Genomic DNA, 72,089 nt, shown 5'->3' on the forward strand with positions numbered 1-72,089 from the left:
CTGCTCAGTCTAATTACACTACCACTAAAAAAGAGCTTCTGGCTATTGTTTTTGCTCTGGATAAATTCGGAGCCTATTTACTTGGTACTAAAGTGGTAGTGTACTCAGACCATGCAGCTCTAAAATATTTATTAGCTAAAAAAGAGTCCAAGCCGAGGTTAATACGTTGGATATTGTTGCTGCAAGAATTTGATTCTAAAATTAAGGATAGGAGTGGTTTCCAGAATTTAGTGGCAGACTACTTAAGTCGCCTTGAGCACATTAAGGATGACTCCACTCCTATCAATGATGCTTTTCCATTAGATAGCTTGCACGCAATATCTGAAGTAGTTCCTTGGTATGCACCTGTAGCTAATTATCTAGTTAGTCATACCTTCCCTCCTAATTTTACTAAGCATCAGAGAGACAAGGTGAAAAGCGAGTCCAAATATTATATATGGGATGACCCATACTTTTTAAGGTATGGTGCTGACCAGATAATTAGAAGGTGTGTGCCTCAATCAGAATTCCAGTCCATTTTAGAGGCCTGCCACTCCTCTAAGAGTGGTGGACATTTTGGCCCTTAAAGAACAGCTAGAAAAATTTTAGACTGTGGATTCTGGTGGCCTACTCTTTTTAAAGATGCTACTACCTTCTGTAAATCTTGTTCCCCATGTCAAAGGTTTGGTAATATATCCAAGAGGGATGAGATGCCTCAATAGCTTATGCTATTCTGTGAAATTTTTTATGTTTGGGGCATTGACTTCATGGGTCCATTCCTAATATTGTTAGCTATAGATTATGTTTGTAAATGGGTGGAAGCAATTCCTACCCGTACTAATGATGCTAACACTGTTGTCTCCTTTGTTAGAAACCATATTATCTGTCGCTTTGGATCACCACGAGCAATCGTGAGTGATCAAGGCACTCACTTTTGTAAATAGGAGATTAGCAGGACTACTGAAGAAGCATGGGATTGTTCACAAGATAGCAACAGCTTACCATCCCCAGACCAATGGACAAGTTGAGGTGTCTAACAGAGAGATAAAGCGCATACTGGAGAAGATAGTCAAGCCTCATGGGAAGGACTGGAGCACCAGGCTTGTAGACGCGCTTTGGGAATATCAGACAGTGTACAAGACACCCATAGGGATGAGTCCCTTCTGCCTAGTCTATGGCAAAGCTTGTCACCTCCCAGTGGAGGTGGAACACAAGGCTTTCTGGGCTGTAAGGGAATGCAACATGGGATTTGAGAAGGCTGGTACTGAAAGGAAGCTGCAACTAGCAGAACTGGAGAACCTTCGACTCGAAGCATATAATAACTCCAGATTATATAAAGAGAAGATGAAGGCTTTGCATTAAAAGAACATCAAGAGAATGGGGAGCTATTTCTCCTTTACAACTCCAGGTTGAGGCTCATGCCAGAAAAGTTGAGATCCAGATGGGAAGGCCCCTACAGGGTAGAAAAGGCAGAGCCATACGGAGTCTTTCACCTGAGTCATCCATCAAGCTCCAAATTCATCAAGGTCAATGGACATCGCTTAAAGCTGTATCATGGTGAGAAGATGAAGGACAATAAAGAGCTAGAGGTCTTCCTCTTAGAAGATCCACCAACAGAAGCAGATTGAGCTTGTGGACCGTCCAACTTAAGGACGTAAAAGCAAAGTGCTAGGTGGGAGACAACCCACCATGGTATGATCGTTCCATTTTCATTCCTAATTTTATTTTCTCTTTCCATAGCGTTCATTCATAATTTCTGCATATTCATCTGCATTCTGCATTTTGCATTCTTCATAAAAAAAAAGAAAGAAAGAGAGCACACGACGCGCAAGTGTCACTGACGTGTACGCGTCATATGCACATGCGACGAAGGAAGAATTGACCAGAGAGTTATGTGGGAGCAGGGCTAGAAGCATGCCTTAGGCACAAGCAAGACCACGCATACGCGTCCCTCACACGTACGCGTCGCTTGCGATTTTGGGCCATCATGCGTACGCGTCCCTGACGCTACGTGCACGCGTGACCATGAAAAATCGGCATACATGGTGCGTGGCCAGAGAGTTATGATGGTGTGGGGCTGGAACTGTACTGGGAGCACAACCCCCATCACGTGTACGCGTCCCTGACGCATACGCGTCGTTTTCCTATCTTGGCCACCCGCGCACGCGTCATATGCAATTTTGGCTCTCGTGCGTATTTGAACCGCGAGTTGTGCGTTCGTGGGACTGCCTTTGCGCCATTCGCACAACCAATGTCACGCGTACGCATCCCTGACGTGTACGCGTCACTTAAAACTAGCACGATCCACGCGTACGCGTGATGCACACGTACGCGTCACATGCGACGCACAATTTATCCACTTCAGCACCTGATTTCAAATCCCCTCTCCCCCAATCCTAATTCTTTTCAATCCTAATTATTTCTTCCTTCTTTCTTTCTTCTTTCTAATTCTTTCTTACTTTCTACTACTTTCTTCTTTCCTTCTTCATCTTCTTCATCTAGGTTCTTTTCTTCCTCCCATCTACTCTTTCATTATTGCATTTGTTTATGTTTCTTTCTTCTCTATCTTTCTTTTAGCTTACTTATTTATGGTTTCTTTTTTCTTTTCTTTTTCATGCATTCTTTTGTTGGTATTGGAGTTTTATTTGGGTACTACCTTATTATCATGAAGCTTGTGGTTATTATATGGAGTGATTTAACAATTGATACTTTAATTTGGCTCTCATATACATTTGGATTATATTATTTTCATTCCTATTATATCTTGCTCACCAAGTGTTTGTGAAAAAGCCCTTTTGGCATCTTGAACTCTATTTTGTTTTACTCTTTTACTTGCATGCCTGTTTTTCACAACCCTTGCACTCCACGTGTATTTGGGATTATCATTCACAATTGTCATCATACAAATACTCTCTATATTGGCACACTTAATTTTTAATGCTTGAGTTATGCTTCTCATGCCTATTCCTTACATGCTTTCACCTCTTGCATCTATTTAATTATGAATTGCCTTATTGCTCTTAATTGATGTCATACCTACATATTTTAGCTACCATATATTTGAGCTAACATCTTTCCTTTGGTATTCATTATTACTTGGAATTTTCTCCCTTCTGGTTTTGGTTATCTATATTTCACACTCTTCCTTTTTCTTCTTCCTTAGGCATGGGTACCAAGAAAGGAAAAGAGAAGGCCACTGACAAGCCACCGGCTAAGAGAGGAACCAAGAGAACACTAGCTAAAGTACTTCCATCTACCAGTGTCAAGCCACCAACAAAGCGGGTGAAAAGGATTATTAAAGTTGATGAATCCGAGAAAGCCTTTCCCGCCCGAGAATCCACACGGTTTGCTAACCGTTATTGCGAACAAATGTTCCACATCCTAGCTGAGAGGAACTACAACAATGAGCATCTACTCATTGTCCCAACACACTTTGTTGATTTTGTGGAGCCCCAAATAGAGAGGAGACAGTGGAGATTTTTTAGGATACAGCCGCGAGAGGCCAACTTATCATGGGTAGTTGAATTCTACTCGAACTTCTACTCGCCTACTCTGCAGACTGTCTATGTTCATCAGCAGCAAGTCCCTGTCTCCAAGAGTGCCATACAGAGAGCACTAGACCTTCCACCTAGTCTTGAGGGATGGGATGCATATCAAGAAGCATCTCATAAGTGACAAATATATCAGTTCGACTGGGATAGCATACTTGGAGTTATAGCCCAACCTGGCAGCAAGTGGATCTACGGGCAGCATCGTTCAAAACCCAAGAGCATCTCAGCTCAGTCACTCACCCTGGAGGCTTACGTGTGGGCACAGATTATGTCCCACTATGTCTTTCCGAGCACTCACGAGTCGACCTTCACAGCGGACATGGCTATCCTCATCTGGTGCATCCTGATAGAGCAACCCCTCAACCTGCCCCGACACATCTGGGATGCCATGGGACACGTATAGATTGCGGGTAACCTGCCTTTTCCCACCTTGGTTTCAGATTTATTCTCTACAGCAGGTGTGTCATCTCAGGTAGGAGACACGAAGGACATGATCCCTAGAGCTGACCAGTATGTCTCGAATGGGAAGTACACAGGCCGCCAGTACCCTCTGTGAGCCGGCCTGCTGGTCCATCTTTGGATACTCCTCCCTCGTCCACTTCACCATCATCCACACCACAAGCACCATCCATCCATCAGATGTTCCTTCAGATCCTTGAGAGGTTCGACCGGCAAGACCGGCGAATGGAGCAAATGGAGCACCGTAACAAGTGCCGATACAACTACCTGAAGGACCTCATAGCTGGTACACACCCACCTCCATAACCAAAGGACACCCCAGACTCCCCTTCATCCAGTAGTACAGAGAGCCAAGGTGAACCAGACACTGGAGGCGACGCTTCTAGCCCCCCTTGCTCCTTATTGATGGCACGGAGGACCGTGCCAAGCTTTAAATGTGGGGAGGTCAGTCCTTGACTTCCGGAGGTAACTTTTCTCTCTCTTAACACCAACATTTGACTTTTTCTTTTGTTAGATAGGATAGATTGCATAATAATAATTGTTTGCATGTATGTTTTGCTTGGTTAAAGTAATGAGTTTCTTTTCAAGACCCTATTTTACAATATTTCACTAATTCAAACTGAAAGTTTGTGTTAAACTTGTTTGAAGATTGTAAATTGGAACATGAATTATAGCTAAGAACACACAACCTGTGAGATTTAAGCTTAATTACATGGTTACATTATTTAACCATAAAATTTTATTCTTGTGTGTTTTCTTCTCTATGATTGCAATCTTTGCTTTGTTTCAATCTATATGTCCATTGTTTAGTATATTTACATGTTTGCACATGATTGAGGCCATCATTTGTTATTACCTCACTTATCCCAAATAGCCTACCATTTCAATCACCTTTGTTAGCCACCTTGAGCCTTTTAATCCCCATTTGTTCTATATTTTACCACATCACTAGCCTTAAGCGGAAAAACAATTAATTACCTGATTTGAATCTTTGGTTAGCTTAAGATAGAGATTGTGTATCAATTAAGTGTGGGGAACCGTGGGAACTTGGGTAGATAGGAAAGTGTTTAATTTTATTGAAAAGATATTGGAAATTTGGGTGCATACTTATATGAGACCAGAAAAGAAATTAAAACCTATGTGCATTGATAAAGTTATGTTTGCTTTCATGTTTAAAAAAAATTCAAATAAATAAGTAAATAAATAAATAAGGGGACAAAATTACCCCAATGCTAAGTTGAATAAAAGATCAATGCATAGGTGATGAAATTGAAGAAAAGTTGGTACATGAGTATGTAATGCAAAGTGGGAATTTTGGGTAGCTAGGCATGAATTGGAATTACATAGAGTGTGCATGTGTGTTAGGTAAGAGCTTAGGTCAATCAAAGATTCATATTTCAGCTCACTTGGCCATACATATATCCTTACCCTTACCTTAGCCCCATTACAACCCTGAAAAGACCTCATAATGTTTGCATTGGTATACTAATTTTTTGTTGATTGGTTAGATGAAGAACAAAGTCTAGAGAGCATAACTAGAGAAGAGTAGAGTGATTAACCCTAGACACTTGAGAGATTAGAGTGCATATACACTACCAGTGAGGGTTCAACGCTTGATTTTATGTTCCCTGCTTTCATGAGCTATCTTCTCACAAGTTTACTTGTCTTTTATTATATGATTTGAATTAGTGGAATCTGACTTATGTTTGTCTGAAGGAACTCATCTACTTTTAACCAAGTAGACAGAATCATCATAGCATATAGTTGCATTCATAGGTTGCATCTCATGAGTCTTACTTTCTCCCATTCATTCTTTATATCTCCTTGAGCTTAGCATGAGGACATGCTAATGTTTAAGTGTGGGGAGGTTGATAAACCACTATTTTATGGTTTATCTTGTGCTCAATTGAGTGGTTTTATCAAGTCTTCATGCACTTAATCATACAGATTGAATGATTTTACAATTCCTTCCTAGTTTTGTTCCATAATTGAAATCTTGCTTCCTAAGCCTTTAAATTGTATATTTTTAATTCTCCTTTATACCATTCGATGTCGTGATCTGTGCGTTAAGTGTTTTCAGGCTTTATTGGGTAGGAATGACTTAGAGGATGATAGAGAGGAAGCTTGCAAAAATGGAAGGAGCACAAGAAATAAAGAAGACAACCAGCAAGGAGCGACGCGCACACATGGCTCACGCGTGCGCGTGAATTGGGGTTCGCACGGCAACGCGTGCGCATGCCTGACGCGTACGTGTGACAAGAAAAATTTCCAAACGATGCGCACGAGTGACTGACGCATACGCGTGACATGCGCTACCTGCAGAAATCGCAGAAAATGCTAGGGGCGATTTTGGGCCGAGTTTGAACCCAGTTTTTGGCCCAGAAACACAAACTAGAGCCAGGGGACGAGCAGAGACTCAACACACATTCTCATTCGCATAGTTTTTAGTTTTAGTTTTAGAAATCTTAGAGAAAACTCACTCTTCCTCTAGGTTTTCTATACATTCATAGTTTTTATGCTTTTGATGCTTGTTTTGGATATTGAGAAGAGATACTACCTCCATTGAAGTCGCTATTATTCTAGTTTGCTTTCTTATTCCTTTACTCTTTTGATTACCTATTAACCCTGTTCAGATACGTATGTTGCATTTTGGGATTTATTAATGCAAAGAATTATTTTTACTTTTAATTAATTTTCAATTCTGATTCTATTTAATTTATCATGCCTTCTTCTTATATTTCTGTGAACGTTATATCCATGTCAATGGAGTAGACTCCCAACTTGACTTGGAGGTTGATTAAAAAGAGACCCTTGAGTTAGAATGCTCAAGTGATTAGTTAAATTGGAAGTTGTTGGCTAACTCTCTAGGCACTAACGCTAATCCTTTCCAAGGGAGAGGATTAGGACTTGTGAATAAGAGTTAGCTCAATCACTTGACTTTCCTTTATTTAGTAAGGGTTAACTAAGTGAAAACAACAACCTCTTGATACTACTCTTGAGAGAATTCCAACAAGGATAGAACTTCTAATTAATCTTCCCCCGATCAAGGCTTTTTATTTTGAATATATAAATCTCTTTCAATTTTCATTGCTTTAATTTGCAATTATTTATTTTCTGTTTTTCAATTTTAAAATTTCTCGAAAAAACCCCTGACTAATAAAATAGCACCCTTTTTGTCAACTCGTTAGGAGACGACCTGGGATTCCTACTCCCAGTATTTTTATTCTAATTTTGTGACAACCCTTCTAAATTGATAAGCATATTTTGGTTGTTTAAGAACTGTACTTACAACTCTATTCTTACTATAATTTCTTAATTGGCTGATTTTCGCCACCATCAAGTTTGCATTGAATAAATGTTGATACCCTTTGTTTCTTTCTTGAGTTTAGCATGAGGACATGCTTGGTTTAAGTGTGGGGAGGTTTGATAAACCCCAATTTTGTGGTTTATCTTGTGCTTAATTTGGGGAATTTCATCACCTTTTCTCACATTTATTCAATGAAATAGCATGATTTTGTAATTCTCCCTTAATTTGTGCTTAAGTGTAAAAACATGCTTTCTAGGCCCCTAAATTAGTGATTTTTGTTTCCTTTAATTCCATTCGATGCCTTGATGTGTTTGTTGAGTGATTTCAGATTCATAAGGCAAGTATTGGATGGAAGAAGTGAAGAGAAAACCATGCAAGGAGGAGAATTCATGAAGAAATGAACAATTGGAGAATTGAGGGCCACGCGCACGCGTCATCCACGCGTACGCGTGCATTGAAGATTCGCAGGCCACGCGCACGCGTCACCCACGCGTACGCGTGAATAGGAGTTTTGGCCAGCGATGCACACGCGTCACCCATGCGTACGCGTGACGCTCGGCACGTAACTCACTTAAAGTGAAATTGCTGGGGCGATTTCTGAGCTGCCCAGGCCCAAACCCAACTTGTTTCTGAGGGTATTTCATGCAGAATTGAAGATTGAGCAAAGAGGACCACTTAGTTAGTCATGATGAGCCTTTAGTTAGTTTTCTAGAGAGAAAAGCTCCCTCTTCTCTCTAGAATTAGGTTAGGATTAGGTTAATTTCTCTTAGATCTAGATTTGATTACTTGATTTCATCTTGTTTCCTCTATAATTTCTTGTTCTAATACTTCAATTCTTCTTGGTTCTTTTGTTAATTTCCCTTTGATGTCACTTTTATGTTTGTGAATGCTCTTGTTGGATTTGGATTTGGATTTCCTTTAATGCAATTGATGTTTCTTTTATGCTCTTGTGGTTAATTGTTTTGTTTATTGTTGATTTCTTGCTCATGATGGTTATGGATCTTGTTAATTCTTGCATTTTGTGATGTTTACTTCTATTGCACTCTAGGTGTTTGATGAAATATTTTCTCTAGTTTTTAAGTAGTTCTCTTTACTCTTGGCCTAGGCTAAGGGGATTGAGTGACCTTGAGCTATTGGGTCTCATTGAATTGGTGATTTGAAACCCTTAGTGGTCAATTTGATAACCATTGACTCTAGCCTACTACTAAGTTAATTAGTAGCTAGGTTAGGACTTATGGATTGATGTTGATCAAGCCATTTGACGTACTTCAAGCCTAGGAGTAGATATTACGTACTTAAGGCTTTTGGAAGTAGACCTAATGAGCGTGGTTCCTCATAATTGTCAATATATAGTTCGTAGACAAGGATGGTGATCTCAATTACCTATGTCTAGCCAAGAGTACTTTTCCTTTCTTTTGTTAGTTAATTGTTCATTTACTTTTCTTGCCATTTATTTTCTTGCCAAAACATAAAACCAAACCCCTTACCCCCTTTATAGCCAATAATTAAGCACTTCATTGCAATTCCTTGTGAGACGACCCGAGGTTTAAATACTTCGGTTAATTCTTATTAGGGTTTGTAGTTGTGACAACCAATATTTTTGTATGTGAGGATTCTTTGTTAGTTTAGAACTATACTTGCAACGAGATTTTATTTGTGAAATTCTAAATTGTATAAGGAAGCCGAGCTATCAATGACCTGTTGCCAATCAGTTTCAGGGACTGAATTGAACAAATACGAAGGTAGGTGGAGACCAATTTATATTTTTATAGTTATTAAGAAGTACAATGTTAATTGGATAAATGGTTAGAAACCAAAATGAACTTTTACTCAAAATTAAATAATGTGATAATTAAGAATAAAATATATTTTTATTTCTTTTATTTTTTGAATAAAATACATTTCTAAAGTGATACATCTTATATGAACATCATATATTAGGAAAGAACACCATCCCAAGTTCTAAAAAATGAGAAAGAAGTTAAAGAACAAAGAGATGATGACAAAGTTGATAGATATTAGAACTACAAAAAAATCTTATATCTAAAAGTTACGAATTTGAATCTTTTAAATTTTAAATTTTTATTTTAGTGGGTAAAGTGTAATCTCTCACCTTTGAATGGGTTCTCTTTCATATTTTCTATTGGTTCCACTTATGAAATAAATGGTGAGATATCACATTTTTTCCTCTAAAATAAAATTCAAACTTTAAAAAATTCAAATAAAAAAATTACATCGAAAAACCTTGTTTTAAGTGAGGACTTAGAAGGAGCACAATCAGATCTCCTTTAAAAATAATGTGCTCTAATTTTATAAATAAAGTACAGTTATGTTTTAAAAACTTTGAAAGATTCGAATTAGGTCAAGTATGGAAGAAAAGCTCAGATAATTTGAGAAGACTTAAATTTGATACTTTCAAGATTAAAAGAAAAAATAATTATGACATATCTAAATATTCATGAAAAAGGGATTTGAATTGTGTTTAATTTTTTTTGGAAATAAATAAATTTTAAAAACCTATGTGTCTTTAAACTTGTGAGCAACGAGATGTGGTAGAATAAAACCTTAAACTCTAAATTAAAAAAAAAAAAAAAAAGCTTGAACCCTAAAGTTTTTATATATGATTGTGAAGTTGAAGAATAAGATAAAAAATAAATAAATAAATAAATAAAAGCTCGAAACAACCAAAGAGTTTATCCAAAAGGATGCAGGAGGGTTAAGATGAGTCTGATTAAACTTGGTGACCTACATATGTTAACAATTCCCCTATTTCCTAGTCTAATACCTTAAGAGTTTTCATAAAAACCGCATCTTGATATAAGCCTGTTTAACCATTTATATTAAACGATAATAAATGCAATTTCAAAAATAATCCTTTGAATCTATATTTATTTCATGTTTTTTAAAGAAATCTATTTGACTCCTAAGATAAGGAACATATTTTTTAAGGTCTTAAATAATCTCAAATCCTCTTGCATATTTCGAAAAATATTTTTTTTCGTACAAGTTATTTTTTTTTATAAATTTATACAAATTATTTATATTCACGCATACATGTTATTTTTTGTATTGTTATTGCACGTTCTTTTGTTATCGTCGTCACCAACACCACCTTGTCCTCCTCCTCCTTTTCTTTCTCCTTTTTTTATTTCATTGGAATTTCTTCTTTTCCTTCTTTTTCCTTCTTCTCTTCCATCATTAGTTATCTCGTTACTGAAGATAATAAATAATTCAAGTTCAGATTGTCAATTAAACCAAAATGAAATTTATTATTGTTTTGAATTATTATTTTTGTTTGTGAAAGTTATTGTTCATCGGTGATTGTTTGAATTGAATGTTATGTAAAAGTTCTGCATTAGAAGAAATATTTTTTTATATTTGCAACAAATTTGGGTATAACACGAAAATATTTAGGTGTAACACGAAGATATTTGAATGTATTATTTAAGAATTTTTGGTGTATGTGTGCTATTAAATTCTGCATAATTAAAAACTCTTCTTCTCCCTCCTGATCATCTTCTGGTGCTTCTTCTTCTTCTTTTTCATCATCATCATCATCATCTTTTTTTTTCTTATTCATCTTTTTTTTTCTTGTTTTATCTTTTTAAATTTTTTCTTGTTTTACTCTTTTAACAAGAATGAAAACAAAAAAAATCAAATAAAGAAGAAACATATAATGGTACAAAATTACTTGGAAAATAATGAACTTACATTCATTCAACTAAAAGAAAGAAAGAAATAAGGAAAAAAATAAGAAGAAAACATTGTAGCATTAGAGGAAATATTTTTCTGTATTTATAGCAAATTTGGGTGTAACACGAAGATATTTGAGTGTATTGTTTAAAAATTTTCGGTCTATGCATGCTAATAAGTTCTGCATAATTCAAAACTCCTTCTCCTCTTCTGTTGCTTCTTCTTCTTCTTTTCATCCTCACCATCTTTTTTTTTATTTATCTTTTTCTTTTTATTTTACCTTCTCAAGTTTCTTCTTGTTTTACTCTCTTAACAAGAATAAAAACAAAAAAAATCAAAGAAGAAGAAACACATAATGCTGTAAAATACTTGGAAGTTGATGAACTTACATTCATTCGACTAAAAGAAAGAAAGAAATAAGAAATTAAAAGAAGAAAAAAAATGCAGTATTAGAGGAAACATTTTTCTGTATTTGCAGTAAATTTGGGTGTAACACGAATATATTTGGGTGTATTGTTTAAGAATTTTCTATGTATGTGTGCTGATAAGTTCTGCGTAATTCAAAACTCTTTCTCTTCTTCCTCCTCATCTTCTGCTGCTTCTTCTTCTTCATCTTCTTATTTCATATTCTCATAATTCTTCTTGGGAGAAAAAAATCAATATATATATATATATATATATATATATATATATATATATATATATATATAAATATAATGTTACAAAATTAATAGAAAAATGAGGAAAAAAATGTAGCAACAACAACAGTAATAAAAAAACAACGATGAAGATAAAACATGCGAAGAAAAATAAAGAGAAACGCAAAGAAGAAGGAGAAGAAGAAGGAAGAGAAGGAGGAGGAGGAGGAGGAAGAACACGGGAGGAACGTGATTTTCACACGCGTGTTATGAAAGTAGATTTTGTTGGGTTTGGGTTAACTTGTATGACTTGTATGCTAAAAAGACTTATATGTGTAGGAGTATTCTTTCAAAATACCATCAGATCAGTCTCAAACTTAAAGCATGACCTAAATGCTCATAAAAGCTTTAAAATGCTCAAATCTATCTGCAATAAGAGATTTTATAAATATACAAGTTATTTGGAGCTCTTTTTTATTTTAGAAATTTGAGTTATATATTTCTTTTCTAAATATGATATCTGATAAATTTTTTTATCATTTTAAATTATACAAAAAAATTTATAGTTTATCAACTAACTTGCATATATTTTGCATAATTAAAAGTATTTGTACATATTTCTCTCATGTGAATTCAACAATAAAAACGTACTTTTTAAACTTCGTTAAAAAAAATAACGTCATGATTCATGTTAATTAATTTGAGAGACTACTTTGATTGAATAAAGATTTGAGAGAAATTTTGTTCTTTTATTTGTGAATAATCAGACAAAATTAGTTAACAAATAGCAGCAACAAAGCATAATAAGTGGATAAAATTAGTAATAACAAAAAGGACAAAAAACCTCTCTTCCTTGAATAAAAATAAAAAGAGGATAACAACCTCTCCATCTCAGTACATCTTGTCATTTGTATTTATACAAGAATTTTCCGACTCAACCACTGCCATTACCAGGGTGTAAAAGAAAGAAGGGAAAAAAGGCTCAGTAGCTTCTTTCTTTCGCAGTTGGAGTGCCCAACATATCTAAGTTGGTCGTTAGACTCTTTAAGCATATAATTTCAAAAGCTCTTCATGGAAAGCCTTTCTGATTGCTTCTCTTTTGAGCTTGAGCGCAGCAGTGACTAGACCAGACTCTGGAGTCCATGGTTCAGGAAGCAATTCAATTTTTGCAGGGATCTCAAATTTCTCCAAACGAGCCTTCTTTCCTTCCTGCAAATAGTTTCATAGATTTGTTATAACAAAAATTGAGTAATAGTACATTTTTTGCAACTACAGAAGGCAATGCACTGCACTACAGGGTCTAGACTACAGAGATATTGAAATAAACATGTGAATGACACTATCAAGTTTCCCACATTAAACAACCAATACGCTTTACAACCAAATTTAGATTGCTCCCTAGAACAGTGATGCATTATTATCTCGGTGGGGCTTTTGGTGTTTTGGGGGGGTTGTTAAAATTGACTTTCATATGAGAAATCCTGATTAAATTGGAATAAAAATTTTATTCCAGGAAGACAGATATTATCCACAAATAAATGAATATGCTAGGTGTATACTAAAATCAGGTACCAGTGTAAAATACATATTGAAATACAAAATACACAAAAAATGAATTAAACTACACATGTATTTATGCACAAATACATGGTGGCTGATTTTGGTGTGCAAATAGCATTTTTGACAAAGAAAGAATCCTAGGTTAGAACAAATGTGATAATTTTGTATTTTAGATCCCCTAAAGTGAAGAAACTTGTGAAGTGACAATGAAAGAGTAATCACCCCTCGAGATCATTAGGTGAGATCCTGTAAGGATGAAAGTTATTGATTCAATGGTGATTAGTACTAGAACCTAATTTGTGAGTAGAAAATGCATATATTGGATGGGTGTTTAATAAAGTTAAATATGGGTATTTCTATTTTGGTGCTAAATTGAGTAATTGTCGAGTTCATTGCTTAATTGTTGATTTTAAATTTATAATTTTCTGCACTTTGAACTTGTGGATGATGTTTACTTTCCTTAGGTAAGTAGTGTTTTTGGTCTAGTTTGAGAGTAGGTTACCTAAGATGAATCCTGAATCATTGTTCTTCATGATTAGTGGAATTAAATCTTAAATTGAATCATGTTAATTAACATTGACTATAGCTAAATTTTCCCATTGTAGGTAAATGGAAGGGAGGTAAATGGAAGGGTTTCGACCTTTACTTGATATTTTAGAGGTTCAAGGAATCCTTTAAACTCATTGTTCAAATAGTAGTAGTCACAATTTGAGGGCTCGACCAGCATAGCCTGCCTAACAAAACTTTGGAAATAAATTTACATTAACATCAAAAGTGGCACATACCTTTACAAGTGACGCATGCACCTCCTTCATAGTGTCTTCTCTCTTGCATAGTTCTGAAAGTTTTGAATAAGCTATGCCTTTACTTGAGGCCCAATCTTCCAAAGTAGATGGAGAAACTACGACGAGTGCCACACAGTAATTGTAGATAGGATCAGCATGCAACATAATATTGTCCACAAAAGGGCTAACACTAAGAGCTGCCTCAACCTGTATTCGATAAAATTAGTCACAAAGGAATATTACTGAGAATGATGCTGACGCATTCCACAAACCAATATTCATACCTTTCCCAAGGAGACATACTCTCCATGCTGCAATTTAACAATATCCTTTTTGCGATCAATGATTTCGAGGCAACCGTCTGAATGAAATCTCCCTATATCACCAGTGTAGAACCACCTCATTCCTTTTTCATCAACCTTTAACATGAATGATACAGAAGTTAATTCATGCAGTCTAAATATATGCTGCAAATAGAACTTTGAAATTTGCTAAGCAAAAGAGAAAGAGTGCCCCTAGGAAAATAAGAAGCGATATCTTATCCCACCTTAACTCCACTCCACCCCCCCCCCCTTTTTTCTTTTTCAAAAGCACGAAAAAAATGACAATGAAGCTATACCTTGTATGATTCTTTTGTCTTTTCTTCATTTTTGAAGTACCCAAGTGTCACGTTTGGACCACCAATTACAATTTCACCCCGGGGCATGGGTGAGTCTTTTGTTAGATACCCACCTTCAGGCCAATCAATTAGCTGAACCAAAAAATAATAATAATAATAAATATCAAATAAGATGTTTTTGAGTGGGTGGGTACCAAAAGAAAACCAAGCTGCCATTTTAAGACAATCATGCTAAAAAAAGGACTTGTACCATGGCCACCATCCCATTTCAACTTTCAACATTAAACAAGGCAAGTAAGAAATAACAATGTTTCTGACTGAGGTGAATTACGAAAGGACCATAAAGAACACGATAGATGCAGGTCCTTTCAATGATTTTTTAACAAGGACTATGAATTACTTTTTATCTGATGTAACAAGGAAATGAAGTTGACACCCAATATATCCTGTAAGAGTTGTAATGGTCTCTACAATTTCATAAAATATGGATACATAAATTTGAAAAGATTACTCATTTGAACTTGACATCAAATATTTACTTTTGATGGGATGTGACGACAGAAAACTCAACTTTCAAAATGTTTGGTCGTAATTTGAAAACATGTAGACCTCTGAAATAGAGGCAAGGTTTCTGAAGATGACATATGTTTACAAGTTGCTCAAGAGTCATGGTCGCCATATTAGTGGTGAAAACTAGAAGCAACACAATGACAAACCCGGTTACAAACAAAAACATACTCTATGCAAAGAAAAGTTAATAACAACAAAGCCTTTTTCCCATAACCAGTTGTCCTTCTTCGGATAGAGGGATATCGCAGCATAGAGATAGGTAACCACACTAAAATATAAACCATATCTATGGACAAATCATTTTCATAAAATCCATTTTTGTCTCCCTCTACCTCTATCAGTTGAGCTAGCATTCATTTGATCTACATATATTGGACTTCTACCTTCTTGTATGATTACAAGAATCTTACGATCTTTACCAAAATAGACGCTATCATAACTCCAACCTATTAATCTTGTACAGTGGGCCAACTTATCAAGTACTACAACCTTATCTTTGCAACGGTGACTTTATTCACTTGTTGGTTATTTACTACCTAATATTCAATTCCATATAATAGTGTTGTAGGATTTTCCCTTAAACTTCAGTGAGACTTTTCAGTCACAAAATAACAGTCAACACACTACTCTATTTCCTCTATACAGGTTAAATCCAATAGGTAGCTTACATTTGTCTATATAGACTGAATGACTGATTTGTTTAATATGGAATAGATCAGACAGGTCCCCAGTATTAAAGATATACAACAACTAGAAAGTCTTATCCCACTAGATGGGGGTTGGCTACCCACAGTTAAAGATATAAATGCCAAATTTATATTGAAACTTGTATGTTTTGCTTTTACCTCTCAAGAAACTCAGTCAAAATCTTCTACCTTGATATCTACTGACCTGAGCAAAGTAAAACTTGATTTAGGAGGACTTATTATACTTGGATGAAATTTTCTTAGCCAACAATATCGTCACTTTGCCTTGTAAAGCGTGTTGTCATTCCTATAATTTCCAATCTTTGTCAGCTAACCATCAAACTCCGCCTATGTTACACTTGCGGTACATAGCCGGTCCCAAGCCCGGATAAAGGAGGTGTTAGGTCTTCGGCAACCAACATAAAAATATAGCCGAACCCCCATGACATGAATCAAAGACATTATTGCGCTAAAGCTAGGTCGTTGCCCGGAAGCAACGCGCCGTATGGCTCGAGTACGGTGTCGAAGCAAGAGCCGCTGCATCGGTGCCCGGATGTAGTGTTAAATGAGCAAGGGTTCTCGCGTTTTCGTGAACGGACGAGGGTAAATAAGCTAGTTCACAAAGGAAAAGGTAAAGGTCGAAGCGACAGAAGGTTGAGATTTGGGACATGGAACATAGGCACTCTAACAGGAAAGTCCATAGAGGTGGTGGACACCATGACAAGGAGGAAGATTAACATTATGTGCCTACAAGAAACGAAATGGGTTGGTGCAAAGGCTAGGGAGTTGGATACTTCTGGTTTCAAACTTTGGTATACAGGAAAGGTGAAGAATAGGAATGGGGTTGGAATAATTGTGGATAAGCAGTGGAAGAAAGACGTAGTGGATGTCAAGAGGGTGGGAGATCGGATCATCTCTATCAAACTTGTGGTGGAGGGAGGTGCTTTCCATGTGATTAGCGCCTATGCACCGCAAGTGGGTTCGGACGAACAACACAAGATAAGGTTTTGGGAGGATCTAGAGAGTTTGGTTCAAGGCATACCTTTGGGAGATAAGATTTTCTTAGGAGGAGATTTAAATGGCCATGTTGGGAGAGAAGTGACTGGATATGGGAGTATTCACGGAGGCCATGGTTTTGGGGTGATCAATGCCGAGGGTAAAACTATTTTGGACTTTTCCTCAACTTTTGATCTTCTCATCGCAAATACATGTTTTAAAAAGAGAGACGAACATCTTATAACCTATAAGAGTGGCATGACAAGCTCTCAAATCGACTTCTTCTTGTTGAGGAGAGTCGACCGGAAATTTTGCATTAACTGTAAAATTATCCCGGGAGAGAGTTTGACAACACAACATAAGGTGCTCGTCATGGATTTTCGCGTTGAGCAAAAATTGAGGAAAAGACATCATACGAAGAACCCAAGGACGAGGTGGTGGCAGATGAAAGGGGAGGAACAAAGAAGCTTCCTAAGACGGGTAGGAGAAGAGGCAAAGTGGGATGGGAATGGAAGCGTGGAAGAAATGTGGAGGAAGATGGCAGAAGTTATTAGAAGAACAGCAAAAGAAAGTTTTGGTGAATCTAAAGGAATAGGACCAAGAGACAAGGAGTCCTGGTGGTGGAATGCGAGTATACAAGAAAAGATAAAGATAAAAAGGGAATGCTTTAAAGAGTGGTTTTTATGCCGCAATGCAGATAACTGGGAAAAATATAAGGCGGCTAAGAAAGAGACAAAAGTGGCTGTAAGTGAAGCAAGAACAAGAGCATATGAGGGTCTCTACCAGTCTTTGGGCACGAAAGAAGGAGAAAAATGTATATATAGAATCGCAAAGAGTCGGGAAAAAAGAACGAGAGATTTGGATCAGGTTAAGTGCATAAAGGATAAGGATGGAGAGGTGTTGGCTCAAGAGGAGAAGATTAATGAAAGGTAGAAGAGCTACTTCTACGAGTTATTTAATGAGGGACAGAAGACTCTTCCGAGCCTTGGTCGATTATGCACAAGGGAAGAAGATCAAAACTTTAACTACTATCGAAGGATTCGAGACTTCGAGGTAAAAGAGGCTCTAAAGCAGATGAAAAATGGCAGGGCAGTAGGACCTGATAATATCCCGATTGAGGTTTGGAAGGGTCTTGGAGGAAAAGGCATCAACTGATTAACCAAGCTTTTTAATGAGATTTTAAGGTCAAAGAAGATGCCTGATGAGTGGAGAAAGAGCACCTTGGTACCTATCTACAAGAATAAGGGGGATATACAAAGTTGCGAAAACTATAGAGGGATTAAGCTTATGAGTCATACTATGAAGTTATGGGAAAGGGTGATAGAACGGAGGTTGAGAAAAGAGACACAAGTAACAGAGAACCAATTTGGATTTATGCCAGACAAATCTACCACTGAAGCGATATACCTATTAAGAAGGATGATGGAGAGGTATCGTAGTAATAAAAGGGATCTACACATGGTGTTTATTGATTTGGAAAAAGCGTATGATAGAGTACCAAGGGAGAAGACATGTATGATGGGGCCACAACTAGTGTGAAGACTCAAGGTGGTGTGACAGAGGAATTCCCTATTGGTATAGGATTACACCAGGGATCATCCTTAAGTCCATACCTTTTCACATTAGTCTTGGAAGTACTCACAGAGCACATCCAAGAGCCTGTGTCATAGTGCATGCTTTTTGCCGATGATATCGTCCTTATGGGAGAGTCAAGAGAAGACCTAAATAAGAAGTTGGAGTTATGGAGAGAAGCTCTAGAAGTGTATGGTCTGCGCATAAGCCGTAGCAAGACGGAATATATGGAATGTAAGTTCAGTCTGAGAAGGGAAAACTCCAATATAGAGGTGAAGATTGGAGAAAACATCCTGCGAAAAGTTAAAAGTTTTAAGTATCTTGGGTGCATCATACAGGATAATGGAGAGATTGAACAGGATGTAAATCATAGGATCCAAGCAGGTTGGTCAAAATGGCGGAGTGCATCTGGTTTTATATGCGACAAAAAAGTGCCTTTAAAACTTAAAGATAAATTCTATCGCACCGCTATAAGACCGGCTATGCTGTATGGTACGGAGTGTTGGACGGCTAAAGGGGAGCACGAACATAAGTTGAGTGTGGCAGAGATGAAGATGTTGAGATGGATGAGTGGTCATACGCGATTGGATAAAATAAGGAATGAAGATATAAGGGAGAGAGTTGGAGTAGCACCCATTGTGGAAAAGATGGTTGAATCGCGTCTCAGGTGGTTTGGACATGTGGGAAGAAGACCGATAGAACATCCAGTCAGGAGGGTGGATGAGATAGAAGATGGACAAAGGGCGAAAGGCAGAGGAAGACCTAAGAAGACCATCCATGAGGTGGTCAAACGAGATCTACATGTAAACGGTCTCTCTGTAGACATGATACATGACAGAGCACAATGGCGCCGTTTGATTCATGTAGCCGACCCCACTTAGTGGGACAAGGCTTTGTTGGCTTTGTTGTTGTTGTTGTCAGCTAACCATCATTGTGGTTTATCTATTAAAACCATCCACAAAATCTTAGTAGCCTATTATTTAACTTTTCCAAATCAGTGCAAAAGACGAAAAGCTCTTTGATCATTCTGATATCCCCTCCATTAGTTATAAATTACTTTAATACCTCTGATATTTCTCCATCAATATCCACAAAAAGGAGAGTAGCTTTTCTGTGATTAACCTTTTTTAAGGCAAGAAAACAAACTAGTTTCCTGCAAAATGTCCTCCTATCTCAATCACCACTCAATAGTACACTGCCTAATATTCATAACATGGGCTCGTAAGTTTCAATTCCGCTAATCCTGTATTTTATACATAGGGGATTAGACCATCGGTACTCCTCTACTCATCCAACATTTACTTGGACTTTATAATCATGTTGAACAACTTTGTAAGTCAACTTATGCCTTTCCCTCCTAGACATTTCCATACCTTAAATGGTATCCCATTAGCAATCTCATTAACTTTTTATTATTCATTCTCTTGAGAGACTCCTCTTACACCGCTCTCAAGTTTTACAATAGAAGTTAATAAATTTTGTCCTCCTCTCTAATAGTTTAGCCTATCAGACTGCAAGAGTGTCCTATACCATTTATATAAAAAAACTAACTCTTCAATCTTCTCCTGGTGCCTTATTACTGAATTTCGTGAACAAAAACTCCACCTCTTCATCTTTAATACATTTCAGCTTGTCAAAATCAGATCCCCCACTGCTGCAAGCAGCAGTAGCTTGTAAATGCTTATATATCACTATTTCAGAGCCAAAGGATTGATACAACAACAAAGCCTTATCCCGCTAGGTGCGGTCAGCTACATGGATCATGCTACCATTATACTAATGTTAACAAATATATATAAAGGTAAACTTGATCTGATTAAGCATTACCTTAATAAATGAGCATGGAAGAGGTGGTCCAACACGACCAACAGATGTATCATCAACATCAGAGAATGTCCCACCAGCACAAGTCTCTGTCAGACCATATCCTTGACCTATTGGAGCACTGGAAATGACAATCCAATATAAATATATAAATATGAAAAGAAAATAATAAGTGCAAGTGTAAAGCAACAGAAGTTGATACTAATATATCATTTAGAAGCCCATCATAACAGAAGTAGAAGTTGAGTGTGCAAAAGAAATATGCAGGCTGCCAGAACAGTTTGAACTTTCTATTGATATCAACTGTCAAGCCGATTGTAGCAAATCATTCACAGGCCATAATATAGACTAGCAGTTCACATTTCAACCTTGGTTCGATCATATGGTAATACAGCAATCAGTCAATCACTCTTTTACAACAGAGCTGTCTCAAAACTTGCTGCCTCGTATACCAATTTGGTCAAAAAGGTCACAATTAGAATTGTGGATATAGATTTCTTAAGCAGATTTGTTTCGTCGCTGGTATTGAAACTTTTGAAAGAAATTATTAGAAGAGATATCAGAAGAGGTATTCAAATCCTTATGCTAAGCGGTATTGAAACTTTGAAATTATCAGAAGAGGTAAGCATAAAAGGACAAAGTACAGATATCAAACATGAAAGAGCACAATAATGTCGTTTAACCCATGTAGCTAACCAATGCACTAAGTCTCTATTGTTGTTATCAAGTAGATATTTTGTCCTCTATTCAAATATTTCTCCTTTTATTTGGAAAGTTCATATATTGATTATTCATATATCAAGACTTACCCAAGACAAATATTGATGAATCTCTGTGTATCACCAGAAAGAGGAGCACCACCAGACAATATAAAACGGATACGACCCCCTAGAATTGCCCGGACCTTTCTAAACACAAGAAAGTCCCAAAGTGCCTTCTCCAAGCCCCAAGCTCCAAGCCAGCTACCATTAACTGCTTGCAACCTGCGAGCATAGGCTAAGTTGAACAACTTCTTTGACAACCCTCCAGTTGCATTTACCTACATGGGCAAGCTTAAGATTTTATTCTTGGTCCAATGACTAAATGAAAGTCAGCTTTCATGCAACCACCTCACTAACACACATGATACGACTGATGCATGATGCATAGGTGTGTCTTCACACCTCAAATATCAATACCTTCTTGAACACTCCATCACGCACTCGATCAAGGATTGCTGGTACTGCTGCCATTAATGATGGCTTCAACACTGTAGCATCCCCCTTTGTTCCTTTCTTAATCTTGTTTGATGTATCTGTTAAGGTCAGAGGAGATCCATATCCTATTGCACTTCCACAAGCTGCAATCAAATTCTAAAATGTTTTCGAGATTGATAAGTCGTGAAATAAACAAAAATTTGATGTGCTTAGACAGAAATATGCATTAAGTATTTCAAACTACAAAAGTATATCCACATACCTCAGCTGCTAATTCAAGGATATGGGCCATTGGTAAGTATGCTAGATATGTGTCATTTCTCCCAAGGTCAGGAACAATTGTCATCACAGCAGAGACAGTTGCTAAGACATTGGCATGTGTCATCATCACACCCTTTGTGAAAAAACCAAAAAAAAAAGTATTAAAGGAACAGCACTACAATATAAACAAGAGAATCAAGATGGAAAAGGAAGTAAAATAAAGCACCAAAATCTGGTCCAATCAGATATACTATTTGGGATCACCAATCAAGTGAAGTGATTTAGAAATTGATATTAGAAAAGCTAAATATATATATATGAGATGCTTCCAACCTTAGGTAAACCTGTACTTCCACTTGTGTACATTATAACGGCAACATCAGCGGGATGAGGTAAATCAGCATCAACAGGGTTTTCTCTACCAAGCTTCTCTACATTAGCAAAAGAAGTTACGATCCAGCCATGCTCAACAGATGAGGCTTCAGATGGGATATCATCATCCATGCATATCACACGTTTCACTGAATCAAGTTGTCCACTAATACGTACAAGTGTCTTCAGTTCTTTTTGGGCACATATCACTGTTGTAACCTCTGTCTGGCACGCATTTTGTAAGTGAGTTCACAAAATGAAGCATGCAAACTTAAGAATGCATCATCCTAAAAGAGTTAGAGAAGAAAATAAAAACCTCATTGAGTGAGTGACATAACGCTTCCTCCCCCAATGATGCATAAATAGTCACAACTGTCACATTTCGCCGGAAGCAACCCTGAAGGTGCATATGAAAGGCTTAAAGAAACAGAAAAATTATCAATCACTTTTTTTAAGGAAAATTAGACGTAATAATAAAACTAATATTTCACCAATTCTACAGCACTTAATGATGCATAAATCTCTTTTTATTGATTTGGTGGCTGAGAAGAAAATTTCAGTTATGCTCAGAGATATATTGGCTTTACTATTATCCTTTCTATATAACCATTTGGATGAGTAAAATTGACAATTCTCTAAACTGAGATTATCGTGTTAATTTATATCTCTAATAACAAAAAATAAATAATTAAAAAACGTGAATCTGTGATTATCATAGCTCAATTTTGGTTTGGTGTTTACAATTTTCACAATTTCTTATATGAAAAAGTCTATGGGACCAGCAACTTTTGTATTTTCTGGCCAGCACTTAACCATCAAAATAAAAGTGAGTGATTTCCCACCATTAGATGTAATCTCACACCATTAAAAACACTATACACTATTGATGGCCAATTGATGGTTACAAAATACTAAAATTGCTGGCCCTAACATTCCTCTTCTTATAATACCCAAAATAAAAAAAACCAAGTATTTCTCGCCAATTTTCATGGGAAGTAAGAGTCTACATTGATTAATTTTCAAATAAAAGAAAGACTTTAATTTTTAAAGCCACCCAATGTAAAATATACTTTACAATAGATCCAATTAATATTATCACCTTACCAAAAATAATTACATTATCCATCAATTAATATTAATTCATTCAGAAAAACTCTGTTTACACGGTTAATTGTTAGTGGCTGGGTGCATCAAAGATGACTATCGAAAGACTAAAAAAAAAAAGTTAAACAAAATAAAATAAAGAAAAGCAAAATCGACCAAAAATAAAAGAAATTAAAAAAAAAATACCTGGAGCGCAATGAACCACTCTTCCCTAGTATCAGCAAAGATGGCAGCACGCTCTTCCCTGACATGACCCAACGTGGCCAAACCAGAAGCGAATCCGCAAACTGCTTCGAACGTTTTGGCGTATGTGAGCCACTCGTAGTCTCCCAAGTGAAGCTTCTCGAAGGTTCTACCGTCTTCGCTGGTCACCACCTCCCTCGACACCAGCCGCCGTGTCCCTAGCAGCAGTCGCTCCGCATGCCGCCTGCAAGTCATCTCAAATAGCTCCGCCAGCGTCGCGGCCCCCTCCCATGACGTCTCCACAAGTGACTCGAAGCGCCGGTTCCTCACTGCCAGGCCCTTCTCCCCTCCCACGTCTGCTGGCACGGCGCGCCGCTTTCTTCTGCCGCCGCCGCCGCCGCCGGAGGCGTTGCGGACGAGGAGGGTGACTAGGAGAGGGACTACGACGCCCGCAATGTAGGGAGTCATTGTTGCTGTTGCTGCCTAACTGAATTTGAGGCGTGAGATTTGGGATATAAAATGTGAGGAGTTGTGAGAATTTAATAGCGAATCTGGGAAAAAAAGGACTTATTGCATGTCACGCCATTGGACTATGTTGCATATGTGATTGTGCGCGTGTCATAAAAAAAGATTTTTTTAATTAAAAAATATATTTTTTTATTTTTTAATAATAAAAATAAAAATATTAAAAAAATTTTTAAAAAAATTTGAAAAGTTATAATTTATATTTTTAAAAAATTAAATAAAATATTTTTACATAATAAATAAATAAAAAATATTTTTATATTATGGTACTTAAATATAATTAATAAATAAAATTATTTTTTATATGAAATATTTAAATTTAAAATTATTTTATATTTTTAAAAAATCTTTCATATAAAACTCAAAAAATATATATTTTTTAAAAACTCTTTCAAACAAATCATATTATATATATTTTATACTTATTAAATAGAGTTTGACAGTGTGATAATATTTTTTATGAAATATTTTTCCGTTGGATAACAGTATAACAATTTCTTTTTATTGTTTAGCCGCATTTTCTCTCAATTGAAATAATTACTTTATAGATTTAAATTTCACAACATAAAATTGAAGTTACTTAACAGATTAATTTAATCTTAATAAATACGTTTGTTTTTTTACTTAAGATCATGATTTCTTTATCCATAAATTGAGAATTTGACACATAAAAAGTATTTTATAGAAAGAATAATACAATTTACTCTGTATCCCAATAACTTAAGGCTTTTGCCTAACCTTTCAATTTAAAAAAAAAAAAAATACTTCCTGGGTCTCTATTTTTAAATAATTGTCCATTTATAAATATTTTGAATATTAAATAAAAAATATTTTATAAGAGATAGATGTTCGAATTAGAAAAATATTAAATGAACAAGTTATTTTTATAATCAAATTTAATTAAGTATTTTTTTTCTTATACATTTTTCTTATTATGCCAATAAATTATTATACTAATTTAATTAAATTTAATCAAATAACTTAATCATATAATATCAAATTATATCACGAGGAAAGTGTAAACAGGGCATGGTATGACTGTTGAGTGTTGACAACTAAGAAGACGTGAACATTGAAGTTTCAGTCATGAACGAGTTTTTCCAAGTTGACATTTTTTGTTCTTTTTCCTTGTCCTGTGTTTGTCTCTGTCCTCAGCGTTGCTTAATTTCTAACAACTAAGGATAAGAAAGTGCTACAATTTTCGTTGCTACGTTTTTGGTTGATGTTGGGTTGCCCGTGCAAGACTTGGAATCTTGCGTGGCCTGTTTATTCAGATGTTTTGGAGAATATAGGAAGAAAACAATTCGTAAACTGAGTAAGAAAACTTAACTAAAAATATAATTGGTATTTTTTTGGGTGTAACGTATTGTGAAAACTAGAAGAATTGCGGTTGAGCTCACAGCAACTGAAAAAAAAAAAAAAATACATGAATGGAGTTTGAAGATGATATATTGAGATTGAGATTATTGTGATGTGGTGCATGAGCAACAGTAGGCAATAGATGCCATGTTATTGACACGTCATTCATTTGCTCTGTAAAAATTTATATCTGGCAAGTTCTTTTCGAAGGGTGAATTCTCGCGTAGGCCTCTACCCTTCATTGATTAGAACGTGCAATTGGATGAGGTTGGTTGTTTAACAAAATGAATATAGCAAAAGCGACAGAGAAAGATAAAGTTAAGTGAATACATATCTATTTTAGTCTTGCGCAATGAGTTCATCTAGATCTAGTTGCTTTAAACATAAAACCATACACAATAGAACCAACCAACCAACAATAAAAACAGAAAAATGATTTTAAGTAAAATTGATAGTTCTAATCGAGTGCATTTGTTTACCTCTAAAAGTACAACTAATATACTGCCCCAAAAACGGTAATGCCTCAATATTTTGTAAACTTGAAAAACTTTGAAATTATTTTTTCGTACAATTGTGCCTTTGAAGCCTTTCATAACATATAGTGTGTGTTTGGTTTAACTTTTATAAACTATAGAGTTAAATTTAATTTGATTATACTAGAATTATTTTTTTATTAAAATTGAGTTTATTTCAACATAATTTATATTTGAATACTTTGATTCAAAAGTAATTACAATTAAAAAATATTTTTCAGATAATGATGACCAAAATTACGTTTAGATGTAAAATAACCAAAAGAGTAAAAAATAGATTAAACTTTTAATATTATTATTTCAACAATTTTTATATTACAGAATTTTAAATTATAATATATTATTATTAAAATATTATCTTAAATATTATATGCATATTATAATAAATTATATATAATATTAAATATATATATACATAATTGATAATGTCTAATAATTATAAACTATAATAATAAAGGACAAAAAAATTTATAAAATTAAATAAAAATAACAAAAAGATGTATAAAATAAAATAAAGATAGAAGATGAAAAAGAAAGAGAAATAAAATGAAGATGACCTTGCATGGAGAAAAGATGAAGTGAAGAAGGATAATTGAAAAATAAAACGAAGATGACCGTGTATGTATAACAAGAAGAAAGTGAAGAAGGATAGTTGAGAGAATAAATTTTGCAATCAATTCTCAACCGTAGGAATTGAAAACAAAAACTACAAAATGTTGCTTCAAGTAAATGTACGTTTGAGGGTAAAAATTTTGTTAAAAAATTCATCCAAACAAGTTTGGTCCAACGTTCAAGACTTTTGATTGTGCATGAACGCTAAACCAAACATACACATAGCCTTAGTTTGGAGCTGCTCTTCCATTCATATGATCTTGTCGTTGCCCTTGAGACGAGCTCCCAGAGAACATCTCCATCATAGATCTAAAGGCTCCTGTTACATCATCAGACATTTCATCAAAGTTCAAATTAATATTGCCACCAATTCTTATTTCCGGTTCGTTAGCACTTGTGGCATTGGCATCCACTGGCCGTTCCTGAGACTGCGACCCATGGTGCGAACCTGTGACATTTGCAGCCATGTCTCTGAACATGCTTGCTATATCATTTGGGTTAAATGGCACTGATGGAAAAGGTGGCACTCCATGGCTTCTTGATCCTCTTGTCGATTGGTTCGGGAATTCCCAAGATGATCTTGAACTCTTTAGAGCATAAAAAGTGATTAGTTTCAGCCTTTCAGGTATCATGTTTAAGAAACTACCATCAGAATGCTATAACTGCTACTATAGAGAGAGATTACAGCATCTTGTTTGAGCAACAACCATTACAATGCTAATGACAAATGTATCATGAACACATATTACCAATTCGGCAAAAATATTTTAAGTTACTAATGCTTGAAGTGCAGGAAAATGCTACACATTGGATATTATGGAAATAACTAACAATTAACCACGGCATTCAAAAAAACCATATGCAAGTTAAACACACCATCACTGGTGTAAATTGAAACATTGCTAAAATTTTACTAATTCTTGATGCTCCCTTTGTGTGGGAATAGCAAAAGTTTAACATGAAACATGTTTTCTCCAGAGACTTGGAGTAGGATGTCTACGTGGAGATCCCTCTAAACTCTGATTCAATCGATGAATAAAACCAATGTATTTAAGAAAAGCACGTTGAAGCGATTGCTCCACATCTTACTTTTGAAGGTTCATAAATACGACGGTATCAAAGGAGTATGAAAAAGCAAGATGATCATACCATCCTTTCCAAACACACTCAAGGAGGTAAACTCTCGATTCTGTCTGGATATGTGGATGACATTGCGATCAGGCAATTGTATGCACCTATGACAAATTTTCTGACAAGCTAGTTTTACAGGACAAGACTAGATCACTAGATGTCTGGAATCTATTTGGTGTAAACCCATGATCTTCATAGAAGACTTTTCTTCTTAGACATGTTGAGAGATTGGCAACCTATGCTTCATAGATAACTTTCATTTTGGTTGTTTTTTGCTCTCGTAAAGAATAACTATTATCCTCTGTCTTTTACTATTCTTCTCTGATTGAATGAAATCCTTTTGTCAAATTTTTTTTTTTTTTATCCACTCAAACAAGTAGTATATTCTGAAGGATAAGTTAGCATCTGGATTCAAAATACAAGATATTTGGAAATTAAGGTACTTCCAACGGATTCAATTGCCCATCTCAAGAAAGGTATCTTTATTTCTTAAAGAAACTCCCAAACAAACAGTAAAGCTCAAATGCAAACCCGCTGGTGTATCTAACCAACAGAATCACAAAATAAGAAATTATTAGGAGTCTCCTATGGTTGAATGTTGATAACGGTCTATTCGAGAGTTGAGTGGGGATGTTATTACATTTGGCACATGCTACATAAAATTAAGCATATGCAGTTAGTGTTAGCAAATTTATGCATGCCAAGCAAGGAAGACACACATGCAAGCTGCAGATAAAATATGTAACATCATCTCAACAAGGTTTTTGTTATTGAAAGGAGATTCAATCATCATATTCATGTTCTTGGGAGGATGTCTAGTAACATGAAGGAGTGAGAAACCTAACAAATTTACTTGTGAAGTGTAGTATGTAGAGGCCGAATTTCCAACAGTGGCACCAGTAGGTTGTGAATTACAATGGACAAAAGCATAGTAGTCTGAGAGCATAAATGCATAACACTAAGCTGTCATGAAAATATTCTATAAAAAATCAATGTCATCAATGAATAATATTCAGTCTCTACTATATCTTCTTTCAAGTAACTAAAATATAAATATTTCCTTTATTTTTAAAAATGAAATAATGATGATAACAATACCTGATTATGATTTGCATGGTGTTGCTCTTCTCGCAATTTATGCTCAGCCACCTATAGATACAAAATGGTTATGACAAACAGAAGAAGTAACAAGCAAAGCAAAACAGAAAGGAACAACAGGTCAAACCCGTATATTTTCTTTAACAGCTTCGTTATTTGGATCCAATAGCAAGGCTGCAGAAGTAAGATATCATGGTAAGGATAAAACCTCAAGTTTCTCACTTATTCAATAGATTTAAAATTCTTGAATCCCAAGCATCTTGGATCCAATAGTTATCATCAAAATAAACATGATAAGTTTAATGTAGCGTGTATTTTGGAAAGATAAGTCAATTTGACTGGAATTTTTACATCATGTTCCTGGAAGTTTAGGAAATCCAAACAGCAAATGGTAGCTCATCCATCAAGAACTTTGAGAAAAACTCCCTTTGAGATTTTGTGAGAGAAATTTAGTAATCTATTTTTAAAAAAACAAGAATATCATTAAGACAGAAGAATTTTACAAGAACATGGGAGAATCAAAGAGACTCCTTACAAGAGCAAAATGCAAAAGTAAAAAACCTATCAATAGAGCCTAGCTTCCAAAACTCTTGACTAAATTTTAACATCGAAGATGCATGGGGTCAAACTAAATACAACAGTAGCATATACTGCACATTCCCGGAAAGGTTTTGCAATCCTTCTACTAGCTTTAAGGATAGATACCCCAAAGGGCTGCAAGTATATAGGCACAAAAGGTTCAAGGATAGTTTTGGAATTAAGCAGAATCAGGGAGTGGGAAAATTGAGTGAATCCTCAATTCCTAACTAATTGTGCAGAAATTGAGAACAAATAGAATGTCATGCTGGCATGTGGGTTGTGCGCAAAGTGGTGGTGTATTTCTAGCTACGTGAAAGAGAGATATAAAGCGTAGAGAGTGAGGAAAGAGAGGGAGGCTAAAAATTGGGAGTTGGCCTGGGTGAGTGGGGCTGCAATAGCGCCCTGTTTCACTTTGCTTGTTGCGTATTTTCTTCTATCTTCTCTTCAACTGTGAGCTGAGATCCAGACTCATCAGTGTGAATAGTACAATCATACTACTTCCTCTAGTCCCTGTGTTTGTGGTTTCTTACACCTTCCTACTCCCAAAACCAACAGACCTGCTCACCTGACACTCGCCTGACAAAGTATTTCAAAAAAATTCAGCCACTTTGCATATGTGAAATGGATTCTGAATTTACCTCACACAGAACACATTATAAAAATCAGAGAAATAGCATTGTGTGGTGTTCAAACAATGTGTAAATGTGAAATATATGATGCATCTCAAATATGTCACGATGGTTTGTATGAAAAAGCAACAAAAAGGTCAACATTCACAGGGCAAGTCCCTGTCAATTCTAAAACAAATTATAAGCTTACATAACAGTAGAAGAATACACTACCAACCTTTTCTGAACCCTTTATCAATAGCAAAGCTGTAGTTTCCTTGAGCATAGTATACTAACCCCAAACGACTGTAAGCCTTGCTGTAGTTTGGATCAATCTCAATAGATCTAAGACAATCTTGGATTGCTTCATCATATTTTTTAAGCTGAGTGTAAGCTGCTGCCCTGATATGTGTCAAAACAATGAACAGAGTACAGGTTCATTGCTTAAAATGGTGCCTAATGATCAGAGAAGGTTGAACCATGGCATATATCACAATACATTACTTCAAGAGAAAAGAGAAAGGAAGGGACTCTTATGACTACAAATTTCAATTTGGGTCACGATAGATCAGAAGAGATTAAACCATCATCCTTGTAAACGTTCTCAAGGTCATGATTCAGTATTCCTTTGGAGCTGTGGGATGAAATAATGGATAAGATTCCATAATCGATAAACTATTTGTTATATAAAGCCGTCACACAATTCCACGAGTTTAAATCCTGAGAGAAAAGTGCTTAAGGGCATGTTAGAAATCCCAAAGAAATGCAATTGATTTTATTTGCAAATCAATTAACTTGTTTAGATTTTAAGAAAAATGAGAATTGAATTTATTTTGAAATCCAACAGATTTTCTATCACTTTGTATTTGAAGTCCTTTCACTTTTAACAGGATTTACATGGATTTTGGATCTAAAAGATTTAAAAAAAAAAACTGTTTTGCCCTCTAAATATTAGTGTAAATAAAGATGTGTTTCGAATGGGAGGTGGCAGGCAGCTATCAGGCGGAGGTCCGTTGGTGGTTGGCAGTGGTCAGCAGCAGTTCACACACATTATTTGATTTCAAAAAAGCAAATCAAATCAAATCAAATCAAATCAAATCATTTCCATTTTTTTTTTGTTGAAACACACCCCCTGACAGATAATTGATTGCGATGTAATTCCACATATATTTGTTGCTCAATTTTACATAAGAATTCAGGGATGTTTCATTCTTTTGAAAGAAAATAGTACTGCCTACAGAACCTGTTCATTCTGTTTATCTCAATTTCATTTCAAGGTGTCAAGGAAGCAACAGTCGACAGGGAAGGGAAGAATATCAGTGACGAATGGACAAATTTGGTGACAATATTGAGAGTGGGTATAAGTAGCAAAAGAATTTTTTAAAATTTTAGTTCGAAATAAGTACTGTTTTGGTTCCTAAAGTTTGGAGCCAAAACCCAAATTGCCCCTAACTTTTTTTTGGTTCGAAATGCTCCTCAACGTTACATTTAGAATTAAAATCGTCCTTTTCGACTTTTTTGGACAAAAATCCCCTTGTGTTTGTTATTGGTAGTTATGAAAATTAAAATAAATTAAAAGATAAATTAAGAATTAAATAAACATAATAATTATATATAGATTCACTTCAATTTCTGGGAGGAAACAACAAGATGACGATAGTTCCTCCGCCGCATCCAATGGAGGGGCTCCACAAAGCAAGAGCACCACCATTCCTCACGAAGACGTTTGACGCGATGGACAATCTGAAACGGCGCAAGCTTCTTGGTTTGGGATCCGCACACCTTCTCTAGAGGCCTTCTTCCAAGATACTTCAAGCATAATAACTTCCCAATATAAAGATTTTGTATTTCTTTCTAACCCAATTTAAAGATTGTGTTCCTTTCTAACCCAATTTAGAAACCAGTTATAATTATTAATTACTATAAAAAGGTTTTACTGATTATTTACCTGCCACTATATATGATTGAATATTTAAATCCATTGGTCTCGTGGTTTCTGGAATTCCCTTACCTGCTTTTGCGATTTGTGAACAATCATTGAGACTTCAAATTTGTCTTATCTATTTGGTCATGTAGGGTTTTAGAAAGATTGGTCCAGATAAATGGGAATTTGCGAATGAAGGGTTTGTTAGAGGGCGCAGTCACTTGTTAGCTTCATGGAGCCCCTCCATCGACTGCGGCGGAGGAACAATCGTCATCTCATCGTTTCCTCCCAGAAACTGAAGTGAAGTTGTGTATGATTATTATGTTTATTTATTTCTTTATTTATCTATTAATTTGTTTTAATTTTCATAACTACCAATAATAAACACAATGGCATTTTTGTCCGAAAAATCAAAAGGAGAATTTTAATAATAAATGTAACACTAAGGACCATTTCGAACCAAAAATAAGGTTAAAAACGATTTAGATATTGACCCCAAACTTTAGGGACCAAAACTATACTTATCCCTTTTAGTTACAAACTTAACTACTCATTCAATACAAAATCCATGATTAGCATTCTCACTTCTCACATAACAAGAGTGTCCTCCTGCCCTAGACTAATATCTCACAAAAGCATATTACATCTAGTGAAAATGAGCAGAAATTGCAACTTCCTGAGAAGATCAGTAAGTTAACATTCCATATAAAAGCTACCCATGTAATCATATAGAGAATAACCAAATATAATTAGTAGTATATTTGAAAACATATAAACCAGAGCAAATACCTGTTGCAGTAATAAACAGCACTTTTTTCATGCACTGCAATTGCACAATTATACAACTCAATTGCATCATGGTATTGCTTGGATTGCATTGCCTTGTTACCTGAGTGAAACCAAATTTCGGGTATTATTAGCAAGAGATACACATAATGCATGTCACCGTGTGTGCATGCTTGCATTATCAGAAAATCCTCCTAATGCTCAGCTTAAAAATCCTTCTAATTCACATTCCAACAAAATCATGAATTGAAATTTACACAATTATGAATTAATCAACAGATTTAAAAACTTATCATACCTAGTGATTTCAGTGATTCAGCCAAATTCTTCAGATTTAATACTGGGGACCCAGATTTTTCCATCTCCTATATAGCAGCAGAATAACTTCATCAGAATTAGCTTCTGATAGAACCCATAGCCAATGGCATTGGTTGATCTATGTAATAAACGTCACCAAATAAGATGAGGCTTGGAAGTTGTTGTACAACAATATAGATAGAAACGAAAGAAAATAAAAGGATTGCATAAAATAACTAGTACTAATAGAAATGTATGTATATACATAGATTTAAGATAACAACTGACTGAAGGATCAATTGAGAAAGGCATGAATATGTTTATGAAATTGTTAATTTCAAGCATCTAACCAAAAGGATTGTCTGATAGAATAAAGAACCCCAAAGAACCAGATGGAGACAGCACGTGACAATACTGATCGGAATTGAGTTGCATGTAGCAGTTTCAAAACCTTTCACAGTAAAGCTATCTCTCATACAGGTAGAATGCATATCATTTAACATACTGATAATGCTGTTGATGAACATATGGAATATCATAGTAGTCAGCCAAATCTCGTCTCATCCGAGATGTCCCCAAAAATAGGATGGTAGGATTAGCCAGAATTTGAAGAAAGGTAGAAGAAAATTTTGATTATGAAATAAACTTAGAACTGAGCAGTGTGATTAACTACTACGTGGCATATTATAATTTGTTCACTTCCCAGTACTATTATTTTATCAACATCACTTTTCTTTCAATGGGACCATTTATATGCCCTCTCCTGGGCAGATGGGCCAAAGATATTCAAGAAAACTAGAGAACAACAGAGTTTCAGGGGTTTTTTCCTTCTTTATTCCTGTATTTGCTTAGGTTGGTTAGTTAGGAGACTATTTAAGCTATTTAGTAAGACATTTTATGAAGCATTTTATTAATGAAATTCCAAGTTTCATATGAAACATGTTTTTCTAAATATCCAAGTGAGATGATTGATTTGCTTTGCTTGTTGCATGAAGAAATTTTAAGTGGGCTAGTCAAAGTGGCGGAATGCGTATGGTATTATGTGTGAAAAAAATACCTTTAAAACTTAAGGACAAATTTTATTGCAATGTCATTAGATCAATTATGTTATATGAACTGAGTGTTAGGTGACAAAGGGTAAACATGAGCATAAGCTTAATGTGGCAAAAATGAACAAGCTTAGATACATGAGCGGCTAAATACATATGGACAGAATAAAGAACAAAAATATAAGAGAAACTTTGCAATAGCGCCTACTGCTGAAAGATGATAGAATCTTGTCTCATGTGGTTTGGACATGTGAGCGAAAAATCAGCAGAATATCCGATCAGGAGGATGGACCAGATAAAAGATAGAAAAATAGTGAAAGGTAGAGGAAGACCTAAAATGATCATACACAAGGCAGACAAAAGATATCTATGTGTAAATGACCATAAACATGATTTAGGATAAGATGCAATACTGTCATTTGATCCACGTAATCGACTAGACCTGGTGGGATAAGGCTTTGCTATTGTTGTTGGTGCATGAAGAAATTGAAGGATCTAATCTAAGGTAACCCTTAGTTTAGTTCCTTTAATTTATCCTTTTGATCAAGATTGTCAAAGACGTGTTCTTTGAAGATCTAGTAGGAAAATCTCTTTCAATGTGTAAGAATAAATTTGTTAGAGGTCTAGCAAAAAAAAAAAACATTATTTCCACTATCTATTGCTCTTGGGTCTTCCTGTCTTATGAAAATTACTTAGAGTGACTCATATAAGAAAATAAATTAAAGTCCAAGTGTTTGTAAACATGATAGGACACAATGATGTCGGTTAATCCATGTAGCGGACCCTACTTAGTGGGATTGTTGTTTTTGTGATAAGATGTGGAATTAATTGAAACTTTTGTTATAAACTAATTGATAAAATAGAATTAATATTATTAATGAGGAAAGAAAGCTCAAAAGCAAGAGTAACTTAGGGGTGAATGACCAGCGCTTAGTCCTAGGTTCGACTCTCAGTCCAAATTTTAGATTTATTTCCAAAATTTGCCTTCCAAGATCCACCACCTGCTAGTCCACCCATGGATGTCAACAAGCATCCTACCATGTTCCTAAAGCAGTTTGGGATAAACTGGCTAGTTTTCAACGGGTTTGGTCTAATTACTTCTTCAGTTTGACACCTTAACCAGGTTGGTCACTAAATTGAATCACCAATTTTCCAGTCGTACCAGCCAATTCGGTCTAGTTCTAATAACTATGCTTCACATTGCCTCAAATCAAGTATTCCATGAGAAAACAGAACACACTGTATATACTCTAGCTTGAGAGGGAATGTTGATATTATAATAAAGTTACTTTATGTATCAATAAGGATGTCATACCTTAAAAGCATTATCAAATAAACAAGATGCTTTCTCTAGTTGCATTGGGTCATCAGTTCCATCGTGATTCACCCTAAAATAGTGATTTTTCTCCAGAGATGCAAAAAATTTTCCACAGAGTTCATCTTTGGATGCTGCTATCAAACATTACAAAATAACAATGAAACATTTAACACATATCAAAGTATTCAAATTTACAGACTAGGATCTCAATCACTGTATCCAAATATTTAAGAAAAATTATATAGTAGAATTCTAATATGATTTGGATATAAACCAATCTATAATATATGCCGCATTCTGGTAAAACACATTCATTTCATGTGGACGAGGTCATAATCACTAAAGTTTAAAATAAATTTAAGGGGACAGATTTACCTACCAAAAATGTCAGTGCCCTGTGTCCAATCTTGATCCTAATCAAGTTATATATTATGAAATGGAATCAAAACCACAACAAATTTAAGTAGGAAACAATGTAAAGTCAATTGAAAGTCTAATAAACTGCTAGACCAAGAACAATGAAACCTACATAGATATATCATTAGACATCACCATAATAGAAGATGGATACAAACTAAGAACTCCTTCAGCAAACTAAGATGGATACAAAAGTACAAGACCATAAACAGAAGAAGAAATAGAAATTGTGAAGGATAATAAATTCTGCCTAAACAAAACAACAAAATATTTAAAAAAAAAACAAATGGAAACAGAAAAAGAAAAAAGAAAACAAGCAATGTAAGAAAGTTCTCCACACTCAGCATATCAATCAGAGGAACCCAAAAACAAAGTCATATCCCTGGTCAAGGGATATGTGCCAAAGAAACCTACCAAAAACATCATAATGTAGCATACATTCTTCCTTAGCACAAAAATTTTCTCTTTACTTCTATCTAACCATCAATTGATGTCTAAGAGTAAATGACATCTCTAAAATTTAAGATGTCACATCACTGAAATGGCATAACAAAGTGAAAGAACACGAAAAGGGAGAGTGAGAAGTCAATGCCTTCATATGATTTTGAGCAAAGGATGATGGATTATGGTCAGAGAATGAACTAGAAGCATCCATAGGACTAGGGTCTGACTTGATAGTTTCACGCTGCTTTCTTGCTTCAAGGCTCTTGAACATGTCAATCAAGGAATCAGATTGCGGATCACCATCTACACCAGCACAGTTTAGCTTAAAGGCCTCTGCCAAACACTCCCTAGCAACCTCAATCCCTTCGGCATCAACCCCAGGCCCTGGTTCAACTATTTCGCATAAAGGAAATTGCTCAGATTAAGGCGTGTTCAAATAAAATAATTACAAAAAAAAAAACAAAAAACAAAAGTGGGCAAATTAAATGAAATTAAACAACTACTTTGACAACCTTTTTACAATAGACAACTTCAACCTAACTAATACAAACCGGAAAAAAATGAGTAAGAATTTGGCAAAAATTAGATTTTTGGATTGCAGAGAGAGACAGAGAGAGGGATGGGGGGAGGGGAAATCAGCAGCGAAACTAAAAAAGGTAAATACCAGAGTTGAGGAATTGCAGGAAGGAACGAACTATGCGACGAGAGAGCGGGGAATCGGTGGTTATGTGATTGTTGTGAGACATATCTATCTAATCTGAGAAAGAAAGAAAGAACGAAAGAATTGACGATGTCGTGAAAGCGAAACCAAGCTAGAAGATGACGAACATTCGAATATAGCAAATTGGGGATGTTACTGAGATACTTCTCCCCACTTCGCCGAGAGTAGCTTTCTTCTTTGAACTTGGATCCTGATTTGTAATTTTAAAGAGGGAGAATTCTGTGAAAGTATTTTGTGGTGCTTAAAGACCAAGGTGCGTGAAAGAATTATCTGACAATTTTAAGGCTGATATGCAAATATGGATTTTTAAGCATAAGTCCCTCTTCTGTAGTCTATTGGAGCGGGTAGTTGTTCTTATTGGGATTTCTGCCGCTAATGTTAAAGGAAATCCTCGGATTTTTTTTTAAATAAATAAAATAAATGTTTAATTTACTAAAATATATATTTTATAGTTTGTTATTAAAATACATCGTATCTCTTATTTCGTTTACAGTGTAAATGAAAGAAAACTGTTACTGTAAATGAGATATGTATCGTATTCTTTCATTTAGACTGTAAACAAGATAAGACTAAACACAGCACAGGCCATACACTTTGTTTATAGTGCCATTTGGATATATTTTTCACTCATTTATTCATATTTTCTCCAACTTCTACCCTATTCTAAGTATATTATTGATTTACTCGGCAAGTATGACGCACACAGATATACATGATCCGGACATCAACCGCTTGAACGCGACATGGCGCATCACCGAGGTAGCCGACTTTGAGGTTTGATGCGTATTTTTGCAAACTATTATCGGCAAGTGTACCGAGTTGTACCAAGTACTACCACTAGGGTTACGTTTCCACAAGAATTAACGGACTATGCAACCGTGATATAGTGATTAATCTAGTTAGACAATCAAAATTTAGAGTTTTAGAAGTCTTTAACATAAAATAATAAATTAAGTGAAAGCAAGCAATAAGTGTTTGACAAAGTAATATTATGAAAAGAGTCAAGGTTTCAAAGATGTTAAACTTTAGAAAGAATGCTTTTCACGCTCTACTTTAATTATGCAAGATGTATCTATGGCAAATCATTAGTAATCAAACTGCAATTCCTTGGTAATTCAATTTTTCTTAACTTAATAAACACCCATTCTTTGATTAATTGATTATGAAAAGAGGTGAAGTATGTAACGATCCACACTACTAGAAAACTAGTTATTACAGATGGATATTTTCGACGGATTTTATCCCACGAAAATACAGACGGAATTTCAGAGGGATTTTTTGTCGGAAAACAAAAAAATGAATTAGCATAAATTACAGACGGAAAATAGAATCCATCGATAATTCTGTCGGTAAAATTAATTTTTTTCGTGGGAAATGATTACAGACGGAAAATTCGTCTGTAATTAAATAGACAAAACGTTGCATTTTATTAAATTTTTACAGACGGATTTTCCGTCTGTAATTTAAATTTTCCGTCGGAAATATGGAGATAACCCTAATTTTATCACCACCCATTCACACTCCATTCACACTCCACACGAATCCAATGAGCTTGTTCCTCTCTCCGTCACTGAGTTGCTTCTTCTCTCCGTCGCACCAGCTTCTTCCGCCGCTCTCGCCGCCTTTTGCGTTGCAGGATCTCTCTCTATCATCCTTGTGTCGCACGGGCTCCCTCCACCGCCGCTCTCGTCGTGTCTGCAGCGATTCGTGAAACTCAGCTCAACTCGGTGGAAACTCGGTGGTTATTGTTGAATGGCGAAGCTTGAAGCTCAGCTCAGAATGATAGTGGACTCCGTTAGTAACTTCTTCTCCGGCAAAGACCAGCTTCCCTGGTGTGACCCTGACATCGTCGCTGTAAGCCTTTTCTTTTTCTCGATTCCATTTTCTTCATTCAGAATTGATATCAACTTGTGATTTCTTGTTATCTATTGGTCGTGATTTCAGTCTTGATGTTTAGGTCAAAATCAAGTAAGAACTTGCAATAGGTTTAGGGTTTAGATATAAATCAATCACATATCTTTTGTTATTTTAGTTAAGGAGGAGGAATTGCAGCTTCTATGAAACAATTCCCTGTTGTGATGGATCATTGTGTAATCAGTTAAGTTTTTACATTAGGTTAAGTGGAAAAAACACATAAACTTGCTTTGTTTTATATAATTGTTTGATTCAAGTGTTTACATTAGGTTCTTTGTTAATTTAATGTAAGACAACTTTTCTGATTCTGGTGCAGATTCATGGAGGATCACAACACAGCTACCTTCCCTTCCAAAAAGTAAGCTCATGCAGAGTTATACTTTAACTCATTTAAATTTGAACAAGCCTCTGCATACTTTTGTAGATAAGAAGTAATCTTTGCTCATGAGTCTGCTAATTGTCAATTTGGGGATGTTTTTGTCCTTCATTTACATTGTCATCTTCTTAAACTCCTCGTTGTGCAATGTTGACTTGGATTTAAAACCTTGAATGAATTTTTCTGTATACTTGTTGGGATTGACAACTGGTTCAATATGTATTGACATTGTAAATTGATTCCATTTGTCTAAGCTTTTCCTTTGAACTTACACTGCACCTGGTTTTATTTGATTCATGAAGCAGAAAATTTTACTCTCATTGTTTTAAATTTTTTATGCATAGGATTTTCTCAATATGTTTATTTTACTTTGTCAACTATTTTTCATTTGCACAAAATCAGAACATCTACACCATCAAGGCATATAGTAGTTTGTATGATTTAACATTAAATTCCTTTATTTTCATTATATCATGATCATTTTTTCATTGCCACTGCAGGCAAGAATTGTTGCAAGCACGTGAAAAGCATAAGGAAGAGCAAGTGATTGCTTTGAAGCAGTCTATGCAAAGTGGAATGGTTAGTTTTTACCAGATTGCTTTTTTATGTTGATGTGGCTCCTATTCTTAGATTATTTTGTTGATGTCAAGGTCCTTTTCTTCTCACACTTCTAGGCTGTCATTTACAGGCACAGACAATGAAAGAGCAAGCTCAACTGAGGGAGGAAATGGCATACCAATACAAGCTTGGTAACTTTGAGGTGAGAATCCCAAATTAAACTATTTGAGGCTCTTTGGTTGGTTTTAATGATTCTGCTTGTTTATTTGTAATTTTGTCACTATAGGCTGCTACTGCAATTCAGAGAAGGTTGGATATAGCTTCCATGAATAAATATCGAGAAAAGAGCTTTCTGATCAAAGAATTTGGTGACAGTTTCATGGTGATCATGCCTTCATGACAAACATCAATGTAAATTATGAATTGTTATGGTTATCAGGTATGAGATATGCCTGGGAGGTGGGGATGGATTTTATGTGTTCCGAAAGTTTAGTTAAATGCTCATTGTTTGTGACTCATTTTTGCTTACTGCTATTTAGAATTTAGATACTAGAATTTTGTAGAGGTTCTGCTTTTTAGCATGAAGTTTAGGTGGAAAAATCATGTTGTCTTGAACCGTAAATATAAATATAATTTGGCTGAACTTATGAGATATTTTTCTATATCCTAAACCATAAAATTAAATGACCATATATCAAACTTAAATTTTGGCATTATTTTTCTAAGGAAAATGGAGATATATGTATATTTTGAGGAAGATGAAGAATATTACTCTCTTGCCTTAGATTGTTGTTGTCTTGTTGAAAGAGTGATGGTCCCCATGTGCATCCAACTAATATGTTCAACCTCTTCTTTTGATTGAGATTTTGTAAAGGTTCTTTTGGTTGGAATTTTAGTAAAAGTGCATTTTCATATAGGAATATTTGCAAAAGTGTATAAGGAGTTCACTTGAACTTGCATGCTATTATTCTCAATTTTTGTATTTTTTATTGATCTTGCAGGAGCACCATCTTGGAGATATGAATAAGCAACTTAGGCTCAAGGTTTTGAAATATAACATACACCAAACATTTCAGCATAGGAATTATTATTGTAACAATTCTAGCTACGGAGGATACATGCCTGTTGTCATATTTGTTTAATTAATTTAATTAATGAACACATTTTTAAATTAATTTATTTTCTTGAAAAATTAAACTTCAATTTTTAGCTTGAGGCAGAAGGGTTCAATCTAAAACCTATGAAAAGCTTGTGGAGTTCAACTTCAGTTGCTGCAAACAGCAACTTTACCTTTCAGCCTTCTCAAACCAATAACCCTATGGATTGCCAACCTGAGCCTTTCTTGCAAATAGGGTAAATGAAATTTTCAATTTAATTTTAGTGATGTGTTCATAGAAATAATTAATTAATGACCTGATTAAGGTATTAACACTCAAGTATTAATTAATGGTTTTTTCTTGGACTGAAACTTGGGTCAAGTATTATACTACTGGTGTCAATTACTTTATAAAAGCAATATATATATATATATATATATATATATATATATATATATATATATATAGGGATTTCTATCAATAGTAACTGACATTTTAGCTTCATCTAATGTTGCTTTCTTAGTTTCTTTCAATAGGTCACTTTCAAACTATCATGCGCATATGATGAGAAACCTTGAATTTGATGTTAATTTGAACGGAGTCATAGTAGTTTTCATTCTTATTTTATTTTGTTTTCTCCCTCAACACCAAAATTATCTTTCAGTCTGAAGAATCGTTGGTGGAGCTGCTGCAAAATCTCGCAGACATAGATATTACATTCCAAGGTTGAAGGTAATTTAGCATCTTTTTTTTTTGAATTAATTTTATTTTCCTGTATAACGGGAAATAGTTTGAAGACTAAGGTTTAGGAAGCTCACTTTGATGGCTGCATTTTATATTACAGATTAACAATCAGCACATACAATGTTGTCTAGAACCACATCTCTCTTTCCTCCTGTTCGAACCGTAGAGACCTAGGCATCCTTCTTTCCAGGTTTTGGTTGTCTTTGCTTCCAGGTTTTGGTTTCAAAATTCTTTTAATTTTTGTTGAGTTCAATTAATTTTATTTAGTTAGTTTGATTTTAGTAATTATTTTAGTTAGATTTGTTTTTTGATTAGTGAATTTTTAGGTTGTTAAAATAGGATTAGATTAGGTTTTGATTCTGAATAGCTGAGAAATGTTTAGATTGTTAATCTGGATTGCTGAACATTGCTGAACATTGTTAATATGAGCTTGATGAATGTTGTCTATAATAGAAATTTAATTCAGTTAATGGCTTCTTCTCTGGTAATGCTTCTTCTCGGTAATAATCTGTAATTTCTATTGATCCTTCTTGGTGCTGTGGTGGTTGTGATTGAGATCTGGAATTTGATTCTTCTTCTTCTTCTTCTAATTCTTCCCTGCTATGTTGTACAATTTCTACTTTGTGCTTAATTTCTTCTTCTTCCTCTTTTCTTTCTTGAATTTCTGCTATTGCTGCTGCGATTTTCTTGTTTGGTTGATGGCTCAGATTCGATTGATTTTCTAGACAAGGTGATATTGATGGTGTTTTTAACTTGCCCTTGCAGTTTTTTCCCTCTTCCCATCATGTTTGATTCTCTTTTGTAATAATATGAAACTACATAAACTCTTTTAGTGTCACCGTCTTCATTAATGGTGCGAATGGAGCAAGTCAGAAGAGAACGAGCCACCAACGATGGCAGCATGCGTTCAAGTTTGCTGCCCATCTCACTGTGTAACATGTTAAGTGATACTCCAATACACAGTTTGGTCTTAACAAATGAGAAATAAATTAATATAACATGAACGTGGGCGTAGACTTTTATCACATGCTTTTATCATCATGAGGTATCTGCTTTCGTACTATTCAGCTTCTTAATCCTATGCTATATAAAAACTAGTCATGAATTTGCCTCATCAAAAAATTGTGAACGCTAAGAGAACAAAGAAAACTTATTAACCAGGTTGGTTCTTATTAACTACTTCTTACTTGCCTTATAAATCCATGTGTAAGATGTTTCATGAAAATTGAAAAATAATTGTGTTTATGGTGAAACACAGAAGAAAACAATCAGTTCAGAAGATTGCCTTGGTTGGGCTGCAAGAGATGAATCTGGACATCTCTCCCCATACAAATTCAATCGCAGGTAATTAACCACACTAACATCTGATTGAACTTTAATTTACATGTTTCTAGTTAAGAGCTGAGATTTTATGATCTGCATTTTATAATTTACATGTTCCTAGTTATATTTCTACCCATATGAAATATTTTGTTGCCTCATTGGTCTTAATTAATTCTCTACTGAATTGAAAGCAGAGATAGACTGCCTCAATCAGATATACATTCAGTCTGAGTTGGAGCAAGCATTATATTGCCACCATCATTAAGAAGCTCAAGAAAGAATGAAACTATCCATAAATTAGGGTATTGAATCTTGATGAGTCCATTAGTAGTTACTTGTCATCTAATGTATTCAGTTTGTATTATTGCATGGAAATAATTGCTTCTTATTATAAAGAAAGCACTTTGTATTCACTGGTGTGTTTTTCTCTTTGTACCATCAATAAAATTTGTATTTATTAAATTTATATTTATTTTGTATGAAAACAAATTTATTTTGCAATAGAAAAATCTAAAAAAAATTATTTTACTTTACTGATGGATTTACAGACGGATTTTCTGTTTGTATTCAGAGTTTTGGATGATTTTCCAAGGTTCCAATTACCGACTGAAAATCCGTCAGAAAATTTGTCTGTAATTACAGACAGAAAATTTGTTGGAAAATCCGTCTATAATTACAGACGAAAAATCCGTCGGAAAGTTCGTCGCCTTCGGGAAATGGATGGAGAATTTACAGAGGGAAAATCCGTCGGTAACTGGTAAAAATCCATCGGTAATTTTTTGACGGAAAAAAATTCGTCGGTAAATAATTTCCGACGGGGCTTTTACAGAGGAAAAAAATCCGTCGGTAATTTCGTCAGTAACCAAAAATCCGTCTGTAATAAAGACTAAATCTGTCTGTAAATCCATCTGTAATAACTAGTTTTCTAGTAGTGCCAATTCCCAGTACGTCATGATCATATGGAAACCGAGTGTCACCAACTTGCTTCACTAAAACTTTCACTATTTATTATTAACCCTGTAATGGTATTAGCACACTATCGAATTTTCAAAAAAAATTTCTTTATAAAAAGATTTGCGAGTACAATTAATTAAACATATACAAGCCATATAAAGGAATTAAGTAAAACATACACAGGGCCAACATTATATATATACATAACATGTATGATAGATCATACGTACATATAATGATACTGTCATATATGCCATAAGTTAGCGTACAACCCTTCACATCTTGCTACTATATACATAATCAACACTCCGGACCCTGGTCCATATAGGAAGTCCCTAAGCTGGTGTCCAAAACTAGCCTAGCCAGTATTTACAGCTCCTAATCTCTCGGTGGATCTATCCAAAAGTGAGAGACTAAACCAAAATTTCTATACTAAACTTAAGGCGCCACCCAAAACACGCTACCAACTCTTACTATCTCTAATCGATCATTGCAACCAGAAGATGAGATCTCTATCACCTTCGTATCCTTGTCTGGGTCCTCGTATATATAGGGGTGATCTTAACTAGAGTTCCTATAAAAATCTAAAGGGGAAGAGTAGGGGTAAGAACTGGAGAGTTCTTAGTAGGGTTGGGGTGGTTAGTTAAGTCCGTTTTAATACTATACCCAGTCAGCAGCAACAACCGAATCATGTATCAAACACAATAACTAAAGAACATAAAGAGAAACAAACACAACACATACACAATCACAGAAAATAGAATTCATAGAAGATATGCTCAAACAATCATGATGCATGTCTATTCCTAGTGTAGGTAATGAGCTCATCTATTGGTTTCGACCCGCTCCCGACGTAACTAAGCAAAATTTGTCTGAGTTTGGTTTCTAGTGCCATAACCTCTAAAAGCAACTTCTTTCTTATAGGTGCGACTCTCTTGAGCAGATGTATGCAAACATAACCTCTGTAAGCAACCTCGGTCTTACAGGTGAGGCTCTCTCTAGCCAATGTATGTTTCGATAACCTCTGTAAGCAACCTCTGTCTTACAGGTGCGACCATCCCCTAGATTGGCCGATGTATCTCTGGAAGCAAATCTCAGTGGACTCACCACCATATATCTGCTCATTATCAGCAGGTACACAATCATCTCAGCTCGTTCTCAATGCCAAATAATATCTCTGCTTATCTTCTTTTTTTCTTTCTTTCTTTCTTTTCTTTTCTGTGCTCTGCCCTCCTGTGGCATGCATTCCTTTAGATTCTTTTAATCTTTGCTCTCTGCTCTCCTGTGGCAGAGGTTTTTTTAATATTTCTTTTCCCTTTCTTTTCTTTCTTCTTCTTTTCTTTCCTACTATTCGATAATATAAATTATTTTTGCATTATTCACTCGCCTTTCCCTAAGTGTCTTATGGAAAAGAACTATAAAGTTCTTTAATTAAGTATGTGTTTTCTAAAGTTTTTAAGATTACTCTGCTTGCTTGCTTTATCATTAATAATACACATTATGATATTCTTACAAGATAATATCTTTGATAAATACTAATTATAATAATAATTTATTTTAATATAAATGAGTAATTTTAAAGAAGTATTTAAAATAATATTTATAATCTTCTTTTAAAACTTAGTATATAAAACCTTATTTTAAACTTTTATTAATTACTTTCTAAATCACAAACTTTTTAATATTCTATTTTTAACTTTAATATTTTATAAAATTATATTTGAACCTTCACTTATTTTCATATTTATAAAAAAACCCGGATCTTTTACAAAATATTTTTACCCCTTCAAAAATATAATTTAATTACTAATCTTTCTCTTATACCAAAATCGAAATCCTTAACCTTTCTCTTTCAAAATATTACTTGTATTTTAATCTATTTTCGAGTTTTTCGGTTACCGAATCTTGGTAACTTTTAAGAGAGGGAGAGGCAGCGATGAGTGAGGGTTTGGGAGAGTGGGGGTTGAGAGAGTGCCAGATCACAGAGTGAGGCTGCGATTACAGCGGAGAAGGAGAGAGGCAGAGCCAGCGAGGAGTGATGAAGAGTGAGAGGAAGGGGTTGCATCAGATAGTGAGGGTTCAGAGAGGAAGAGACAGCGAAGAGTGGAACTTACGAGGGAATAGGGAAATTTGGGGGGGGGGGAGGTGGGGGTTGGGACGACGTCATTCTAGACTTCTGGGTTTAGGGATTTAAAAAAATGTTATTTTCGAAAGGGGGTGGGGGACGACGCCGTTTTGGACAGGGTACTCTATGGTCACCCTTTTTCAAAAAATCGTGACCATAGACCCTTTTAGGTCACCCTTTCGAAAAACCGTGACTATAGACTCTTTTAGGCCACCCCCTAAAACCGTGACCAAAGACCCTTTTAAGTCACCCCCCAAAACCGTTACCATAAACCCTTTTAGGTCACCCTTTTTTTGAAAAACCGTGACCATAGAACCTTTTTGGTCACTGTAAAAAATGTGACCATAGACCCTTTAGGTCACACCCAAAACCGTGACCATAGATCCTTTTAGGCCACCCTCCAAAACTGTGATCATAGACCACTTTAGGCCACCCCCAAAACCGTGACCATAAACCCTTTTAGGTCACCTTTTTTTGAAAAATCGTGACCATAAAACCTTTTTTGTCACTGTAAAAAACTGTGACCATAGATCCCTTTAGGTCACTCCCCAAAACCGTGACCATAAACCTTTTTAGGCCACCCTTTTTTAAAAAACCGTGACCAAAAAAACCGTGGCTATAGACCCAAAATGTTGTAGTAATCATCTAAACACCTTGGTTTAAGTTAATCTGTGGTAGCATAAACCAGATACTCACACTTCCTATTCCTTGATACTTTGTCAACCTTCGCAACAATCTCATATCCCAAAACTTCTCTTTCACATTATAACCATCCTAATGTAACACCCTATCACCCTAAACCTTACCTCTAGCTGTAAAGTAAAGGATGACAAAGCATCATGACAGTTCTAAAGCACATATAGTAATATATATAGAAAGAAGTAATAAGACTAGAAGCCCGATATAAGGAACATGAGTTCAAAGATAGGTAAACAGAAGAAACAAATCGCGAAGCATTCACACACGATAACTAAAGCGTAAAGGTAAGAAAAAGAGATTATAGATACAAAATAAACAAGGTATATATATATTGACTAGTCACAAAAGAAACCTAGTCACAGCCTGCGGAGTTTATATTGACAAGTTAAAACAGATACAACAGAGTTTTGAAAGTTAAAACGGATGCATCCTGTCTCTCAAAGTTTTAGCCTCTAAGGCAACAAGTACAATAATCAAAATTGAGAGAATAACTACATCAAAATAAACAAAAAGACAAAAGCGAGCCATCCTCCACTCTGTCACCATCCGCAAACTCACTGAGGTTGGTTGCGACCTGCATTTGAAAAAGAACAACAATATATGATATGAGAACCAGAGGTTCTCAGTATGGTAACCGTGCCCAATAGATAAGATATAAGGTTCTGGAAAGCTAAAGGCAATCCTAGAACTTTCCATCGATATAAATATTCAAGCTTAAAGAAACATGTAATTAACCATAATAGGGTAATCTAACTTAAGGATTTCTCTTCTAACTATAGTCACCGCTATCCCACAGCCTTCGCAACCTACCCTCCATGCGATCCCATTGCCACCGCCTACCAATCCTCCTTAATCCCAGCACAACACAATTAATGCAAACAAGTAAAACACAATTAATATACATATACATTAGGCTCACTCTCAACCTTGGGATATAGTATCCGACTTACTCTTATGGCAAGCAAGGTTATGCGAGCGGGAAATTACCTCAATCCTCACATCTGAACGTAGACAGGAGACTGCCATAGCCCCTACGCCGGGGTCGCTACCTTGATAAGTGGGATTAAACCATCATCCTTGTCAGGCGCATAGCGACTTACCAAATCAATGCATATCATAATCATCATTTAGTGATCACTACTCGTACTCAACAAATTCATCAACCTCGATCTTTTGTAAATTCTCATCAACTTTCATTTTCTTAACTCATCATAATCATCCTCATTTCTCAAGTTCTTTCAAGTTCATAAACCATTTGAATAAGATATTACTCAACCTCATTCATTTCTCAATTCTTCATCAATGAAATACTCCACAAATCAACTCTCACTAATTTCATCCACAAGCCTTTTAAAACCTAAATCACTGGCTCTAAGCTCATTATCTAAAACACTTATTTTTGTCTATCCAATACACTCTCACTTGTCCCAAAGCCTAATAATTAGCTAGGGCATCTCAACCAATAATTACAGATGTTTAGAAGGCTAAAAGAGTGCTTAAAAACTCAAAAATCAAATTTTCAGCAAAACAGGGATCATGCGTACGCATGTCTGTTCTTGCGTACACATGAGTGTAAAATAAAAAAAAAGTCGCGTATGCAAGCTACGTCTGCATATGCGAATGTTTGAAATAGAAACAGGGTCTCGCGTACGTATGCCAATTGTTGCATACGCATGGGTGTAAAATTTTCATTTTCACGTACGCATGCCAAGGTTGTGTAGCCATGAGTGTTGGGTAGAGGCCCATCCTAGGGTACGCATGCCTGTTCCGCATACGCATGCCTCCCAATTTCAGAAAAGCTGTTTGGTTACAAAATTCAGTTTTTCACACCAAACTTCAAACGTGCATAACTTCTTTACTAAAAATTTTTTTTCACCTGTTCTTCAAACGGCATAAAATTCATGGACCCAATTTTCATGCAAAACAAGTTTCATTAAATTTTAGGGTCCGGAAGCCAAGTTATGGCTCGTGAAAGTTTGTCAAAAATAGGTTTTTACCAAAGTTATCAAAAGCCTCTAGTTTTCAAAACACTCAAACCAAAACCAAACCAACCATGCTCAAAACAATATATAAATAGTCCTCCACCATCTTTCAAGCATTCTAATCCCTAGACCATTCATTTATTACTATAGCTATTCATTCAACAATTCCAAATCCAAATTAAATCACATAAAGACTCATAAATTTCCATCATTATTCAACCATACAACACCAAACCATTAAGTTTTCCAATTTATCAACTCTCTCAAAAATTCTTACCATAATTTACCAATCTCAACAATTATCAATGCAAAATCTCATAATCATCATCAATTATCATTAACATCACTAATCATCAAAACTCTTCATTAACATCAACAATCATCATCAATAATCATTAACATCAATAATCATCACAACTCCTCATCAACATCAACAATCATCATCAATGTCTTCAACATCAATATGCATCATCAATTCAATCTTATCCTAAGATCTACTAGCCTAAGTTGCCTAAAACATTACATATTATTTAAAAGAAACCGAAACCATACCTTGGCCGATTCCCAACAAGCACAAAATCACCAAAAATGACCTCCAAACAAGTTCAACAAAGCTCCAGCCAAAATTCTAAATTCCAAGTGCACAAATTCTTCAATTCAACTTCAATCACCAATAATTCAAGCTATATCCATAAAAATTACCAAATTAATCACTAGGGCTCACAAATACATCAAACCACAAGGGTGTTGAAGTGGCTTACCTCACCCAATGGTATTTGGGGGCAAAATTCAACAATTTTCCAACGTTAGTTGACACCTTGATTGATGAGATTTGTCGTTTCGGTCTAGAATTTCTCTTATAGAAATAAGAACTTCGTTGTAAGCATAGCTCCAAACCAACAAACAATTCTCGCATAAAAAATTTTGGTTGTCACATGTACAAACCCCAACTAGAATTAACCGAAGTATTTAAACTCCGGGTCGTCTCACGAGGATGGCAATGAAATGGTCAATTATTGGTTATGAGAATGTAAGGGGGGTTTGATTAATAAGAGGGCAACAAATTAAATGAGTAAGAATTTAAATGACAAAACACGTAAATCAAGCAAGTGATTAAAGGAAGCAAGATAAAGGACTCTTGGCTAAGACTTAAGTAATTGAGATCACTATCCTTGTCAACAATTCAAATATTGATAATTATGCAGAACCGAGCTCATTAGGTCTACCCATCAAAGCCTTAAGTACGTAATGCCTACTGGTGCACGAAATTGTGATCTCAATGGCGCCAAAAATTTGGTACGCACAATCATAATCTCAATTCTTCTTCACAACTTCACACAACTAACCAGCAAGTGCACTGGGTCATCCAAGTAATAAACCTTATGTGAGTAAGGGTCGATCCCACAGAGATTGTCGGCTTGAAGCAAGCTATGGTCATCCTTGTAAATCTCAGTCAGGCGGATTCAAATGGTTATGGGATTTTAATAATTAAAATATAATTAAAACATAGAATAGGATAGAGATACTTATGTAATTCATTGGTGAGAATTTCAGATAAGCGTATGGAGATGCTTGGTTCCTTCTGACTCTCTGCTTTCCTACTGCTTTCTTTTAATCATTCATACTCCTTTTCATGGCAAGCTATATGTTGGGCATCACCGTTGTCAATGGCTACTTCCTGTCCTCTCAGTAAAAATGGTCCAAATGCGCTGTCACCGCACGGCTAATCATCTGTCGGTTCTCACTCATGTTGGAATAGGATCCGTTGATCCTTTTGCGTCTGTCACTACGCCCAGCACTCGTGAGTTTGAAGGTCGTCACAGTCATCCCTTCCCAGATCCTACTCGAAATACCACAGACAAGGTTTAGACTTTCCGGATCTCAAGAATGACTGCCAATAATTCTAGCTTATACCACGAAGACTCCGATCTTTTGGAATGGAGGCTAAGAGATATGCGCTCAATCCAAGGTAGAACGGAAGTGGTTGTCAGGCACGCGTTCATAGGTTGAGAATAGTGATGAGTGTCACAGATCATCACATTCATCATGTTGAAGTGCAAGCGAATATCTTAGAATAGGAATAAGCTTGAATTGAATGGAAAAACAATAGTACTTTGCATTAATTCATGAAGAAGAGCAGAGATCCACACCTTTATCTATGGGGTGTAGAAACTCCACCGTTGAAAATACATAAGTGATGATGGTCCAGGCATGGCCGAATGGTCTGCCCCTAAGTCTAAGAAAAAAACGTTCCAAAGATGTAAAATAAATCACTAAAAGTAGTTTTTATACTAAAGTAGTAGCTAGGGTTATAGAAATGAGTAAATAATGCAGAAATCCACTTCCGGGCCCACTTGGTGTGTGCTTGGGCTGAGCATTGAGCTTTCATGTGTAGAGACTTTTTTCGGAGTTAAACGCCAGGTTGTAGCCTGTTTCTGGCGTTTAACTCTGATTTGCAACCTGTTTCTGGCGTTTAACTCTAGAATAGGGCAGGAAGTTGGCGTTTGAACGCCAGTTTGCGTCATCAAAACTCGGACAAAGTATGGACTATTATATATTGCTGGAAAGCCCTAGATGTCTACTTTCCAAAGCAATTGAGAGCGCACCAATTGGGTTTCTGTAGCTCCAGAAAATCCATTTCGAGTGCAGGAAGGTCAGAATCCAACAACATCTGCAATCCTTCTTCAGCCTCTGAATCAGATTTTTGCTCAAGTACCTCAATTTCAGCAAAAAATTCCTTGAAATCACAGAAAAACACACAAACTCATAGTAAAATCCAGAAATGTGATTTTTATTTAAAAATAATAAAAATATACTAAAAACTAACTAAATTATACTAAAAACTATGTAAAAACAATGTCAAATAGCGTATAAATTATCCGCTCATCACAACACCAAACTTAAATTGTTGCTTGTCTCCAAGCAACTGAAAATAAAATAGGATAAAAAGAAGAGAATATACTATAAATTCCAAAATATCAATGAAACTTAGCTCCAATTAGATAAGCGGGACTAGTAGCTTTTTGCCTCTGAACAGTTTTGGCATCTCGCTTTATCCTTTGAAGTTCAGAATGATTGGCATCTATAAGAACTCAGAATTTGGATAGTGTTATTGATTCTCCTAGTTCAGTATGTTGATTCTTGAACACAACTACTTTATGAGTCTTGGCCGTGGCCCTAAGCACTTTGTTTTTCAGTATTACCACCGGATACATAAATGCCACAGACACATAACTGGGTGAACCTTTTCAGATTGTGACTCAGCTTTGCTAAAGTCCCCAATTAGAGGTGTCCAGGGTTCTTAAGCACACTCTTTTTGCTTTGGATCACGACTTTAACCGTTCAGTTTCAAGCTTTTCACTTGACACCTTCACGCCACAAGCACATCGTTAGGGACAGCTTGGTTTTTAGCTGCTTAGGCCAGGATTTTATTCCTTTAGGCCCTCCTATCCATTAATGCTCAAAGCCTTGGATCCTTTTACCCTTGCCTTTTGGTTTAAAGGGTTATTGGCTTTTTTCTCTTGCCTTTTGGTTTAAAGAGCTTTTGGCTTTTTCTGCTTGCTTTTTCTTTTTCTCCCTTTTTTTGCCATTTTTTCGCAAGCTTTATATTCACTGCTTTTTCTTGCTTCAAGAATCAATTTTATGATTTTTCAGATTATCAATAACATTTCTCCTTTTTCATCATTCTTTCAAGAGCCAACAATTTTAACATTCATAAACAACAAATTCAAAAGACATATGCGCTGTTCAAGCATTCATTTAGAAAACAAAAAGTATTGTCACCACATCAAAATAATTAAACTAATTTCAAGGATGAATTCGAAATCATGTACTTCTTGTTCTTTTATTTTTAGAACATTTTTCATTTAAGAGAGGTGATGGATTCATAGGACATTCATAGCTTTAAGACATAGACACTAGACACTAATGATCATGTAATAAGGCACAAACATAAATAAAAAGAAAGCATAGAGAACGAAAACAGAAAAATAAATAGACTAGGAGATTAAGGAACGGGTCCACCTTAGTGAGGGTGGCGTCTTCTTCCTCTTGAAGAACCAATGGTGTTCTTGAGCTCCCTTATGTTTCTTCCTTGCCTTTGTTGCTCCTCCCTCATAGCTCTTTGATCTTCTCTAATCTCATGGAGAATGATGGAGTGCTCTTGGTGCTCCATCCTTAGTTGTCTCATGTTGGAACTTAATTCTCCTAGGGAGGTGTTGATTTGCTCCCAATAGTTTTGTGGAGGAAAGTGCATCCCTTGAGGCATCTCAGGGATTTCATGATGAGGAACTTCCTCATGCTCTTGTTGAGGTCCATGAGTGGGCTCTCTTATTTGCTCCATCCTTTTCTTAGTGATGGGCTTGTTCTCATCAATGAGGATGTCTCCCTCTATGACAATCCCAGCCGAATTGCAGAGTTGACAGATGAGATGAATCTCTCCATCTCCCATGACTCGGAGGTGGAAGCAATTGCCTTCCCTTTCCTCTTTCTAGAGGTTTCTCCGGCCTTAGGTGCCATTAATGGTTATGAAAAAATAAAAAAGCAGTGCTTTTTCCACACTAAACTTAAAATGTTTGCTCGTCCTCGAGCAAAAGAAGAAAGAAAGGAGGAGAAGAAGAAATGGAGGAGATGGAGGTGTGTGTGGGTTCGGCCAAGGTGGGTAGTAGTGTGTATTTGGGGTTGGATTTGGGAGGGAAAAAGAGTTTTGAATTTGAAGGTAGGTGGTGTTTTGGGGAAAAGTGAATGAGGTGATTGGTGAAGGGTATTTGGGAAGAGATATGGAGGTGATTGGTGAAGGGTATTTGGGGAAGAGTGTTATGAAAAGGTGTGAAGAAGAGAGAGTGAGTTGAGGTTGGTGGGGATCCTGTGGGGTCCACAGATCCTGAGGGGTCAAGAACTTATCATCCCTGCTCTATTTAGGCGTGTAAATGCCCTTAGAGTGCAATCTTGGCATTTAACGCCAAACTGCTGCTTGTTTCTGGCATTAAACGCCAGCTTTTCTCCCTTTATTGGCATTTAACCCAAGTTGGTGCTTGTTTCTGGCGTTAAACGCCAGAATGTAGCTTGTTTCTGGTGTTTAACGCCAGCTTGATGCTTTTTTCTGGCGTTTAAACGCCAGTAAGCTCTTCCTCCAGGGTGAGCTGTTTCTAATGCTATTTTTCATTCTGTTTTTGATTTTTCAGTTGTTTTTGTGACTTCACATGATCATCAACCTAAAGAAAATATAAAATAACAAAGGAAAACATAAATAGATAAAATTAGATAACATTGGGTTGCCTCCCAATAAGCGCTTCTTTAATGTCAATAGCTTGACAGTGAGCTTTCATGGAGCCTCACAGATAATCAGAGCAAGGTTGTGGCCTCTCAACACCAAACTTAGAGTTTGGTTGTGGCCTCCCAACACCAAACTTAGAGTTTGAATGTGGGGGTTTTGTTTGACTCTGTATTGAGAGAAGCTTTTCATGCTTCCTCTCCATGGTTACAGAAGGAGGACCTTGAGTCTTGAATACAAGGTAGTCCTCATTCAACTGAAGGACCAACTCTTCTCTGTCAACATCAATCACAGCTTTTGCTATGGCTAGGAAGGGTCTGCCAAGGATGATGGATTCATCCTCATCCTTTCCAGTGTCTAGGATTATGAAATCAGCAGGGATGTAAAGGCCTTCAACCTTTACTAGCACGTCCTCTACTAGTCCATAAGCTTGTTTCATTGATTTGTCTACCATCTCTAGTGAGATTCTTGCAGCTTGTACCTCAAAGATTCCTAGTTTCTCCATTACAGAGAGGGGCATGAGGTTTATCCCTGACCCTAGGTCACACAGAGCCTTCTCAAAGGTCATGGTGCCTATGGTACAAGGTATGAAGAATTTTCTGGGATCCGGTTTCTTCTGAGGTAATGTTTGCCTCATTAATGCATGCAGTTCATTGGTGAACAAGGAGGGTTCATTCTCCCAAGTCTCATTACCAAATAACTTGGCATTCAGCTTCATAATTTCTCCTAGATACTTAGCAACTTGCTCTTCAGTGATGTCTTCATCCTCTTCAGAGGAAGAATATTCATCAGAGCTCATGAATGGCAGAAGGAAGTTCAATGGAATCTCTATGGTCTCTGTATGAGCCTCAGATTCCTTTGGTTTCCTCAAAGGGAAACTCCTTTCTGTCTAGAGAACCTCCCATGAGGCTTTTCTCACTGGGACTCATGTCCTCCTCACTCTCTCCAGGTTCGGCCATGTTAGTCATGGTGATGGCCTTACACTCTCTCTTGGGATTTTCTTCTGTATTGCTTGGGAGAGACTGGGAGGAGTTTCAGTAATCTTCTTACTCAGCTGACCCACCTGTGCCTCTAAATTTCTAATGGAGGACCTTGTTTCATTCATGAAACTTAGTGTGGTCTTGGATAGATCAGAGACTATGTTTGCCAGGCCAAAATGGCTCTGTTCAAAATTCTCTGTCTGTTGCTGAGAAGATGATGGAAAAGGCTTGCTATTGCTAAACCTATTTCTTGCACCATTACTATTGAAGCCTTGTTGAGGCTTCTGTTGGTCCTTCCATGAGAAGTTTGGATGATTTCTCCATGAAGGATTATAGGTGTTTCCATAGGGTTCTCCCATGTAATTCACCTCTGCCATTGCAGGGTTCTCAGGATCATAAGCTTCTTCTTCAAAAGATGATTCTTTAGTACTGTTGGATGCAGCTTGCAATCCATTCAGACTCTGAAAAATCATATTAACTTGCTGAGTCAATATTTTGTTCTGAGCCAATATGGCATTCAGAGTATCAATTTCAAGAACTCCTTTTTTCTGAGGGGTCCCATTGTTCACAGAATTCCTCTCAGAGGTGTACATGAACTGGTTATTTGCAACCATTTCAATGAGTTACTGAGCTTCTACATGGGTTTCAGATGAAGAGATCCTCCTGCAGAATGGTCCAATGACATTTTTGACAACTCAGACAAACCATCATAGAATATACTTATGAAGCTCCATTCTGGAAGCATGTCGGTAGGACACCTTTTGATCAGTTGCTTGTATCTTTTCCAAGCTTCATAGAGGGATTCTCCTTCCTTCTGTCTGAAGGTTTGGATTTTCACTCTAAGCTTGCTCATCTTTTGAGGTGGAAAGAATTTGGCCAGAAAAGCACTGACTAGCTTATCCCAAGAGTTCAGGCTATCCTTAGGTTGTGAATTCAACCATGTTCTAGCTCTGTCTCTTATAGCAAAAGGGAAAAGCATAAGCCTGTAGACCTTGGGATCAACTCCATTGGTCTTGACAGTGTCTCATATTTGTAAGAATTTAGCTAAAAATTGATGAGGATCTTCCATTGGAAGTCCATGAAACTTGCAATTCTGCTACATTAGAGAAACCAATTGAGGCTTAAGCTCAAAATTGTTTGCTCTAATTGCAGGAAGTGAGATGCTTCTTCCATAGAAGTTAGAAGAGGGTGCAATAAAGTCACCAAGCATCTTCCTTGCATCTCCACCATTGTTATTGAGTTCGGCCATGTCTCCTTCTTTTTCGAAAATTTATGTCAGGTCCTCTCCAGAGGGTTGTGCTTTAGCTTCTCTTAGTTTCCTCTTAAGAGTCCTTTCAGGTTCAGGATCAACTTCAATAAGAATGTCTTTATCCCTGTTTCTGCTCATATGAAAAAGAAGAACAGAAAAGAAGAGGAATCCTCTATGTCACAGTATAGAGATTCCTTTATGTGAGTAGAAGAAGAGAAGAATAGAAGAAGAAGAGAAAAAAAAATTTGAAATTTTAAATTAAAATAAAAGAAAAATATTTTTATTTTTATTTTAATTATTGGTTAGTATTCGAAATTTAAGAGAAGAAATAAAATTAAATTTAAAAATTGAAACAATTAGTTATTTAAAAAGAATTTTGAAAAAGTGGGGATGAGTTTTCGAAAACTAGAGAGAGAAAATTAGTTAGGTGGTTTTGAAAAAGATATGATTGAAATAAAAAACTTTTAAAATCAAACAAAAAGTCAAGTAGTTAGATTTAAAAATCAATTTTAAAAAGATAAGAGGTTAGAAAAGATTTTGAAATTGATTTTGAAAAAGATATGATTAAAATAGAAAAAGATATGATTGAAATTCATTTTGAAAAAGATTTGAATTGGAAATTAAAAAGATTTGATTTTGAAAATTAAAGTTGATTACTTGACTAACAAGAAACTAAAAGATATGATTCTAGAATTTAAAGATTGATCCTTTCTTAATAGGCAAGTAACAACTTGAAATTTTTAAATCAAAATATTAAATGCTAGCAATGAATTCGAAAAAGATAAGAAAAAGATTTTGAAAATCATTTTTGAAATTTTCTAAAATATTAAGAAGAAAATTGAAAAAGATTTGATTTTTGAAAATTTTTTGAAAAGATAGGATTTTTAAATTAAAAATTTGACTTGACTCATAGTAAACAACTAAATTTTGAAAAATTTTTGAAAATGTCAACTCAAATATTTGAAATTTTATGAGTGAAATAAGAAAAGATATATTTTTTATTTTTGAATTTTTAATGAAGAAAGAGAAAAACAACAAAAAGACTCAAAACATGGAAATTATGAATCAAAACACACAATGCATGCAAGAACACTTTGAATGTCAAGATGAACACCAAGAACACTTTGAATGTCAAGATGAACACCAAGAACTTATTTTTGAAAATTTTTAAGAAAAGAAAAACATGCAAGACACCAAACTTAGAAATTTTCAAACTTTAGACACTAACAAATTGAAAATGCATATGAAAAACAAGAAAAGACACAAAATATAAAAATGTAAAGATCAAACAAAGAAGATTATCAAGAACAACTTTGAAGATCATGAAGAACATAATGCATGAGTTTTCGAAAAATGCACAATTTTTAAAAACATGCAATTGACACCAAACTTAAAATTTGACACTAGACTCAAATAAGAAACACAAAATTATTTTTGGTTTTATGATTTTATTATTTTTTTGGGTATTTTTCGAAAATAAAAAGAATAAAAACAAAAAGCTTAAAATTAAAATAAAATTACCTAATCTGAGCAACAAGATGAATCGTCAGTTGTCCAAACTCGAACAATCCCTGGCAACGGCGCCAAAAACTTGGTGCACGAAATTGTGATCTCAATGGCACCAAAAATTTGGTACGCACAATCATAATCTCAATTCTTCTTCACAACTTCGCACAACTAACCAGCAAGTGCACTGGGTCGTCCAAGTAATAAACCTTACTTGAGTAAGGGTCGATCCCACGGAGATTGTCGGCTTGAAGCAAGCTATGGTCATCCTTGTAAATCTCAGTCAGGCGGATTCAAATGGTTATGGGATTTTAATAATTAAAATATAATTAAAACATAGAATATGATAGAGATACTTATGTAATTCATTGGTGAGAATTTCAGATAAGCGTATGGAGATGCTTGGTTCCTTCTGACTCTCTGCTTTCTTACTGCTTTCATTCAATCATTCATACTCCTTTCCATGGCAAGCTGTATGTTGGGCATCACCGTCGTCAATGGCTACTTCCCGTCCTCTCAGTGAAAATGGTCCAAATGCGTTGTCACCGCACGGCTAATCATCTGTCGGTTCTCACTCATGTTGGAATAGGATCCGTTGATCCTTTTGCGTCTATCACTACGCCCAACACTCGTAAGTTTGAAGATCGTCACAGTCATCCCTTCCCAGATCCTACTCGAAATACCATAGACAAGGTTTAGACTTTCCGGATCTCAAGAATGACCGCCAATAATTCTAGCTTATACCACGAAGACTCCGATCTTTCGAAATGGAGGCTAAGAGATATACGCTCAATCCAAGGTAGAACGGAAGTGGTTGTCAGGCCCGCGTTCATAGGTTGAGAATAGTGATGAGTGTCACGGATCATCACATTCATCATGTTGAAGTGCAAGCAAATATCTTAGAATAGGAATAAGCTTGAATTGAATGGAAAAACAATAGTACTTTGCATTAATTCATGAAGAACAGCAGAGCTCCACACCTTTATCTATGGTGTGTAGAAACTCCACCGTTGAAAATACATAAGTGATGATGGTCCAGGCATGGCCGAATGGCCAGCCCCCAAGTCTAAGGGAAAAATGTTCCAAAGATGTAAAATAAATCACTAAAAGTAGTTTTTATACTAAACTAGTAGCTAGGGTTACAGAAATGAGTAAATGATGCAGAAATCCACTTCCGGGCCCACTTAGTGTGTGCTTGGACTGAGCATTGAGTTTTCATGTGTAGAGACTCTTTTTGGAGTTAAACGCCAGGTTGTAGCCTGTTTCTGGCGTTTAACTCTGATTTGCAACATGTTTCTGGCGTTTAACTCTAGAATAGGGCAGGAAGTTGGTGTTTGAACGCCAGTTTGCGTCATCAAAACTCGGACAAAGTATGGACTATTATATATTGCTGGAAAACCCTGGATGTCTACTTTCCAACGCAATTAAGAGCGTGCCAATTGGGTTTCTGTAGCTCCAGAAAATCCATTTCGAGTGCAGGGAGGTCAGAATCTAACAGCATCTGTAGTCCTTCTTCAGCCTCTGAATAAGATTTTTGCTCAAGTCCCTCAATTTCAGCCAGAAATTACCTGAAATCATAGAAAAACACACAAACTCATAGTAAAGTCCAAAAATGTGATTTTTATTTAAAAACTAAGAAAAATATACTAAAAATTAACTAAATCATACTAAAAACTTTGTAAAAACAATGCAAAAAGCGTATAAATTATCCGCTCATCACCTACTCCTAGGCTTAGAGTACGTCAAATGGGTTGATCAACATCAATCCATAAGTTCCAACCTAGCTACTAATTAACTTAGTAGGGGTTAGAGTCAATGGTTATCAAATTGATCCCCAAGGGTTCTGGAATTACCAATTCAATGAAGCCCAAGGACTCAAGATCACTCAATCCCCTTAGCCTAGGCCAAGGGTCAAGAGAACTACTCAAAAACTATAGGAAGCATTATATCAAACACCTAATGTGCAATAAAAGTAAACATCACAAACTGCTAAAATTAAGGAGACCCATAACTTTCATAAGCGAGAAACCAATAATAGCAAGCAAGATCAACATAAAAAAAACACAGGAACATGAAATTGCATTAAAAGGAAATTGGATCTAACAATGTTCATCAACATACAAGAGAGCAAAATGAGAAATTGACTTTGCAATTGAAGAAATCAAGATGTAGAATTGAGAAATTGTAAAAGAAACAAGATGAAATCGAGTAATTAATTCAAGATCCAAGACAAATTAACCTAATCCTAACCTAATTCTAGAGAGAAGATGGAGCTTCTCTCTCTAAAAAACTAACTAAAGGCTCATGTTGACTAACTAATTGCTCCCCCTTTTCTTGGACTTTAATTCTGCATGAAATACACTCAGAAACAAGTTGGATTTGGGCCTGGGCAGCTCAGAAATCACCCCTAGCGTTTTGTCTTTAAGTGGGTCATGTGAGAGTATCGGCGCGTACGCGCCATGTGCGCGTGCGCGTCAATTGGCTGTTTCTTTACCTGCGCGTACGCGTCATGTACGCGTGCGCGTCTCTATGCGAAGCCACTTTTGCGCGCGCGCGCCTTGTACGCGTGCGCGCCCATCAATGCATTCCCAATTCTTGTTTCTTCATACATTCTCCACTTTGTATGCTTTTCTCCTCATTTTTTTCATCCAATACTTGCCTTATGAACCTGAAATTACTTAACAAACACATCAAGGCATCAAATGGAACTAAAGTGAATTAAAATCATCAATTTAAGGGCCTAAAAAGCATGTTTTTATACTTAAGCATAATTCAAGGGAGAATTACAAAACCATGCTATTCATTGAATAAATATGGAAAAAGGTGATAAAATCTCCTAAAATAAGCACAAGATAAACCACGAAATTGGGTTTATCACACCTATACAACCAAAATCACAAAACTCACTCAATTACCATAGCAAAAAATTTGAAATTATGTGGAAGAGAAAATTGGGCAAGATATTGAAATTTTTTTTACCACTTTATTTAGCTAGAAATGAAGAGCTTGTTAAGAGCTTCGCGTGGCTGTAAACGACACGCAAATCGGAGCTCGAAATCACAAGTTATGGTGATTTAAAGAGGAGGGTGAATAGTAAAACCCTTTTCTTCTCTTCTTCCTCTCTTCACCATCCCTGTCTCACTCTCAGCAAGGAAATGAGCTAAAATGCTCATTAATAGGGTATTTATATGTTGAGCTTGGGCCTAACTTGGGTCCAGTCTAACTGTTTAGTGTTTTTGGTTCATTTGGTCCAACTTCGGGACAAAACCTTTAGAATAAGTATCCGATTTTCAATTCTAAATATTTTTCTAAGTTTTTTTGCCGCTTTGATTTCTCTTACACAGTACCAGACAAACTTAAGCCAGTACTGTCGGCTAAATTATCGGTATGCATTTTTACGTAATTTTCCCCAAAAAATTCGTTTTTCCCACTCAGAAAAATCTGCTGAATCCAGATCTCACCTTTAAATTTTCAAATTAATATTTCTTTTCAAAATGGCTATTAATTTCCGATTCTTACACCTAAGGCCACCAAAATTACCGCGCTTCTGCTGCGCCACTCTGATCGTTTGCCATTAAGAACTTAGTCATTCACCCATATCAACCAAAAATCTCCTTGAATATCTTTATCTCTCTAACTAAACATCATCAACCTTTTAAATCAATTCTTAGGCATGCACTTCCACTACAACTCATCATTACCGAGTTCAAACAATAACCTCGGGCCACTGCCAATCCTTCTAACGCTTTTTGTAGAATTTCCGGTGGTCACTTTTTGGTCACTGCACTCTTCCTTGCATAGTCCTCTGTCACTCTACTCTTGTTAACCAATTCTAGAAAACTCCTAATTTCTATTAGAACCACTGTACTCATCATATCATCTCTAACACCATGTCCATTACCACCTTCATTTCCCTTTTCAACATGTTGTCCTAACTCATCAGCAATAACTTGCATAGTAGCAGCCATAATCTCCAGAGCGCCTATAAAAATCAACCCGATAACCTTTCTCTCATCCACGAGACACTATTTGGGTCTTGTCCACACCAAACAATTGATATTAAGGTGATTAGTCTTAATATCTCAAGTCTAGAGTTTCAAATCCTCAAAGGTATGCTCATGAACATTTATGCTATATATGTCAAGCAAATATCCTAAATAGCATGTACACATAATCCAGAGTATGCTCAGAAGCATAATCCTAAATGAACTGCTCTGATACCATAATGTAATACCCTATCACACAGAGCTTTATACTATAGCCATAAATCAAAGGTGGTGAGGCAAGAAAATATCTATATATATATAGTCTTTAAAGAAATATGATATACTAGGAGCCCAGAAAAAAAGACATAACAAAAAATTGCATCACACTCGAACGTCGATGATATATGAAAATGACAGGAATATATATAAAGGAAATGCATAACAATTACTAGTCCTAATCTGTGAAGACAAGGTCGACTAGTAAGTATAGTACAACCTAGAAAGATACAAAATACAACTTGTTTCTCAAAAGTCAACCTCTAAGAGGGACATACAGATACAATATACAAAAGTGGAGAATAACATCTAAATATAAAGTGAAGACCCAAAATAAATCTTCGCTTTCTAGAAGAAAATGGCATGCTCAATGAGGTGCGTCGTGTCTTGTATCTGTAAAATTAATAATTTCTACAACGGGTGAGAACATCATCCTTTCGAGTTCTCAGTAGGGTAATAATTCCAAATAGAGATAATGTAAAAAGATATGAACCCTCTAGGCAATCCTAAACTCCAAACATTCAAAGTTCAAGCCTAAGGTCCTTTTTAATCCCAACACAGTTAAGTTACTAAGTCTCAGCCCTTGTCAATTATCTCTAATCTCAATTCTTTTCAACACTAAGCTATTAATTCTCTTAATGTCATTATTATTCATTTTTCAGTATTAAGTCTTTCCGATTTTATCAGATGCTAACAATTATTGCTAACAACATTCAGTCTCAACGGTATCCATTATCATCATTAGTCTCAACAGTTTTAGTAAATTTTAACAATCTTAATACAAGTTATCAGTTATACTAGTACTTTCAATTTCTCAACCCGGAGCAAGTGGGGCGAACCACTGCATCCCAGGGAGTTCCAATCATCTCAATCAATACTCATTTTTATCATCCAATCATTCAATTATTATCATCTCATCAAGAATAGCCCTCAGCATCACCATCGCCAGCATAAGGGACCTCTCAGTTATTCAAACACATACAATGCAATACAAGGATACATAAGTAGAAAGAACAGATAAAGCAATTAGGTCAAGTAGCACATAGATACAAGTAATCGACAATGAAAACCAAATACAAGATGCACACCCAATCAATACATACATATGCAAATGTTGCATGCTTGTCCTATTGGCCATGAGCTCACGTGTCGATTAAACTGTCAAAACCCAACACATCCGGTAGCTAACCCGGATATTGTCTCTAGATTGTATATCTTCAGGAGGAAAAATATATTCCAGACTATAACAAGCCGGTCTCGTTGATAAACCACAATTTTATGGTTTATCTTGTATTGAATTTAGTGAATTTTATCAACTTTTCCTACATTTATTCAATGAAATAGCATAGTTTTGTGAATTCTTCCTAATTTGCACTTAAGAATGAAAACATGCTATCTAGGCCTTTAATTTGTTAAATTTGATTTACGTTAATTCTATTTAATGCCTTGATATGTTTTTTAAGTGCTTTTCAGGCTTATAAGGCAAAGATTGGATTGAAGAAGTGAAGAAAAAGCATGCAAAGTGAAGAATTCATGAAGAAATGAGGATTTAGAGTAATTCACAGTCACACGTATGCATGCCTTGCGCGTACGCGTGCGTTGGAGATTTTGCCATATCACACGTACACATGTCTCATGCGTACGTGTGACATGAAGCACGTGACTCACTTAAAGAAAATGTGGTTGGCAATTTCTGGACTCCTTCAAGCCCAAATCCAACTCAGTTCTGAAGTATTTGAAGAAAAATTCAAGAAAGAACAATGGGAGAGCAATTAGGTTTAGTTTTAGATCATATTTTAGGTTATATTCTAGAGAGAGAAGCTCTCTCTTCTCTCTAGAATTAGGGTAGATTTAGCTTAATTTCTCTTAGATTTAGGTTTTGATCTTGTCTTGATTTAGTTTTCCTTGTAATTTCTTGTTATTGTACCTTGTTCTCTTAGTTTTACATGTTATTTCTTTTATTTAGTCACTTTTATGTTTATGAATTCTTGTTGAATTTGATTTCCATTCAATGCATTTTATGTTTTCATGCTTATTGATGTTTAATTTAGTTGATATTATTGTTATCTTGCATTTGGTAGGCTTAGATTTTATTATTATTGTAATTTAATATACTTTCATCTTATGCCTTCCAAGTATTTGTAGAAATGTCTCTCTTAGTTTTAGAGTATATTTCTACACTCTTAACTTGGAATTGAGTAATAAAAGTGACCTTGATGTCTTTGATGTCCGATATTGATTGGTGATTGAAGGTTGTTAGTTGTTCTTGTTTCCATTGATGAGTAAGAGCTATGGATTAAGATTGACTATGCCTATTTGACTTTCTCCCGATATTGGAGATGACTAAATGTGATTAACTCTGGATAATCACCGTGTTCATAGTCAATGACTTGAAAAGGAATCTTTGATTCTTAATCCTTGTCATGAGTGTCTTTTAGCATTTATACTTATTTAGTTGTTAGTTTTATTTTCTTGTCATTTTACTTTCTCGCCTCTTTATCCACAAACCACCCCCATATACTCAACCGATAATACACATACCTCATTGCAATTCCTTTGAGAGATGACCCGAGGTTTAAATACTCTCAATTTTTATTGGTTTGTACTCGTGATAAACAAATTAAACTTTGACGGAGAGTTGTTTGTCGGTTTAGAACTATACTTGCAACAAAGTTCTTTTCTATTGAGAAATTTTGGACCGACGATAATTCTCTTGACAAGTTTTTGGGACTGTTGCCGGGGAATTACAATGTGGCTTGTTATTGGTTATTGTATATATGTTAATATTGTGAATAGTTTATTATTGTTCCTTTGCTAGTTTTTGCTAGTTTTAGAAGTTTGTTTTCTTTAATTCTTAGTAGCCTTTTTTTTTATTTTCTCTTGTTACCATGAATTTTCACCGTTTTAGCTATGAGTTTGGTTCTAACTATGTTATAGGAACTGGAAATTTCAATCAGGGTTTGCATCAAAGATTGGGAAATCAAAGATGGGAGGAACCTCAAGAATATGGACAATCTTCATGGCAACAACCTCCTCCAGCATACTATGAGCATAATTCAACCCATGATGCACACTAATCTAATGGATATTGTGGACCTCCTTATGGTTATCAACCACAACTACTATATGCCTATGAATCCCCTCCTCAACATTGCCCTCAACCACCATACTCACAAGTTCCATATCACCAAACACCTTTCCATAACCCACCTCCACCATATTACCAACCTTATGCACACCCTTGTGACCATTATGAACGAAGACCTTTAGAACCACCTCCTTATACACCACCTCACTACTCCCACCAATATGAACTACCTTCCAATTATGAAACCTTTCTCCCAAAAAATAAACCCTCCTCTCTACCTCAAGCACTCATAGATGACACTCTCATTTCATTCCTTCAAGAGCAAAGTCAAGTTTGAAGGAGGCAAGAAGAATTTATGGCTATCTTGAACGAGGTAGTAAGCAACTTTGCCTTACAATGCTTACACAATCAAAGTACTCCCATTACCAAATGTAGAGAATCAAGTGAAGAGTGTAGTATGAAAAAGAGATTAGAAACTCAAGTGGAGAATGAGGAGTGGACTTTTATCTTGGAACAAGTGGAAGGAGCTGAAATTATTGAAGAAGAAGAAGTGGTTGAAGACTTAGAACATGTTGAATGCATAGAGGAATTTAGGGTTATAGAACCTTCTTCCGTTGAGCTTAGAAGTGATGTTGAGGAGGGTGCACAACCTCCAAAGTATATGGTGAATGAAGAATTAGAAGAAGTAGAGTAAGCAACAAGTTCTCTTAGTGATGATGATTCTGGATCAACATATGATCCTTTTAAGTTTAATGAATATTCCCCCATCGAATTGGAATTGGACGTTGAGGTAGGCTTTACTTAACCTCCAACTTATGAATTGAGTGATGGGAAAGAGTTAGAAGAAATTGGTGAGGAAAAGATTGAAGATGAAGAACATTGTCAAGTGGTTGAAGTCCCTCAAAAAAGACGGACGGGAATGGAAATTGCGTTGTCAAGACTGTTGGAGGCACCTCTCTCTAAACCATCACCATCCATTCTTTCTTTCAAGTAGGTAAAATTCATATCTTCTAACTTTCTTATTCCACTTGAATATGGTTTGCTTGAGACAGATGGTCAACTTAGAGCTCTTTGTGGCTTTAAGAGCAAAAACGAGATAGTTAGTAGTTGGAAACATCATTCTAGGTTCATTGTGGTTGTATCATCAAGGTTTAAATGCAAAGGTTAGCGTAGTGCTACATTGAATAGGTCTGGGAAGATGCTTTGGTGTATGAATGAGAATTCAAAATGCTTGCCACCCGAATGGAATTGTAATGATCAACTTGAAGACAGGTGTCAAAATAAGATATGGGATCCTGGATTACAAAAAGAGGATCAATTTTGGGAGCTCTCAACTTGTTTGGAACTTCATCAAAGCTTGATGCAATTAATTTGGAATTTTGGAGCATCTTGGAGATTTAAGCATTGTTAGAAGTTCAAAGATGAATATTAAAAGTGCTAAGTGGGAGACGCCCCACCATGGTAAACTCTTTTCATTTTTCTCTTTTGTAGATAATGGTAAATAAGTTTAATTTCATGTTTAGTTTGGTCGGTTGAGTTTACTTGATAGTTTAATATGTTCAATATGGTTTGGTAACTTTTTGGGTGTTTAGATTTCTATCATAGATGCTCCCCTTTGTGTTAAAAAAAAGCACCTGCACTACGCGGGCATCATGCGTACGTGCGATCCCCCATCCTGAAGGGAATCATGGCTGTGCATGGATCGTGTGTGTGCTGTGCCCTGCATGCCACCTGGACAGCAAGAATTGGCTGTTGTGCGAGAACTGTGTGGAAACTATGCGTAAGCACAATTCCAACTCGTGCGTATGCGTGGCTTTCGCGTACGCGCAACCGCCTATTTTCCCATGTGACGCGTACGCATGACCTTCCACGTATGCGTGACCCCCCTATCTCACATACTTTGCTTTTCTTTTCTTCTTCTCTCTTCTTTTCTCTTCTTTCCCTCATTCAACCACCATCCCTCATCATCATTCACCATCCACCACTATCTTCATTAGTTAGTTAGTTGGATTTTTTTTAGTAGATTAAGTTTTTAATATAGGTTAGATTAGGTGAAAAGTGTTGGATTATTAATCTGATTTGTTGTTTCTTGCTGCTGATTACTGACATGATGCTATTTTAGCATCATTTTTGTGAATATTTATTGTTGAATTTCTTTATGAGGATATATTTTGTTGCTTGGTATTGAGTTTTGCATGCTTGATATTTGTGCATACCAAGTACTTATGACATTGCCTTCAAGAATGTTTTTGGATTTTTAAATTGCATGTTGTAGCTAGCCACCATGTAATTTGAATTCACTATTTATTGTATGGAAATTGTGTATAATCGATGCTTTTTTTGTTAGGTGATGCTTGTTTATGATTGATCTTTATTTCCGTCACCTAGTTGATGCATTGAAATTGAGGAATTGTGAAATTGGATCATAAGCTTACCTAGTGACATTTTTTGAGCTTTTTAAGCTTTGTGGACCATGCTTACTATGTGATTGATCTCATCTTTTATCTCTCTTTTTCTAAGTTGTATAGCAACTATGTTTCCCACTTCATGTCAATTAGGTGATTCAAACAAACTTCAAAGTGTATCAATGATTGATGTGCGAGTTCCATATTTTATTTGGTTCGATGAATTCTCTTGCCCATCAAACAATCTCCGTCCATTATCCATTTCATAATCACTTGAATCTTGCTTGAATGCTTTTGTGCTTCTTTATTACTTGTTTATTTATCTTAACCTACAAGTTTCTTTTAAAGTATCTCAAGCACACTAGAATGAGTGAAGTGCATGCTTCTTTTGTGTAATTGTGACATAGCTTTCTGTGCTAGTGTGTGTGTTCTAAACCATGCGTAACTTAGAATTTAGACACTTGTTTTCATCAATGTCACACACTAATTCACTCACTTCATTTTAGTGATCATCAATTCATTCCAATAATCTATGCTTCCTTGCTTTTGCATTTACTTATCTTACTATCCTGTTTTCTATCTTTCAGGATATTCACCATAAGCAAAAAAAAAAAGTAGAAGAAGGAACATGCAGTAGCCGGTTAATCCACCAGTTGAAGGTGGCAATTCGTAAAGTCGCCATACCCCCTTGTACATCTTTGAATGCACCGAGGACGGTGCAAACTTTTAAGTGTGGGGAGGTCGTCCGACCAATCAGCCAATTTTGGGTGAAAAGTTCTAATCCAAACATTTTCACATTACATTCTTTTTCTTCTGTTACTTGGTCTTCTAGAATTCTAAGTTGCATTTTTCTTGGTTTGCATATATTTTAGAGCTCTATTTGCATCTTTCTTAGTTTATTGTATTTCTTTTCATACATGCATATATATAATAAGCTTAGTCAATAATGAAAATTTCAAGGCCATTTCTTTATAGGGCATTCCAAAATTGATTTGAGTTGATATTTTTTTCAATGAAACTTGCTTGAAATATATTGTGGAACATGGTTTTTGAGCTAAGAACACACAACCTTGTGCGTTTTGAGCCTAATTGTGTGGTTACATTGTAACACCCTAATTAGCCTAAGCTTTACCTCGGGTCGTAAAGCAAAGGTTAATCAGAGATTACGACATTTCTAGGCTCATACATAATACATATATAGAAAGAATAGTATAATCTAGAAGCCTGATGAAAGATATAGCTCAAAAATAGGATTTTATAAGCGCAAAATGTACTAACAAAGCTACTATCTTAAGGCACAAGAAATAGATAAGATATAACAAAAGATAAGTATATAATATCATAGGAAACTAGCCACGGCTCACGCAGTTTAAGCCGGCTAGCCATATACAGATATACAGAACCAGACAGTAAAAACAGCTTATACAATTTTGTTCTCTCAAATACAAGCCTTTAGGCAAACAAAATACAAAAGTGAGAGACATATACAAAATAAGTCAAAAAGACTCAAAAAGATATCCGGATCCTCCGCTTCTATCACCAACCAGACAACTCACCGAGGTGGGTTGCGACCTGCATCTGAAAAATACAACAGAAATATGGTATGAGAACCAGAGGTTCTCATTATGGTAACAGTGCCCAGTGATGTAGGATATAAGACCCCGGGACGCCAAAGGCAATCCTAATCTTCATATCCATCACAAGATTCAAACTTAAGGCATACTAAAACAGATAAGCATAATTATATAAACCTTAGCATAAATAAACCGGGTAATCTATCTTAGGGGATTTCTATTCTAGCCAACACCGCTGTCCTACAGCCTTCACCAACCGATCCTCCGTGCGATCCCATTGCCACTGCCTTCCGAACCTCTTCAATCCAGTAGAAATCACAAGTATTTACAATGCAAGGAAATCACAAGTAGAAGCATATAAAGCAAATAATTCGAATAGCAATTAGGCATGTTATACAAATAGGCAAGCCATTATAAGTAGCCAAAGCATACAAATAGATAGAAAATGCATATGATGAATGCCTACCCTATTGGCTGTGATATCACATTGTCGGTTCAACTGCCAACCTGACACATCTCCATGGAAACATCACCCTTCGGAATCATTATATGGGAACCCCCGAGATATAGTGCTCGGATCACTATCCAGGGTTTTGCGCCTATACACTTTATTGATCCGAAGGGATGCGAGCAGGATACTCTTGCCTTAGACCTCACATCATAACGTAAGCGGGATTAACCACTGTCCTTATGCCGCCACTGCTACCTCAACAGGCGGGATTAACCACCGTCCCTGCCGGGCGCATAACGTCTCATAATCTCAATACAAATCAGTACCTCAGTGGTTTTCAGAAAACAGTTTCAGTATACATGGATCCGTCATCTCCTTCAGAGTCCTCGACTCATCTCAACCACCGTCAACTCACATTTTAGTTTTCAAACATCAACAGTTTATCATTTCTCGCCTCATATATCAATCATCCTTCACATGACATCAAACCATCCTCAGCACGCCAGAAACCTAGGCCTCCGTTTTCTATGCTTTCCAAATAATATTATCTAAATCCATTAAATTCTTTCCCATGTTTTAACTATCCAAAACTAGGCCCAAGACTCCTAAAATTGTGTTAGAGAAGTTTACAACCTTGTTGGGAAGGTAGAATAGTTGAAAACAAAGTAAAATTTGAGAAACAGGGCATGTGCGTCCGCACAGGGGTGCGAACGCATGCCCAGGACGATTTTTAAAAGTGTACGTACGCACAGGGGTGTGCGTACGCACAGGTACGAAAATTTACAAGCCTATCCACTCGCACAAGCTGTGCTAGCACCCCCAACAGACTCCCCTTCCCAACTTATGTGTGCGCACAGGGCTGTGCGCACGCACAGGTACACATGTTACAATTCTTTATTGATGTGTGCGCGCACCAGCGGTGCTAACACTGCAACCAGTAAGCACTTCCCTGCCTGTGCGTGCGCACAGGTCTGTGCGTCCACACAGAATAAGATTTTTGCAGGGTTGTGCGTGCGCACATATCAGAAATCATAAAATTCTACAACTTAGCAGAATTTCAGATTTTCAACACCAACTTTGAATGATCATAACTCCCTCTACAAAAACCCAAATTTTACAAAATTTATATCGATGTGAAAAGTTTTCAATGGACTTTAATCCTAAACAAATTTCAATCAATTTTGAAAACTGAGACAAAAGTTATGATCAGACAAAGTTCACCAAAAACCAACTTTTACCCAAGTTCACAATTCCCACCATTTCTTACCATACACATTCTAAACCATACCAAGCCATTCCAAACTCCCTTTTTCATCAAAATTTACCTTTTATATCATATCACACCAATCATACCACAATTTTCTTCACATTTTATTATTCCCAACCTCAATTATCACATATACAACATATCCACCAATCATCATTATCTCACTACCAATTCTCATCATCAAATCAACCATGATTCTTATTCATAATTAACAATACTCATTCATCTATATCCATTATATTTCAAATTCATCATTTAATCACAACAACACATCAATTCATTATACCTCATCAACACAAACAATCATCAACAAGATACAATTTCCAAACCTATCCTATGGGTCACTAGCCTAAGTGTCCATGAATATTATATACTACATAGAGGAAACCGAAACCATACCTTGGCCGATTCCCTATATGCACCAAAACCCAAAACGAGCACAAGCAAGCTCTCAACTCCAAACCAAACTTTCAATTCCACTTCAACAAGCACCAATATGTTCCAATAGCTCCCAAACTCACAATAATCAAACAATATATGTATAAACCATCACAAATCAACCTAGGGTTTCATTTAAACATAAAATCACAAGGGTTTAATGTCTCTTACCTTTTCTAACAGATTTAATAGCCAAAATCCAATGCTAAGCAAGGATTAGAGCAAACCTAAACATCCAAAATCACAAAAACTCATTTAACCCAAAGCCCTAAAAACCCAAAATTTTGGAGAGAAGAACTGAGAGGATTTCATGGTTACCTTACTATTTTCTTGGGTGGATTTTGTAGAGCTCTTCACAAGAAATACGTAGCCATTGACGGCACGCAAATCGGAACACCGTAGCTCGAGATATCGCAAAAAGAAGAGATGGGTGAATAGTGTTTTCTTCTTCCTCTTCTCCCCTTTCTATTTCAGCATGAGTGTGTTGTGTTTATGTGTGTGTGTGTGTGCTGGAAATGGGTTCATTAATGAACCTTTTATATGTTGGGCTTGGGCCCAACTTGGGCCCGGTCACGAAATTGTGATTACACTTTTCACAACTCTGCACAACTAACCAACAAGTGCACTGGGTCGTCCAAGTAATACCTTACGTGAGTAAGGGTCGATCCCACGGAGATTGTCGGCTTGGAGCAAGCTATGGTTATTTTGTAAATTTTAGTTAGGAGATTAATGATAATAGTGGTTCTTTTTATAAAAATAAATAGCATGAATTAAACAGTACTTGTGATTCAGTAATGGGGAACAGGCTGAGGTTCCGGAGATGCTCTATCATCCGAATCTCTGCTTTCCTACTGTCTTCTTCTCCAAACACGCATGGCCTCCTTCCATAGCAGGCTGTATGATCCTCTCGGATGAAAAATACCAGGCGTTATCACCGCACGGCTAATCATCTGTCGGTTCTCACTAGCGTCGGAATATGACCATTATCCTTTTGCACACTGTCACTGCGCCCAAGATTCGCGAGTTTGAAGCTCATTACAGTCATCCCCTTCCAGATCCTACTCGGAAT

The 72,089-nt window shown here is 35.9% G+C and overlaps 3 protein-coding genes across 8 annotated transcripts; 1 reads left to right on the top strand and 2 right to left on the bottom strand.

Annotated features, from left to right (window-relative positions):
* Positions 1–12,461: 12,461 nt before the first annotated feature.
* Positions 12,462–23,970, bottom strand: LOC112764275 (long chain acyl-CoA synthetase 9, chloroplastic). The gene is made up of 11 exons (XM_025809833.3): positions 23,359–23,970; positions 22,385–22,465; positions 22,030–22,293; positions 21,698–21,829; positions 21,418–21,591; positions 21,049–21,278; positions 20,243–20,360; positions 14,592–14,723; positions 14,257–14,391; positions 13,973–14,179; positions 12,462–12,836 (listed from the first exon to the last, which is right to left on the bottom strand). The coding sequence occupies exons 1-11, from the start codon at positions 23,821–23,823 to the stop codon at positions 12,672–12,674; spliced, it is 2,103 nt and encodes a 700-aa protein (XP_025665618.1). The 5' UTR covers positions 23,824–23,970; the 3' UTR covers positions 12,462–12,671.
* Positions 23,971–26,346: 2,376 nt separating this feature from the next.
* LOC112764276 (uncharacterized) lies at positions 26,347–37,102 on the bottom strand. 4 transcript variants are annotated; one of them, XM_025809837.3, is made up of 10 exons: positions 36,700–37,102; positions 36,184–36,428; positions 35,554–35,587; positions 35,172–35,305; positions 32,809–32,875; positions 32,514–32,613; positions 30,039–30,202; positions 28,741–28,787; positions 28,614–28,664; positions 26,347–26,971 (listed from the first exon to the last, which is right to left on the bottom strand). In XM_025809837.3, the coding sequence occupies exons 1-10, from the start codon at positions 36,779–36,781 to the stop codon at positions 26,612–26,614; spliced, it is 1,284 nt and encodes a 427-aa protein (XP_025665622.1). In that variant the 5' UTR covers positions 36,782–37,102; the 3' UTR covers positions 26,347–26,611. The 4 variants fall into 4 exon arrangements, with proteins under 4 accessions (XP_025665622.1, XP_072078985.1, XP_025665621.1 ...); XM_072222884.1 differs by having other exon boundaries at positions 26,347–28,478; XM_025809836.3 differs by having other exon boundaries at positions 35,172–35,308; positions 36,700–37,085.
* Positions 37,103–38,265: 1,163 nt separating this feature from the next.
* LOC112766833 (uncharacterized) lies at positions 38,266–43,234 on the top strand. Of its 3 annotated transcripts, XM_072222886.1 has the most exons (12): positions 38,266–38,610; positions 38,789–38,853; positions 38,987–39,028; positions 39,547–39,625; positions 39,735–39,806; positions 39,891–39,986; positions 40,606–40,647; positions 40,815–40,957; positions 41,366–41,433; positions 41,546–42,606; positions 42,704–42,789; positions 42,963–43,234. In XM_072222886.1, exons 1-9 carry the CDS (start codon positions 38,509–38,511, stop codon positions 41,409–41,411), a joined length of 687 nt encoding a protein of 228 aa, XP_072078987.1. In that variant the 5' UTR covers positions 38,266–38,508; the 3' UTR covers positions 41,412–41,433; positions 41,546–42,606; positions 42,704–42,789; positions 42,963–43,234. The 3 variants fall into 3 exon arrangements, with proteins under 3 accessions (XP_072078987.1, XP_072078986.1, XP_072078988.1); XM_072222885.1 differs by having other exon boundaries at positions 41,546–42,789; XM_072222887.1 differs by lacking the exon at positions 40,815–40,957 and having other exon boundaries at positions 41,546–42,789.
* Positions 43,235–72,089: the final 28,855 nt, after the last annotated feature.

The sequence above is a fragment of the Arachis hypogaea genome, chromosome 17 (assembly GCF_003086295.3).
Source record: "Arachis hypogaea cultivar Tifrunner chromosome 17, arahy.Tifrunner.gnm2.J5K5, whole genome shotgun sequence".
In the NCBI taxonomy this organism is placed as follows: Eukaryota; Viridiplantae; Streptophyta; class Magnoliopsida; order Fabales; family Fabaceae; genus Arachis; species Arachis hypogaea.

Excerpts from the sequence above, each read along its gene's own strand:
- LOC112764276 (XM_025809836.3), bottom strand. The coding sequence starts at position 36,781 with ATGTCTCACAACAATCACATAACCACCGATTCCCCGCTCTCTCGTCGC. Across the intron at positions 36,429-36,699 it reads CCTGCAATTCCTCAACTCTG|TTGAACCAGGGCCTGGGGTT; the intron begins GTATTTACCTTT and ends TATGCGAAATAG. Across the intron at positions 30,203-32,513 it reads GCTGTTTATTACTGCAACAG|GGCAGCAGCTTACACTCAGC; the intron begins GTATTTGCTCTG and ends GACACATATCAG.
- LOC112766833 (XM_072222885.1), top strand. The coding sequence starts at position 38,509 with ATGGCGAAGCTTGAAGCTCAGCTCAGAATGATAGTGGACTCCGTTAGT. Across the intron at positions 38,611-38,788 it reads GTGACCCTGACATCGTCGCT|TTAAGGAGGAGGAATTGCAG; the intron begins GTAAGCCTTTTC and ends TTGTTATTTTAG. Across the intron at positions 39,807-39,890 it reads ACAAGCTTGGTAACTTTGAG|GCTGCTACTGCAATTCAGAG; the intron begins GTGAGAATCCCA and ends TTGTCACTATAG.
- LOC112764275 (XM_025809833.3), bottom strand. The coding sequence starts at position 23,823 with ATGACTCCCTACATTGCGGGCGTCGTAGTCCCTCTCCTAGTCACCCTC. Across the intron at positions 22,466-23,358 it reads AGTGGTTCATTGCGCTCCAG|GGTTGCTTCCGGCGAAATGT; the intron begins GTATTTTTTTTT and ends ATGCACCTTCAG. Across the intron at positions 14,180-14,256 it reads AGTATGTCTCCTTGGGAAAG|GTTGAGGCAGCTCTTAGTGT; the intron begins GTATGAATATTG and ends TATCGAATACAG.